Source organism: Lissotriton vulgaris, chromosome 2_2, assembly GCF_964263255.1.
Source record: "Lissotriton vulgaris chromosome 2_2, aLisVul1.2, whole genome shotgun sequence".
Classification (NCBI taxonomy): Eukaryota; Metazoa; Chordata; class Amphibia; order Caudata; family Salamandridae; genus Lissotriton; species Lissotriton vulgaris.
The window spans coordinates 3,044,275-3,116,363 of NC_141688.1; positions in this window are offsets into that span (position 1 = coordinate 3,044,275).

Sequence of the window (72,089 nt, forward strand, 5' to 3'; positions counted from 1 at the left end):
CTGACTTCCTGCGCATCTTTCACTTTTTGGTATGATGTTGTGTCAGTCTGTGGAACTTTCTTTAATGCTTCATTCAATCCAACACCTGCAAGGTTTTGCAAATATTTGATGATTTTCTTATCATATTCTTTTTCTAGCTTATCTATGAAGTCATCAAATGTTTCAATCCTTGCCGTCCACCTGTCACTAATGTTCTGTCTCTTAGATGTGTCCAATGGAGGCAGTGACTTCAAGAACATGGTTGCATTGTTTTTTGTGCTGCCTTCTGCCGCCATTGTGTAAGGATGTGTCTTCTGCTGATGGCACTTTGTGAGGTGGCTCAGCAAATTCTGCAAACACCAGACTCTTGCGGGAACATGAGTTGCATTAGGCGTCAAATGCCCTTGAAGGAGAGGATGTTCTATTTGCAATCTACTTTTATATTTCGTTGGCGCTATAGTTATTTTCTCATGTCGTCCGAATAATAACACTATGTTCAGGGCGCTGTGTGGCTTCTCTGCCAACAATCGCATTGGAGATATTGGTGAGTGTTTTGAACTACTCTCCTCTGCAGGGCCTTTGGTTCCTTCTGTGTTTGTGTTTGAGCTGGAGTAGAGCTTGACTCCACATATGCTGGTCGTTACCTGTTTTTCCTTGATTTGGGGCACATGCGGCATGCACAAGCAATACCATTCCAAACTCCCAAGGAGAGTAGTCTTCGACAGGCACGCATTCCCTACCCATCGCCAGCTGTAGCCTCTTCCTCAGCCTTGGATCATGCAGATAGATTATGTCACACACAAGAGTTGTGAACTATCATGTCTTTATTTGCCAACATTCACTCATACACTGCATTTTATGTCATACTTCCTAGAACCACAACCTAACACCTGTACAAATCGCATGTAGTCTGCCCAGGAATCATGAGAATATTAGTGGGTATAGCATCACTATGCTACAGGGAAGATGTTGATGTGGTGCTTTGTTGCCTTGAAGATAGGACTGCTTCTCTTGGGAGCCTCATTGATTTGATTTGGCTAATGTGTGAGTTGTCTGCAAGTTGCATGGAAGGTATTTGATAGGGTGAGGTCATCAGTTGGTTCATTTTTCATCCATTGGTTGTAGAATATAATTTTCAAACTCCGAAACTCATTGTTTCAGTTTTTCTAAAGTTTGTTCAATAGTCAATTGAGAATTAGCTTATTGTGTAGTGTACACTTTCCAGTAGGAAGTGCACATCTGCTGGGCAATATAAACTTTGGGATGGCGCTAGACTGATTCTGTGCACCCCTCAGGATATGTTGTCCTATAGACCAGCTAGCTTACAATGCCACCATAAGCACCCCTAAACCTAGACGTGTAGCAAATGGTTTCGGCAACCACAGAACATGACAACCCTGACTCCCCCAGGAATCTTGGTAACAGATCTAGAACCCTTCCGCTCAGTCACTCGTGCTCTCTCACTGAGAAATATACAAAGAATACACAGAGGGGCATTTTCAATATTTATTGAACCAATGCGATTCTTGTAGAGAATATATGTGCTGCAATGATCAATAGTCAGAAGCAGATAAGAGCAATTATCAATATGAGGACAGTGCACAGAATGAACACCTCACCATCTTGGTAAAACAAAGTATATATGCAAGCATATAAAACAATATCTAGATAGCATTCTCCTAGTATGTGTTCCCTAACCTAAGTGCCTAGGGTGTGTGTGTGTTCTGTCAATAATCCCCTATTAGATTATCCAAACCCTATTACCTGAAGAGAAAGTATGTGGGTCCCTGCTGATATAGTGCAAAATTAATTTTCATGTGTAGGGGTGCATTATAATAACATGTGTAGAGCGCACCTGCATATAACCCTTTGTCATGTTAACATAAGGTGTTAGGAATTTGAAATGTAATAACATAAATCTGATCTATTTAGGTTATAGGTGCGCGGGGACACACTAGTCAGTGTAACCAGGTGCCAACAAACTCTCTTTATTTATTTTTTATTTTAAACGTGATGAGTTAATGTGGGAACCAAATGTAATTAGCAGAATACACTAATATGAAGAATTTGTGTTGTGAAACTGACAAGCATCATTATCAACCCCTTCCACGCTGATGACGAGCTCAGCTCATCATGAGGTACACCTCTCGTACGCTCATGACGAGCTGAGCTCGTCATGAACCGCGGTATTTACAAAACTTCAGCGCACAGCGGGAAAAGCCGCCGCGCGCATGAGGTTAAATGTGTTTATTAATAGTGTCATTTTATATGAAAGTAGGAATATTAACTGAATGTGCTTTATTTTCTGTGCAATTTCACAAAGCTAATGCTCCGTTTAGCTTATGTTAGCTGAATCTTATGGGCCTTAAATGCATTTCCCTGGAAGCTCTCGCTGGTGGAGAAGTGTGGCTCAGGGGTTAGAGGCGGCAGACCCGGAATCTGAGATCGGCCCTGGACCAGGGTTCAATTTCCTGCCTTGGCGGGTCTTGGGCTCAAAAATTCCACGGACTCGATAATTCTCGCTCCGGTGCTTTCTCGACTCACGGGTTCACACTCTGCAACTCTGGGCAATAGCTTGCTTAATCTCCACAACGGCCCCTCGCGGCGGGATGCCTGGCTTTCACCTTGTGGATACCCTGCCGGGATTATCTAACAGGGGAATACCAGGACGGGTTCCCTAAGCAAGCGCCGGGAAACCCACTGCGGGTAGCTGTGCGCTATATAAGCTCAAATACATTTACATTTACATTTAGAATGAACAGTTTGAATTTCATGTGTTCTGTGGATTTCGTTCTTTCTCACATTAGTGTTGCAGGTGGAAGAAGCTTTTTGGAGTTAGGCAAGGAAACAAGAGGATACATTGAGACTTAAGGATGATAAGGGGTGCCGCAGCGCACGAGGTGTTCGTGTGTGATCACTGCCTTAACTGTCCTGAGCTCTCCTGCTGGTGAAGGAAATCGTGGGAGGCTGTTGTAATCTGCTGTGCCCTGACGCAGAGAGGTGCTGCTTGTTGCTCTTACCTGGAGCTTCGTGTTGGGAGATTGGAGGGACTGCAAGTCCCAGGACGCTTTGCTGCGCACACCTGTGCTGGAGACCAGACACTCCCTTAGCCTCAGGCGCATTTGAAAAGACCTCGCCGCACCCGCTATCGCGGGTGCTGCAGCGCACGAGGTGTTCGTGTGTGATCATTGCCTTAACTGTCCTGAGCTCTCCTGCCGGTGAAGGAAATCGTAGGAGGTTGTTGTAATCTGCTGTGCCCTAACACAGAGAGGTGCTGCTTGTTGCTCTTACCTGGAGCTTCGTGTTGGGAGATTGGAGGGACTGCAAGCCCCAGGACACTTTGCTTCGCACACATGTGCTGGAGACCAGACACGCCCTTATTCTCAGGTGAGATATAACCAACTACCTATCCCCGCGGCGCGGGAGCATCCCCGGAGAAGCCCGGGACAAGGGCGGGACCATCCAAGGCCGTCACAGGCCGGAGGAGGCTGGGCTGGGCCACCCCTCTAAGGCTTTACATCGCTTTGCTGTCCACTCCATAAGCTTAGTATCCACTCCCTATTTGTAATTGTACTTGTGTCTCTACACCCTCAACTGCTCCAACACGCTACACACGCCCATCTACTTTAGGACTCTTCCTAAATGCCAATGTCCACACGAGCAAGTAAGGGAAAAAGGGCGGGGGGAGGGAGCATTGTCTGTGGTACACTAGACAACATTATAACTCAGCTTTCTCTGTTTTGGAGAAGGAAATAGCTATTACTGAGCGTAGGATATCGACTGAGCTATTGACCAACAAGCGCTCTTCGCTAGGGCTTCTGGCGCTAGCAGCTTCACTGACACTTACCCTAGAGTCTGACACTGGTCTAGGCCTTAATGATGTCTCTATTGGGTGCACTATTGAGGAGGTGGAAACGGAGGGCGCTGCCATACCTGACATCACATCTGTCCAGGGCCCTCTGGACCTATCGACCTCGGTTAGCTTAATTATTGAACATGATGAACATGACGTAGAGTGTCATAGCACCGCCCAGAGCCCTCAAAATCTCACTGTGAACCCTGACCCCCTAGGTCAAACAGTAATAACACCCTGAATAAAAGGAAGAGAAAAGGTAGTGGGCAAAAGGGGGCTTGCCAGAAACCTAATAAAAAATCCAAGGTTGCAGGTCATATCAACTACAACAAGGACAGGGAAAAGGGGAGGGTGGGGGACATAGACAAACCAGCTACAAATTTAGCTATATCAATAGTTAGAAAATCTCCCAGTGAAGTACCTGAGCTAACTATAACACCGCCAACCCCTACAATCCCGACAGAGCTTACAGAACTGACCTCCCCTCTGGCTCAATTTGAGCATGCTGTAAGATCCCTTGTTCTCCCGATACTCGAGAGGGTGAAGGTACTAACAACGAGAACAGATAGATTTGAACAAGTGACTCTTGACAACTTTTTTTCACTTAAAACCCTGATTAAATTACAATCTAGATTAGGGCACGAAACCTCTGAACAGGGGAAGACGCCTGACTTGGATTCTGCAACTACGCCCGTATTGTTACAGGATAAAGCAAAACCAGGTGCTATCCCCAGACCCCAGCCTGGCACGACTTTGGGAGCCGCAAATAATGTACGGAATGGCGCAAAGCGAGCTAGCTAACCCCTATCCTCTCCTATACGTAAGGGAAAAAAGAAAGACGCCTCGCAGCAGGCTCCTGTTTGTAGCCCAAAAGTTGTTAATAATTTGAGTAAACCATCTACACCAGACAATGGTAGCCTAGTACCATGCCAGGTGACAAGCAAGTTAGCGCCCCCAGCACAAACTACTAGACACATCAATCTCCCCCCGCAGTGTTCACCGTTTGTAGTGGTCCTGACTGGAGTCCCGCAGCTAGAACCTGTCAGGCGGGAATCCTATCAAGAACTTAAAAATAAAACAACCCATTGGCTAAATACTAATAGACCATCACAACCTCACATGAATGGCCAGGTCCTCCATGTGAGACGAACCCATTGGCTTGGGTATAGGACCAAGGATATCCCAGGGGATTGCATCTTAGTAAATTTCAGAGATGCTAGAGTTGCAGGCTTCATATGTTCCCAACAGGGTTGCCAGGAGGGCAGTGTGATTAGAACTTGTGATCTAGGGTACTTTTATCCCCAACCAGTGTACCCACAACAAATGTATGCTCCCCAGTCTCGCTATGAACGGTGGCCGCAGGATATTCCTGTACATAGCAACCACCCAGTTTGGCGTGTAACATCTCACAATGCCCACTTTGATCCTAACCCGTATGGGGCTGACTCTATGTAATGACACGATTTTCCTAAGTTAACGAACAGTAAGAAGAACCGCGTGTCAGTCTTAGATGGAGCAAACGCATGCAAGGATCTCCAAGACCACCAGGTAAACATCAAGGCAGGTTCCTGTCAGGCCCCATCTCCCCTGAATGTATTCCTTGAGGGTAAACCCAATGGGGCTGGACGTTCTTCCTGCCCTGCCAACTCTAGCCACACAAGTACTATTATGAACCCAATCCCGGGAGGTAGGCAGCCACTCACCAGATTATCCCTCAAATCGTGCAGGATTGGCCTTGGATGTATCCCCCCTGAGGTTCCGTGACAATTGTAAGTGGTGTTTCCGACTCGAACGAATATGGTCGAGTCTGGTATCTATGAACCGCAAATGACGAGTTTAGCAAGTGTGCGCAGTTTCGCTGTGCTAACTTAAACCGTTCGTTTGTTACGTGGGCTTTTCATCTGTACCCACGGGTTCCATCTTAGATACGGCATCCATTTTGTCTCTTGCCCTCAAGTAGTCAGCGAACGGACGCTGTCCGCTTCGCGACCCTGGGACTCCCAAGATATTTGCGGAAGACACATGTCCTTTGAAAGTGTCTTTATGACGAGGGGGTTGCTACTGTAAGGCAGGTGGCGCCGCTCGAGGCTCATCTTGCCGCATGGACTTATTGTCTCAGCCGTGCATCTCATTAGGCACGTCCCTTTGATGCCTGTATCTCGTGCTTCCCGACACCTCCCCTTTTTACACCCTTTCCGATCTCCCCACTGTCTCCGTCTTCCTCTGCACCTGTCTTCGTTCCTGTTTCGATCTACTTGATTGCTGATTGGAATTTGCTAATGGTGGGAAGATGGGTTTTTACAGTTGGGAACCGCCAAATGTTTCCGCACTTATGTTCCGGACCTTGCATGTTTGAAAGCGACCAAAACGACCCCTCTGGGAGCTAGATGTGGGAACTGAGTTGTAAACCTTTGTGTTCAATGTTAGCCTAATGGGTAAAAACTGTATAAAAGGAGCGATCCACATAACCAATTTGAAGCAGTCTCCCCGAACTACACTTGATGTACTTCCTGTGACTTCTGTGTTCCCTGCAGTAAATAAACCTTGACTCTTTGACGCCGAAGGAAGTGTCCCGTGTCTCTGTGACTTGTACGCCGGAACAGGTTACCCACGAAGGTTTCAGGTGTTGTGCCCTGGCACCGCTGGGTCCAAAAGAACCCAGTCCTTCAGTTGGCGCCCAACGTGGGGCTGCATCAGTGGTACCGGTCCAAGCCCGACGATCGTGAGGAACTTCGTGTGAAATCTCCGAGGGAAGGTGCACCCCGCTTCATCGATCCTGTTGTCGAAATAAGTGGCCCGAAGACTTTTCCCGCGAAGATTCCCGCCTCCTGACGGCTGCGACGGACTGCTGCCCTGACTGTAGACCTGTTTTGGCGCCTGGCGTAGACCTTGGTATAGCGAGACGATAGACGGGCCTTCCTGAGGACGCCATTGATCTTTGAGTTAAGTATTTGTGGGTCGCTCCCAGAATCCTTGGTTGTAAACACTTTAGCGAGTGTTTTTGTTGTAGACACTTCAGCGAGTGTCTTTGTTGTAAACACTAGTGGTTTTTGTTGTACACGCTGTGTGAGTGTTTTTGTCGGTGACACTTTGCTAGCGTACTTTGTTGTTGTACTTGTTTGACGACTGCAGCCGCCAAAGACCGAGGGTTTTGTTCTTGCTGGGACTTGGTAAATCCCGTAACCCTTGAAGTTTGTGAAACTCGGCTAGTGTGCAAGATGCCTGGTCGCAGTACTTTGTTCAGTTGTTGTAGACCTTGTGGTGCGGATTCCCTGCTGGAGGACTCGTGTCCGATACCTCCGGTTGGAACTCCTACGTATGACTTATATAGCAAACATGGGCTAGGCCCGATTGCTTTTAACGATTACTGGATAAAATATACAAAGAAAGACGGCGATCTTCGTTGGCCACCTCACGGTAGCTTCGAAGCGTCGATCTTAGATAATTTAGAAATAAAGTTGTTCGAACGCAAATCTAGGCCGGCCATGTTTGATGCCTTTCGGTTGTGGCGCAAAGAAGCCCGACAGAAAGAGATCAGACAGAATAAACGTAGTGAGCGAGATAATGTTGCTACCATTGTGAAGAAAGCTGAGCAGTTTCAGCGTGATAAGGAGGATAAGGATAAGGAAGTATTTGAGAGGTTGCAACGTATGACCATAGATAAATGTTATCCTGCTTTGCCTACGGAGTCGGATAAGAAGGAAGAGGCAGTTGAGGATCCTTTAATGTCCTATCTTATGAAGTCGCCACCTCCGTACGTACAGGGTACCGCAGCTCCCGTGGTCCCTGCCGTACCAGTTCTTCCACCTGTTATTCCTCCACCCGTTCCTCAACCTGCACCCGCTCTTCCGACTGTTCCTGCTCCTGTGCCTGTATCTATTCCTACTGCTCCTCCGCTTCCACATACTCCTACTCACGCTACTGCTCCTGTGTTGTTAACCCCTGTTGTTGCTACCGTTTCTGCTCCTCCTCTTGTTAGTCCTGTGTCTTACTCTTGTCCCTCTACTCGTAACCGTAGTTCTCCCATTGCGACAAATTTTTTCCAGTCGCTCGGACCTGTTTTTGGGTCCGCTGGTTCTGATGGTCCACCACAGAGACGTAGTCAGCTTCCCGGTAATAGGGAACGCGCTGCGCTATACAATATGGCGATGGGTTGGATGGACAATCCGCAAAGAAATCCACCCCGAGTCGTTCTTGAAACATTTAGTCAATTCAACATACCGACTCAGAGATATGTGTTTGACGAAATGTGTAAACTCCTACATGATCAGATAGCGGCTGTTGCGCCTGACGAGGTGCTGACCGCCCTGTCTAATCTTCGGCTTCAGTTCGCAACTGGACTGATAGTCGATACTAATGTCCGACGAGCTATTGAGCAGTTGCTGTCTTATCGCCTTGCTCCTATTCCTCACGCACTGTTTGTTGAGGATCTTGAACGCCAACAAGCTGAGTCTGGCCAATACCCTATGCGTGAAGTTCCGCCGGTTTGGGTACCTGCTGATAATACTGATGTTAATAACATAATAGCGGCACATTTCCAGAGAGTATGGATACATCTCCCATGGAAACGATCGGAAGTGCTTCAGGTGAAACAAACTTTGCCTGATCCTCGCAAAAATCCTGCGGGGTATTACAAAGAATTATCGCAGCTTGTGGATGCTACGGTAATGAATCTTGCCGATATTGATATGTTGTTTGGCAATGTCGTACCGCAACCGGTATGGGCCAAGATTCGTCATCAAGATCACACAAATGAATTAGGTGGTGATTGGGCTGCCATTACAGCGGCAGACGCTGGACAAGCGGCTGCTACTAAACCCGATCAGTTGATTGCACTTCTTCCCCAGCGAATCATTACATTAATGAAAACGCTTATGCCAGCTATGAAGGTAAATTGGGACAAGTTGTCAGCCTGTAAGCAAAAGAAAGATGAGAGTGTTTCAGACTTCTTTACGAGGTTTGAGGAAACATTTGTTGATCATAGTGGACAGGATATGGGTACTGAGGGTGGACAACGGCTGTTTGTGGATAAATTTGTATCGAACTTATTGCCCGATTTGTGCAATAAATTAAAGAATTCAGAAAGTGCATGGGCCGTTTCTACCTCAGCTCAGATTCTGGCTACGGCACAATATTATGAAAATAGAGAGAAAGAAGAAAATGACCGAGCCGATAAAAAGACAAAAGAGCTGAAAACTAAAGTGTTGTTACAACAAGCATATCCGCCGCGTTCTAATCAGAATGCGTCTCAGCAGAATAGATCACAGTCGCAATCGAATCGATCGCAGTCGCGTAATGATTCCTCTTTCAACAGATCTTCGTTGGGGTACAATCAATGTGCTTATTGTAGACAGGAGGGACACATTAAATTTGATTGTCCTGCTTTAAATGATCGTAATAGTGGTAATTCGTCTAGAGGAGGCCGTGGTGGTTCACAGAATGCATCACGTGGTAGAGGTCGTGGTGCTCAGAACGACCGCTCTGACAACTCATCAAATTCTAATAACTGTTTCGACCAACGTGGATCATCGCAAGGACGATCTGCGCAGTACAATGTAGACGATTATTACGTCGATCAGGGAACAGACGACAGTAATTACTAGGACAGCCGAAGACAAGGAGAGGGAGTGGTATCAGTTCCGGTTGATCAGAGAGGGCCTTACGTCGCAGTTGCTACATCGGGCGTCGTTGAGCCTTTTCTGTTGGACACTGGTGCAGCGAAAAGTTCCATTATGCATTCGAAACTCCCTGGCGCACCTTTGTCTGGCTTAACAAATGTATCCGTTGGTTTCTCTGGCGCCCCCGTTAGCAATCCAGTTTCGCGCCCTTTGCCCCTTAAAATTGGGCCTCGTGAGCTCGAAGCTCCGCTGATTTTGACCACTGGTTGTGGCGAAAATCTTTTGGGTCTGGACTTGCTTAAACGTTTGTGTGCAACTTTGTATTGTTCTCCTGCGGGTGTAAAGCTTACGTTAGGTGAGAGGGTTGTCTCTCCTATGTATTTGTCTCTCGATAAGCTTCCACCGGAATTGGATTCTCTTCCTGCGTCTTTGTGGGCGACGGGTCCAAACGATGTGGGCCTACTTGATATCTCCCCTTATGTTGTTCAGTTGAAATCGAATGTGCGATTGCCGCGTATTCCCCAATACCGTATCTCCCTTGATGGTGAGCGGGCTTTGTTAGCGATCATCTATGATTTGATCGAGAAAGATGTTATTGAGGAGACTCCGGGAAACGTGTGCAATAGCCCTGTACTGCCCATTCTTAAACGTACTGATCCTACCAAACCGCCTGTTTATCGTTTTGTTATCGATTTACGGGAGGTGAATAAAATTGTGGTTCCTCAATTCCCTGTTGTGCCTGACATCACGGCGCTACTGACTCTGATTCCAGCTACTGCATCATGGTTTTCGGTGATTGATTTGAAAAACGCCTTTTTCAGCATCCCGATCGCCGAGGAGAGCAGGGACCTTTTTGGTTTCTCTCTTGGTGGACGTAGCTTCCGGTTCAAACGCGCTCCTCAAGGCTACTGTGAAAGTCCGTCGATTTACAGTCAAGCCTTGAAGGGACAACTGGATGCGTTTCGGTTGCCGGTTGGTGCGGCCTTAATTCAATATGTCGACGACTTATTGGTGGCTGCTGATACTCAGGACATTTGCAAAATTGCTACGGTGTCGTTGCTGCAACATCTCTGCGAGTTAAATCACAAGGTGTCACCTTCTAAACTCCAATATTGTTGTCAAGAAGTAACCTATCTAGGTCACTTATTGTCAAAGGAGGGAAGGAGATTGACCCCAGAGAGAATTGCAGCGATTGCGCGAATGGCTGTGCCACAAACCCAAAGAGATGTGCGTGCCTTTCTAGGTATCACGTCGTATTGTAGGCAGTGGATTCCAAATTTTTCATTGCTAGCGAAACCATTGGTGGCTCTTACGTGCAAGGATGTTTCAACTCCTTTACCATGGACGGAAGAATGTCAGAAAAGTTTTTCTGAATTACGTGATTCATTGTGTTCGGCTCCTGTGTTAGGTACCCCTGATTACAGCAAACCGTTCACGTTATATGTTCACGAGAGAGAAGGTTGTGCGTTGAGTGTCTTAACGCAACCTTTTGGTGGTAAGCAACGTCCATGTGCATATTTTTCCTCGACCTTAGACCCAGTAGCTAGAGCATTGCCGAGTTGTTTGAGAGCAACTGCGGCAGCTGCGGTCTCCATCCGACAATCAGCAGGATTGGTCATGGATAATATGCTTACGGTGATGGTTCCGCATGCAGTCGACACTCTTTTGAATCGAACGAAAACTCAGCACTTGACGAGTGCGAGGTTGTCTGGGTACGAATTGACGCTCTTGGCAAGCCACATTCAAATAAAACGTTGTAATGTCCTAAATCCGGCAACTTTGTTACCGATTAGTGCAGAGTCAGATCAAGTAACAGAACATGACTGCTACTTGCGTACAGAAGAGGAAACAAAAGGTCGAGTGGACCTTAAAAACACCCCATTGGAAGACCCTGACGGCACTTTGTATGTGGATGGGTCATGTTTTAAATTGCCGAATGGTGATGTGACTACTGCTTATGCTGTTGTGACGTTGAATACTGTTGTTGAGACTGCGAGATTGAATCAGAATTCTGCCCAAGCTGCAGAGCTGATTGCTCTTACTAGAGCATGTGTACTAGCAAAAGGTAGACGTGTGAATGTGTACACCGATAGTCAGTATGCTTTCGGTGTAGCGCATAGCTTTGGACGATTGTGGCGAGAGCGTGGTTTCTTCACGTCACACGGTACGAAAATACAGCATGGCCAGCTTGTGAATGATCTTTTGGATGCATTGACTTTGCCTGCTCAAGTTGCGATTGTTAAGTGTAGTGCGCATCGTAAAGTGACGGATGATGTTGGTCGTGGTAACGCGTTTGCAGATGAGATTGCTAAGGAGACTGCCCGGAACCTTAGCACTCGAATGTATGTGACGAGTTCGGTTAGGTGGCCTACAGAATCAAGTATGTGTGAGAATACCATAGAGAGCGTGAAAGCAATTCAGAATGAGGCCACCGACACGGAAAAGATGAAGTGGAAAGAAAGTACGGGAAAGTTGGATGTGAATGGTTGTTGGATTGATTTGTCGGATCAGAAAAGATGGATGTTGCCTGATGCGTATGTGCTGGCCGTTGTGACAATGGCACATGGGTTAGCACATATCAGCGCGAAAGGCATTTGCAAGTTGTTGTCGCCTGTGTGGAAGAATGATGGCATTACAAAGTGTGCTGAACGTCTGGTGAAGAATTGTATGGTGTGTATAATGTACAATCCTGGCAAAGGAACCCCAACTCCCCCTGGCAGTTTTGCTCCTCCTTCGTATCCCTTTGAGGTGATTCAATTGGACTTCATCCATATGGAGCGATGCAATAACTTGAAATATGTTTTGGTTGTGGTTTGCGCATTCTCCCGATGGATCGAGGCCTATCCCCTCAAAGATAATACTGCTTTGTCTACTGCGAAAATCCTACTGAAGGAATACTTCCCTCGGTATGGAATGCCTAGAGTCGTGTGGTCAGATAATGGAAGTGAGTTTGTTGGAAGTGTGATGAAGAATGTGTGTAAGGGCCTTGGAATTAATCAGAAATTCCATAGCGCCAATCATCCCCAGTCAGCTGGATTGGTTGAAGGGTACAATGGTACCCTTAAACTAAAATTAGCGAAGATTCAGGCTACGACTGGACTGTCTTGGCCCGACGCTTTGCCTCTAGCATTACTGTCAACTAGGGCGACTGTACACTCCCGAATAGGGCTTAGTCCCTATGAAATAGTGTTCGGCCGTCCTGCGAATGTGTGGGGGGTTCCTAGGCCAGGTATATTCGTTGATCTTGAGTATCCGATGTTGATTGACTACTTACATGACTTGACTGCTAAACTGAGGTTAATTCATCAACAGGTTTACGACGCCTTGCCGACGCAGACGGAGGGTCCAGGCCACCAGCTCCAGCCCGGTGATTGGGTAGTTACCCGTAACTTCTCACGCAAGAAGAATCTGGACCCCCGCTTTGTTGGACCTTTCCAGGTGCTCCTGGCCACGAGGACTGCCGTTCGTCTTGAGGGGCGGAAGAATTGGGTACATGCTACCCATTGCAAACGAGTCCCTATTCCTTTGCCGGCAGACCCGTGGGTAAGGAAAGGCATTGCGTCAATAGAAGCAGAGACATTGCCGGCGTTTGTACCTTTTAGCGACGCACAGCTTGTTGGTGAACACTCAGCGCAGCAGAAAGCCACTGTTGGAACATTGTCAGTAAAAGACTCAAGATCAAATCAACCAACTGATCAGCAGGACGCTGCCTCTTCAACGGATCCTTTGTTCGACGAGCAGACACGTCCCGGGAAACATCGATATTCTTTGCGTTCACACACTAAGGACAAATAAAGTTTTTCTTGCTTTACTGAAATTGATAACTGCAATATCCTCGTTTCCCCTGATCAACTTTGAACATTCGTATTGTTGAAACTTGTTTTGTATATATATTAAGCTTCTTCCTTGTATCTTTTTCCTTCCACAGCTGAATTATTGTGCTAAATAAATACATATTGTGTATAGAGGGCCGTAGGGCCGCGCGCGTACTTCCTTCTGGACAGTAGGTCTTGACGCTAGGTTTAAGGCCGTCGGTTCCTAGGAACTCCTGGGGATTGACCATTGCTGCACAGAACGAAGTGCGTCAAGAAACGTTGCGGACGGTCGTAGGGAAATGGCATTTTCGAAGCTGAACGATTTGGAAGGAGCTCAGGCGTACAGAGTCAAACTGCAGAAACTCAGTCGTACTAAATGTTTTGTATTCCAATTGTTTGTATTGTTTTTAACTGCTTCTGCATTTTTGGCGGGTGGGGTGTATTACGCTATGTCTTACTTTTTTCTTCCTACCCCTACTCCTACTCCTTACCCTAATCTTACCTTTACTGCTACTACTGCTTCTCCCCATTCCTTTCACATTTTACCGGAACACGAACAGGCTAGACGTGTAGAATTCCGCAACAATTCCTTTATCCAGCTCCTCCATCAGCATCAGTTAGTGGTTAACACTACTAATTGTTGGGTGTGTGGGTTGATGCCACATACTACGGGTAAGGGAATTCCATATCTGGTGTTACCGTATACTTCCCAAGGGTCAGCTCGAGCATTCCAAACAATGCTTCGAAGCGCACTAGGTTTCCACCCCACTCCAGAACAACGTTCCCCCAAACCTGGTCCTACCTCGTACCAGTGGGTGTTATCGATGGCAATACAGGATTTGGAAGATGAGATCCATGATGCTTTTCTCATCCCTAAGGAAGAGGTACAAGCCTATAGGGTCCTGAGTAGAGGGGAATATAGTATGTTCGCTAATGAAAAGCAGCTTAAAAGCTCGCCTCCAATATGGGTCGTACCCCACACTGGTAATCTTTGTCTTGTGGGTCGTGGTTCGCAAGCCTCACTTGGAGTAAGTGCTTGCATTGAAAGTTACGTTCTGCCAATGTCCCCGACCCCTGTGTTTCTGGCTGCCAAGGGTACGTACTTCATCTGTCATGATCGTGCATACACATGGTTGCCCTCAGACTTTATGGGCTCATGTTTTGTTGCAAATCTGTTGCCTCCGACGTTCACTGTAGATGCCGATTACCATAAGACTAGAGTTGTACGAGGCGTAATTAGCGAAGAGGATACTGCCGGTCAAGAGGCAGGAGACTTTTTCAAGGGTTTCCTCCCGTTTTGGGGACCTATGGTTAATAGTAGGAACCTGAGACATTTGACTCGAGTGGTAGAATCGACAGCTAATGTTACTGCCAGTGCCCTTGGTAATATCACCACAGAACTTCAGGCGGAGAGACTTATGACGTTACAAAACCGTATGGTTTTAGATGTCGTCTTGGCAGATCGCGGTGGGGTATGTAAAGTGATCCATTCGAGCTGTTGCATTTTCATACCTGATAATGCTCCTACTGTCTATCAAGCCATCTCGAAGTTGCATAAAATCTCCGAATCCATACACGTGGATGTAGGGGATTGGACGCTACTCGGTTGGTTTTGGGGCCTGATGTCGACTTGGGGTTGGAAGATTCTGATGATCATCGGAGTTGTGGTAGTGTTCCTGTTCACGTGTTGCCTTTGTGTGCAGTGTGGTCCTGCTTTATGTGGCCTCTGTGCTACAACGTGTATGAGACAACCACCTGTTACCAAGGGGACTCGGTTGGACAGAGTTATGCTACAACGACATCTTGATGGTCTGATGAATATCGAATATGATTCCGACTAGTGCTTGCCTACATGAGGGCAAAAGGAGCGTCTGAGGTTCCGTGACAATTGTAAGTGGTGTTTCCGACTCGAACGAATATGGTCGAGTCTGGTATCTATGAACCGCAAATGACGAGTTTAGCAAGTGTGCGCAGTTTCGCTGTGCTAACTTAAACCGTTCGTTTGTTACGTGGGCTTTTCATCTGTACCCACGGGTTCCATCTTAGATACGGCATCCATTTTGTCTCTTGCCCTCAAGTAGTCAGCGAACGGACGCTGTCCGCTTCGCGACCCTGGGACTCCCAAGATATTTGCGGAAGACACATGTCCTTTGAAAGTGTCTTTATGACGAGGGGGTTGCTACTGTAAGGCAGGTGGCGCCGCTCGAGGCTCATCTTGCCGCATGGACTTATTGTCTCAGCCGTGCATCTCATTAGGCACGTCCCTTTGATGCCTGTATCTCGTGCTTCCCGACACCTCCCCTTTTTACACCCTTTCCGATCTCCCCACTGTCTCCGTCTTCCTCTGCACCTGTCTTCGTTCCTGTTTCGATCTACTTGATTGCTGATTGGAATTTGCTAATGGTGGGAAGATGGGTTTTTACAGTTGGGAACCGCCAAATGTTTCCGCACTTATGTTCCGGACCTTGCATGTTTGAAAGCGACCAAAACGACCCCTCTGGGAGCTAGATGTGGGAACTGAGTTGTAAACCTTTGTGTTCAATGTTAGCCTAATGGGTAAAAACTGTATAAAAGGAGCGATCCACATAACCAATTTGAAGCAGTCTCCCCGAACTACACTTGATGTACTTCCTGTGACTTCTGTGTTCCCTGCAGTAAATAAACCTTGACTCTTTGACGCCGAAGGAAGTGTCCCGTGTCTCTGTGACTTGTACGCCGGAACAGGTTACCCACGAAGGTTTCAGGTGTTGTGCCCTGGCACCGCTGGGTCCAAAAGAACCCAGTCCTTCACCCCTGAGGATCTTGAGTTGGAAATTAGCTGGAATTTTGCAGAAACTAGAGTTACCCGACTGGAGCGAGCTCATTGAGACCATGCAATGTGCTTGTTCCAAGAGACATTGAGCCTGGTTCCACATCATAAAGTAGGGTACACTACCTTTTTTTCTCCCGGCAGTACCGTCCCAATCAGGCAGAGGTCGCCCCTCGGGCGGGCTCCAGATATGGGTGAGCATTTCCCTGGATTGCCAGATCACGCAGATCCAAAGTAACTCCCCCGATATCCTAGCCCTGTCCTTAAGCAAAGGACATAAGGGCAATAAATTGGATATCTATAATATATATGCCCGTGGAACGAAAGGAGGAACTTCTTCACCCGTGAAAAGTCTCTTGGAAAAAATGCTCAGACAGCGACCCAGCGGTGTGCATGTTCTGGTCGCGGGGGATATGAATTGCACATTTGAGCCCCTTGCTATCGATGATATATTGGACACTAACGAGGAGGATATTAGAAGGGGCATCCCAATTCTTTACTTACCGGCTATAAAGAGGTGGACGCAACGAGCTATCCAGTTGAATTCGATGGCTGTTGAATTTGATCTGAGAGCAGTAAACGGCAGATTAGCTTCAGATCAAATAGGGGCCCACACTTTCAATAGAGTGAATTATACCTCTAGAATAGACTATATCTTTCTTGATTTTAAACTCTGGCAATTAATGAAAGATATAGAAGTCTTTTCTACTACCGACAGCGATCACAATTCCCTATCGCTCCATGTTAATTCATTGTGGCCAAATATTGGAGATCCTAAACTTGCGGCTCCAATCCGGTCAACTAAAGACGTACACCCATCCAATTATGGAAGGCACCTGAGATGGTCTAGAATTGCTCTAGACGAAGGCAAGCTGAAGGGTATTGAGGGAATATTAGTATCAGCACTGGCTGATCTATCAGACCAACCTGTCCTGCCTAGGGTTTCTGAAATCTTCCAGAATATGATCACTTCTCTGGGAGACCTCTTCCTTATTCAAATCCCATCAGCACAGAGAAGCAAGCCCCAAATGGCGATTACCAAAAAAGGCTGGTATAACAATGAGTGTCGCAAAAAGAAATCATTGTTAGTTAAGGCAGTCAAGTTTAGACAGGTAGACCAGCTAACACTGGCCAGGAGCGAGTATAAACGGGCTGTAGTATCAGCTAAAGAGGACTCGGAAGATCGATACTGGGAAACATTGAAAGAGGCAAGTTTGGGGAAGGATGTGGGACGCTTCTGGACTATCATTAGAGAAAGGAACAGGCCAGATGGAACCCTGATAACTTGTAACATATCTGCCCAAAGGTGGTTTGACCACTTTTCAAAACTTTATTCATGTTCCCAGAATATCTCTTCGCAGTGTAATGTGTTAAATTACCCAGGAAATAAGGAGGACCCAAATACTTATCCCTTCACACAAAAAGAGGTAGAAAGGGCAATTGACTACATTGTTCCCCGTAAAGCGGCAGGTCCTGATGGCATCCCAGGAGACCCTATCCATATTGACCGGCCGAAATGGGCAAAGGTTATCACTATGTTAATTAATGCTATGGTAAATGGTGCACAGGTCCCTGTGTCGTGGAAAGGGGCAGAGGTCGTCCCTATTTTCAAAAAAGGAGATAGGGACGACCCTGCCAACTACCGACCAATAAGTTTACTGGACTCCTCACAAAAAGTAGTGGGGAAGGTGATCCTCCAGAGAATTCAACAATGGATAGATGATAGTAGAGTCTTTTCCGATTACCAGGCAGGTTTCCGATCAGGAACTGGGACCATAGAGCAGGCATTTCACCTGCTCCTTATTTATTGGAAAGTGGTCGTTCTGGGCGGGGGCAGTCTTTACTTCGCATTTATAGATCTACAGACTGCCTTCGACCTGGTACCTAGGGAGCGTCTGTGGGGAGTTCTCTTGGAAATGGAGGTTCCCCGCTATCTTCTCCTGCTATTAGTGAGGATGCACGAAGGCAACTTCGCGCAAGTAAAGTGGGGCCAGCAGGGGCAAAAGACTGACAGAATCCCGGTGAACAGGGGCGTCCGTCAGGGATGTGTTTTGGCTCCCACCCTGTTCTCTTTATATGTGAACGGGGTGGTGCAGCACTTACTGCAAATTCCATCTGATGCATCATCCCTGGCGGGCGAAAAAATCCCAACTCTCCTGTTCGTTGACGATACTCTGATTATCTCTAAATCCCCTGTTGGCCTGTAGACTCTCCTAGACAGTTTCCAAGCATTCTGCACTTTGCAAGGCCTAGTGATAAATACAGATTAAACTAAATATCTGATAATAAATCCTCCAAAAAAACACATTAGGGCTCCGGTCCTGAACCATGTCAAACTGGAGAGGGTTACAGTTTTTGATTACCTGGGAATTCACATCTCTGACAATATGCAGTGGACATCCCACCTACAGAAAATGCTATTGTTTCACAAAAGAGTAGGGGGGACTATTTTTCGAGAACAGCGTTCTACAACATTGAAGCCTATTGCCCCTGTGATAGCCATATACAAGGCCAAGGGAGTGACCTCTGCCCTGTATGTCGCAGAGTTATGGGGATTGGGTAATGTGGACTTATTGATGAGATCGGAAAACAAGTTCCTTAGGGACCTAATGGTGCCCCCCCAGAGCACGCCTATGATCCCCCTGCTCATGGATCTGGGATGCCATGCAATATCCGACCTCGCCAAACTTCGACCACTTTTACTATGGGCTCGCTTATGGCGCGCCCCAGTACTAACCAAGTACACAGAGGGCTTGTCAGAAGTCATGTCTATGGTTGGTTGTTACAAAATCAGCTGGCTCAAGCACGTTAAAACACTCTTATGTGACTTAAGGACGCCTGGGTAACCAAATCTGCCCCCCCCTAAAGTAGTGTTAAAGAGAATCTACTGGAACTGGGTAGCGTCCAAACAATGTTCCGACCCTAACCTAGGCAGGCTTACTGAAAGCTTCATGGAGATCAAAGATGTAGCACTCTGCGAACCCTACTTGGATATCATCCAGAAACCTTTTGATCGGGCACTGTACTTTAAATTCAGGGTTGGTATTTTACCGATCTGTGAGTTTACTGCTCGATGGGCGCCTCCCCGACAGACCCTACCCAATTGCCACTTCTGTACCACGAGGGTAGAATCAATGGCCCATGTTCTGTTTCCATGCCCACTGTATCAACTGCCAAGGAGGCGTTGGCTTAAGCCTCTCTGTAAAGAACTGGGAACAAGGCAACATTCTGTGGCACTATGTATTCTTAAATCTGACACCCGTACACTTTATGCATGCGGTATCGCAAAGTTTTTAAGTTGGGCTTGGTCCATCAGATCTCAAAGGCTTAAAGTTATTGTTTAATCTAGTTTTTAAAAATCTGTGTTAATGAATTGAAACCCTATGTCCCATCTAATTGATCATTTGCAAAGTCTACAGAACGGCTTTTATGTATTTTACAGTCATTGGAACTTTGCATCGGGCGATAAGGATGTTTTATTCTATTCTATTCTATAGTTTTGGTAAAGAGCAAACAGCTGCCCCAGCGAAGAGGCGTCCCGGCGCTAGAGAAAGCCACAGACCCGAGCCTGAGCAAGGAAGTGAGGGAAAGAGGTGGACTAGAGAGAGGGGAATAGGTGAGTCTTAATGGCCTTTTGGAAGGTGGGAAGGCTTATCAAATGTTTTAAATCTTATGAAATAATATGTGTATTTATGCTTTTAAGATATGTCTTTTATCGAAATAAAGCACTTTGAACTTGAACTTGATAAGGAGAGCTGTTGTATTATCATAACTGACCATTCAGGAACATTGCTGTCCTGTGGAAAAATATCTATGAGAACATTGTCAGAGTGGATGGGGTGATCCAAAAATAATCTTGGGAAGATACCTGTAACATTGGAACGTTGCAAGTAGGGAAAGAGCCCCATTTCTTCTCTGCCTTTGGAGAGAGAGCTTCTCAGAACGAACTCTGTCTCAATAGCTTCATGCTATTTGACTCATCGATAGTGGAGCGGCTTCTTAGGAACACTCCACATGCTGACACCTTTCCATTCCCTTTTTTCCTGAGTGATGCTTAAGTAGGGATGTCACATTAGTGTTAGTATAGGTATAGATTGATGCTTCATATTCATCAACCCTCGATGCAGGGAAATTTGGACTAATGCTTTTTGATTCTCTGTACCCTATTCCTTGAATTAATTGGCTTGTGCATGCTGCACCGACTCAAGTTTATCGGCCCATTTGGCTTTATGTTGATTCCAATGTATTTCTACACTCTCATCTTGAGGTGTCTTTATGTCCAGGTATTTTTGGCTTTGTAATAAATTAACTAACCTTACATAGTGGTCTGAGGTTACTATGTGTCAGAGAAATTCCTTATATAAGTGATTCATTTGTTAACAATTTCCTCTCCTCTACTCTCACATACTGCGAAAAAGAACCATAGAATTGCCACTCTAGAACAGATCAAGAACTTATGGGCCCGCCCTTTTAGCATCTTGGTCACATGTGGTACATCCCTCCTCACAGAGGGATCAGCAAGCAACTGTGGTGAGATTTCACAGCTAATGACCTCGCAATGACAGCAAGTGCTTCTCTGACTAAACCCTTGTTTATTTATAACAAACATCCTTGCTCCAAGCCGAACCTTAGTCAGGCTGCATTGTTTCTGTTCTATTGATAGCTGCATCGCCACATTCACGAACAGCAAGCAATCACATTTGCACAATTGATGTTTAGACCTTGTACAGAATGTTCAAGGTGTCATGATAGTATTCTTATGAAGTGGAACTTAGGCAAATGTAGTTTCCTGGAAACAAATCATGCACTCCCTTAATGCCTTTGCTGAAAAAGTTCTCCTTTTCCATCACTATCAACTGAACATTGTCTCTACATCTGTGTCTATTGGTATCTGTCTATATGACAGTGAACACGTGGCTTTTTGTGAGCATTTGTCAGTGCATCTAAATGCAATGGGCATCCATATTTAAAATGTTAAAAGGTGCCTTAGGACTACATTGACGTTTTCATATGGACGTGCAGTGGTGACATTGTGTGTGCGTAACATTGGTCGAGTTGAATATTATTTAAAGCAACTTTACTGAAATCTTTGGTGTTCTCCTCTGGATCGTTTTGGTGATAAATTGCGCAATAGTGCATTGTAATGCACTTTGGGCCACATTTCAACTTTTGTGAAAATATCTTTGCCAATGCTACATGTTTGAGCCGTGTCAGAAATCTATCCCAGATTGTTTTTGATACGTATGACTCTCTGAGTTCGGAACCGAAGAACTTAGGGCAAGATATATGATGCTGTTTGCAAACCGGACAAAAGCATTTTCCATGTACCAAACCTTATTTTGCAATTTGGTGATCTATTTTTGATTCGCAAAATGGGTCAGCAATTCGGTATTAGGCAGGTGCCTGATAAGTCTCTTCCTAATGCCGACTCACAGTGGTATATTTGAATGTTTTGTGACCGAAAGGTGGTTGCAAAACATTTGTGTTTTATCACCAGCTCCAAGTTGGTGGTAACCCATTCACAAATGGGAAGGGGTTGCCAATGGACCTCTGTTTGAATGTCTGTAAAATGTGTTTTAAGAGCAGGCAGTGGTCCCACGAACCACTGCCTATTCTTAAAAAATGAAGAGAAAACTTTTCATTTGAATTTTGAAATGCATCCTATTTTCCTCTAAGGAAAACGTGCAGCGTTTAAAAAAACATTGCTTTATTTAAAAACATTCGCAGACATGGTGGACTACTGACCCCAGCAGGTCACTAACATTGTGATTTTAGCGACTCCCAATGGTTCGCAACGTGCGACCTAACTCATAAATATTAATAATGCAGCTTTATTTGCGTCCCTCTGTTTACCATTACCAAATAGCGAATAGCAAAAATTCAAAATTAGGAAATCGCAGCCGAAAACCTATGTACAGCTGGCCCTAACAGTGCGATCTGGCCTAATCTGCCCTTCCCAAAGAAGCCGCTTAGTAATACCCTTCTCCTTGTAGGAAACACCCACTTTCCCTAAATCTATTCTACCTGTGACGGGGTCACAAAAAGGAACACACAGTACATGCTACATGATGGTTCTCACGAGGGAACCAAGGAACATGTAGTTGCTTAACACTGCCAGAAGATGGAGCTAAAGCCTCGCTCATCCTCTCTCATTCATTCTCAAGAGTCTTCTGATCCCCTGCTCCCAGGGCTGTAAAAAATAACTCATCACTTTCATCTGGTAAGCACTGCCGGTGTTTTTCATACACATGGGGGTGATGGGAGATAATGGAAGTTAAGCCCTGACATCATTATCTGCCTCGGGAAGTGGATTTGAGAGGTCAGCTTTCTTAGGACGTTTAGTCAATGAGACAAAGTTACTGAATTCGATTAGCAAAAGATGAAACGTCACCAAAGGGGACTGCATCTGCCTGGGATCAGCTGGCCTCTCCTTGGCAGTGCTTCTGTTGCTATGGCGATGGACACCTTGACAAGATCCAAATGCCAGGGCTTTTTCTCCGGCGCCCCTGATGAAGATTCAAGCGAATATGTGTAGAGAAGTGCTTTCTAGCCACGCATCTCTTTCCGCCCATCGCTGACCTTTTTGCCTCCATCTCCAACTCTCTCTTCCCATTCCCGCCATTAGCCTCCGGATTTCAAGTGGAGAAATGGTCCAGACGTTCAGCGTATCCAAATAATGTTCGTCATCATCATTATCATCATAATAACTAACAAAAAGAAGAATAACAACTAGAATTTAGCATTATAGCAGTCTACAAAAGGCTATTAACATTGTTAAAAGTTCTGAACCCTATAACAAATGCAGTGGAGACTTTCAGGGAACGGGGGTGGCGGGACAAGAGGGATGGGGTAGGGAGGGGGGGGACAAAAAATAAAAATAAAAACACTTACCTTTTCGCCGTCTCTCCTCAGCATTAGTCCCTTCTCACGGCCGCCTTCCCTTAGCTTCACTTCTGGAAGCACACAGGCTCTTCTAAGCCAATCACAACGCTGCAATCAGTGCTTAATTTGTGCCGGAGCTTTCCGGTGCTTAGCACCGGCACTTATTCATCAGGGCCGGGTCTACATAATACAACGCTTCTACAACTCTGCACGTCATATGGCGATGTGAATGCGGCATACGCGTAGCCTTTCACTAGACGGTCAAAGTATATAATTAAATTAACTCACTAACTCGGCGCATCAGAGTATTTAGTGCTTTACAGAGTAAATAAACTGGGAAATAAATGAACGTTGCATTACACTGCTGCCAGGAGCAGATCTAAAATCCAAGGCTTTCCCTAAGAAGGTGCCAACCCCGCAGTCCTTTGGTCTCTAATCACTCACTTATTACAACCTGGCATGGGTTGTTTTCTCACCACGGTATTCAGCTTCCAAATGATCCTAAGGTAAACAAGGTGATCAATATGTATGCACGCCCTTCACACTCAACGAGCGCGGAGCACCGGGGATTAATGCCCTTTCTGCACTTCAAAATAACGGCACAGACTGCAGGGCTAAAGCGGGAAATGAACAGTTCAAGGGCTGAGTGCGCTACGTGCAGGACATAGGCTGCGACCCCTGACCATCACAGGCCAGGTTGCCTCCCCTCCTGCCGCTTAGCTCCACTGGAGTGCCAACACCTTTCCCCATTGCTGCCGCACCACCGTGATTTCAATCCTGCTCTGCCTCCTGGCAAGTGTCTCCGTTTGTGCTCTGTGCTTGTAATCGGTACTTGTATACTTTAGTTCTGCTCCTGCCCTCGTTTTGCCTCTTTTTCCCCCACGTCCAGCTCTCTCCTCTCCTCCCCTCCCCCCTTTCCTTCTGTTTTCCTTGCTAGTCTAACGTCGCTGGTCCCCTGTGGCCACGCCCCCTACAACCCCGCTCCCACCTCCAAGCTGTTCCTCCCTTCCTTCCCACATTAAATGCCGGCCCTGCGCGGTCTCGCGCAGGGGGCGCGCCCCTGGCCCATATGCGTCTGCGCTCATTTACGCCTGGACCACGCCCAGCGCCAGAACCCCTGTACCCCTCAAACGCCACGATGCCAGATGCAGACACTAGACGTCTGCGTCCAGTTGCGCCTGGATCGTGCCCAGCGCCAGAACCCCTGGACCCTGTGAACGCCACGACGCCATATACCGATACGACACCAGCACTCTCCTCGCTCTCAGCGCCGGCCGAGACCACCGCTGCTTTCCAGGCCGCCCTGAAGCGCACCCACGGACCCTTCCCCTGCCGTACCTGCAGCTTCACCTGTGACAGAGCCAACATCCCTCCAAGGACCAGACCCAACCACCTTCACTGCATACTCCCCTACACCCGCTCAGCATGCAAACACGCCGTCGAGCTCTGGGACCTGCTCGACACCTCTGCCCCAGACGTTTCCTTCCTGACCGAGACTTAGTGGAACGACTCCTCGGCACCCGACATCGCCATAGCCATCCCGGACGGCTACAAGATCAGACGCAGGGATCACGCCAACGGAATCGGAGGAGGTTTAGCCATCATCCACAAGTCCACCCTCAAGGTCTCCACCCATGCAGACGACACCCTCAACTCCGCCGAACACCTGCACTTCCGGATCCACACCGACCCTAACACCACCCTTGAAGGAACACTCATCTACAGACCCCCCGGACCCTGGGCACACATCAGCGACTCCATCGCCGACCTCGCCAGCACCCACGCACTCGCCTTCACGGACTACATCCTCCTCGGGGATCTGAACTTCCACCTCGAGAACAACAACAACACCAACTCCGCCACCCTGATCGCCAACCTCGTCAACCTTGGCCTCAGACAACTCATCACCGCACCCACCCACATCGCCGGCCACACTTCTCCACAAGCACCCACGTCACCTTCAACCACACCTCAGAACTCCACTGGACGACCACCGCCACATCCATTTCACCTTCAAGAAACCCACCACGCACCACCACACCCAACAGCTGCCCCGCCACTGCTGGAGCAAAGTCACAGATGACCAGCTGACCACCACCCTCACCCAGAACCCTCCCATCGATCCAGATGCTGCCGCCCACAACCTCAGACAATGGAGAGACGACTGCGCCAACACCCTTGCACCACTCAAGAAACCCTCCAACAGCCACACCAGCAAGAAAGCCACCTGGTTCACCGAAGAGCTCCAGACCTCCAAGCATACATGTCGGAAACTGGAGAAGAATTGGCTCCACGAACGTACTGAGGTTCCGTGACAATTGTAAGTGGTGCTTTCGACTCGTACGAATATGGTCGAGTCTGGTATCTATGAACCGCAAATGACGAGTTTAGTAAGTGTGCGCAGTTTCGCTGTGCTAGCTTAAACCGTTCGTTTGTTATGTGGGTTTTTCATTTGTACCCACGGGTTCCATCTTAGATACAGCATACATTTTGTCTCTTGCCCTCAAGTAGCCAGCGAACGGACGCTGTCCGCTTCGCGACCCTGGGATTCCCAAGATATCTGCGGAAGACACATGTTCTTTGTGAGTGTCTTTATGATGAGGGGGTTGCTACTGTAAGGCAGATGGCGCCGCTTGAGGCTCATCTTACCGCACGGACTTATTGTCTCAGCCGTGCATCTCATTAGGCACGTCCCTTTGATGCCTGTATCTCGTGTTTCCCGATACCTCCCCTTTTACACCCTTTCCGATCTCCCCACTGTCTCCGTCTTCCTTTACACTTGTCCTTGTCCCTATTTCGATCTGTTTTACTGCTGATTGGAATTTGCTAATGGTGGGAAGATGGGTTTTTACAGTTGGGAACCGCCAAATGTTTCCGCACTAATGTTCCGGACCTCATGTGTTTCAAAGTGACCAAAGCGACCCCTTTGGGGGATAATTGTGGGAACCGGGCTGTAAACTTTTGTGTTTAATGTTATCCTATGGGTAAAAACTGTATAAAAGGAGCGATCCATAGAACCAATTTGAAGCAGTCTCCCCAAGTTGCACGCTGTGTACTTGTCGTGATCTCTGTGTTCCCTGCAGCAAATAAACCTTGAATCTTTGACGCCGAAGGAAGTGTCCCGTGTCTCTGTGACTTGTACGCCGGAGCAGGTTACCCACGAAGGTTTCAGGTGTTGTGCCCTGGCACCGCTGGGTCTTACAGAACCCAGTCCTTCAGTTGGCGCCCAACGTGGGGCTGCATCAGAGGTACCGGTCCAAGCCCGACGATCGTGAGGAACTTCTTGTGAAATCTCCGAGGGAAGGTACACTCCGCTTCATCGATCTTGTTGTCGAAATAAGTGGCCTGAAGACTTTTCCCGGGAAGATTCCGGCCTCCGGACGGCTGCGACGGACTGCTGCCCTGACTGTAGACCTGTTTTGGCGCCTGGCGTAGACCTTGGTATAGCGAGACGATTGACGGGCCTTCCTGGTGACGCCATCGATTTTGAGTTAAGTATTTGTGGGTCGCTCCCATAGTTCTTGGTTGTTGACACTTTAGCGAGTGTTTTTGTTGTACACGCTGTGTGAGTGTTTTTGTCGGTGACACTTTGCTAGCGTTTTGTTGTTGTATTATTTGACGACTGCAGCCTCCAAAAACCGAGGGTTTTGTTCTTTGCTGGGACTTGGTAAATCCTGTAACCCTTGAAGTTTGTGAAACTCGGCTAGTGTGCAAGATGCCTGGTCGCAGTACTTTGTTTAGTTGTTTCAGACCTTGTGGTGCGGATTCCCGACTGGAGGACTCGTGTCCGATACGTCCGGTTGGAACTCCTACTTATGACTTGTATAGCAAACATGGGCTAGGCCCAATTACCTTTAACGATTATTGGATTAAATATACAAAGAAGGACGGCGACCTTCGTTGGCCACCTCACGGTAGCTTCGAGGCGTCGATCTTAGATAATCTAGAAATGAAGTTGTTCGAACGTAAATCAAGGCCGGCCATGTTTGATGCCTTTCGGTTGTGGCGTAAAGAAGCCCGACAGAAAGAGATCAGACAAAATAAACGTAGTCAGCGAGATAATGTTGCTACCATAGTGAAGAAAGCTGAGCAGTTCCAGCGTGATAAGGAGGATAAGGATAAGGAAGTGTTTGAGAGACTACAGCGTATGACCATAGATAAATGTTATCCTGCTTTGCCTACGGAGTCGGATAAGAAGGAAGAGGTAGTTGAGGATCCTTTAATGTCCTATCTTATGAAGTCGCCACCTCCGTACGTACAGGGTACCGCAGCTCCTGTGGTCCCTGCCGTACCTGTTCTTCCACCTATTCCTCCTCCTCCTGTTCCTCAACCTGCACCCGTTCTTCCGACTGTTCCTGCTCCTTTGTCTGTTTCTATTCCCACTGCTCCTCCGCTTCCACATACTCCTGTTCCCGCTACTACTTCTGCTACTGCTCCTGTTTTGTTAACTCCTGCTGTCGCTACTGTTTCTACTCCTTCTCTTGTTAGCTCTGTGTCTTATTCTTCTCCCTCTACTCGTAGTCGCAATTCTCCTCTTGCGGCTAGCTTCTCTCATTCGCTCGGACCTGTTCATGGGTCCGCTGGTTCTGATGGTCCCCAGAGACGTAGTCAGCTTCCTGGAAACAGAGAACGCGTTGCGCTATATAATATGGCGATGGGTTGGATGGTAAATCCGCAGAGAAATCCACCACGTGTTGTCCTCGAAACGTTTTGTCAATTCAATATACCAACCCAGAGATACGTGTTTGATGAAATGTGTAAGTTCCTTCATGATCAGATAGCGGCCGATGCGCCTGACGAGGTGCTGACCGCCCTGTCTGAGCTTCGGCTTCAGTTCGCAACTGGACTGATAGTAGATACCAATGTCCGACGTGCTATTGAGCGGTTACTATCTTTTCGTCCCGCTCCGATACCTTATGCATTGTTTGTTGAGGATATTGAACACCAACCAGATGAGTCTGGCCAATATCCCATGCGAGAAGTTCCACCGGTTTGGATGCCAGGTAACCGCGCAGCTGCCCCTCCGGTCCCACCGTATTTTCAGAGAGTATGGATACATCTCCCGTGGAAAAGATCGGAAGTGTTACAGGTGAAGCAATCTTTGCCTGACCCTCGCAAAAATCCTGCAGGGTATTACAAAGAATTATCGCAGCTCGTAGATGCTACGGTTATGAATCTTGCCGATATCGACATGTTGTTTGGCAATGTCGTACCGCAACCGGTATGGGCTAAGATTCGCCAGCAAGATCACGCAAATGAATTAGGTGGTGATTGGGCGGCCATCTTGGCGGCAGATGCTTTACAAACTGGTGGAGCTAAACCTGAGCAGTTGATTGCTGCCCTTCCCCAAAGAATAATAACGTTAATGAAGACTCTTATGCCGGCTATGAGGGTAAACTGGGACAAATTGTCAGCCTGTAAGCAAAAGAAAGATGAGAGTGTTTCCGACTTCTTTACGAGGTTTGAGGAAGCATTCATTGACCATAGTGGTCAGGATATGGGTACTGAGGGTGGTCAAAGGTTGTTTGTGGATAAATTTGTTTCAAATTTATTGCCCGACTTGAGCAATAAATTGAGAAATTCGGAGAGTGCATGGGCAGTTTCCACCTCAGCTCAGATATTGGCTACGGCACAATATTATGAGAATAGAGAGAAAGAAGAGAATGATCGTGCTGATAAAAAAACGAAAGAGCTCAAAACTAAAGTGTTGTTGCAACAAGCGTATCCTCCACGGTCAAATCAGAATAATTCACAACAGAGTCGATCGCAGTCGCAATCGAATCGGTCACAGCCGCGTAATGATTCCTCCTCCCAAAGATCATCGTTAGGGTACAATCAATGTGCTTATTGTAGACAGGAGGGACACATTAAATTTAACTGTCCTGTTTTAAATGAACGTAATAGTGGTAATTCGTCCAAAGGAGGTCGTGGTGGTTCACAGCAGGCATCACGTGGTAGAGGTCGTGGTGCTCACAATGATCGCTCTGACAATTCATCTAATTCTAATAACTGTTTCGATCAACGTGGAACATCGCAAGGACGATCTGCGCAGTACAATGTAGACGATTAATACGTCGATCAGGGAACTGACGACAGTAATTACTAGGACAGCCAAAGACAAGGAGAGGGAGTGGTATCAGTTCCGGTTGATCAGAGAGGGCCTTACGTCGCAGTTGCTACATCGGGCGTCGTTGAGCCTTTTCTGTTGGACACTGGTGCAGCGAAAAGTTCTATCATGTATTCGAAACTCCCTGGCGCACCTTTGTCTGGCTTAACAAATGTTTCCGTTGGATTTTCTGGCGCCCCTGTTAGCAATCCAGTTTCACGCCCTTTGCCCCTTACAATTGGGCCACGAGAGCTAGAAGCTCCGTTGATTTTGACCACTGGTTGTGGTGAAAATCTTTTGGGCCTGGATTTGCTTAAACGTTTGTACGCAACTTTGTATTGTTCTCCTGCGGGTGTAAAGCTTACGTTAGGAGAGAGGGTTGTCTCTCCCATGTACTTGTCTCTCGACAAGCTCCCACCGGAATTGAGTTCTCTTCCTGCGTCTTTGTGGGCGACGGGTCCAAATGACGTGGGCCTACTTGATATCTCCCCTTATGTTGTTCAGTTGAAAGCTAATGTGCGATTGCCACGTATTCCCCAGTATCGTATCTCTCTTGATGGTGAACGAGCTTTGTTGGCGATCATCTATGATTTGATCGAGAAAGATGTCATTGAAGAGACTCGGGGAAACGTGTGCAATAGCCCTGTACTGCCTATTCTTAAACGCACAGATCCTACTAAACCGCCTGTTTATCGTTTTGTTATCGATTTACGGGAGGTGAATAAAATTGTGGTTCCTCAATTCCCTGTTGTGCCTGACATCACGGCGCTACTGACTCTGATTCCAGCTACTGCATCATGGTTTTCGGTGATTGATTTGAAAAATGCGTTTTTCAGCATCCCGATTGCTGAAGAGAGCAGGGACCTTTTCGGTTTCTCTCTCGGTGGACGTAGCTTCCGGTTTAAACGCGCTCCTCAGGGCTACTGTGAAAGTCCATCTATTTACAGTCAAGCCTTGAAGGGTCAACTGGATGCATTTAGGTTGCCGGTTGGTGCGGCCTTGATCCAATACGTCGACGACTTATTGGTGGCTGCTGATACTCAGGACATTTGCAAAATTGCTACTGTGTCGTTGCTGCAACATCTCTGTGAGTTAAATCATAAGGTGTCCCCTTCTAAACTCCAATATTGTTGTCAAGAAGTAACCTATCTAGGTCACTTATTGTCAAAGGAGGGAAGGAGATTGACCCCAGAGAGAATTGCAGCGATTGCGCGAATGGCTGTGCCAAAAACCCAAAGAGATGTGCGTGCCTTTCTAGGTATCACGTCGTACTGCAGGCAGTGGATTCCTAATTTTTCATTGCTAGCGAAACCATTGGTGGCTCTTACGTGCAAGGATGTTCCAACTCCTTTACCATGGACGGAAGAATGTCAGAAAAGTTTTTCTGAGTTACGTGATTCATTGTGTTCGGCTCCTGTGTTGGGTACCCCTGACTACAGCAAGCCGTTTACGCTATATGTTCACGAGAAGGAAGGTTGTGCTTTGAGTGTCTTAACGCAACCTTTTGGTGGTAAACAGCGTCCATGTGCATATTTTTCCTCGACCTTGGACCCAGTAGCTAGAGCATTGCCGAGTTGTTTACGAGCAACAGCGGCAGCTGCGGTCTCCATCCGACAATCAGCAGGATTGGTCATGGATAATATGCTTACGGTGATGGTTCCGCATGCAGTCGATACTCTTTTGAATCGTACGAAAACTCAGCACTTGACGAGTGCGAGGTTGTCTGGGTACGAATTGACGCTCTTGGCAAGCCACATTCAGATAAAACGTTGTAACGTTCTAAACCCGGCAACTTTGTTACCAATTAGCACAGAGTCAGATGAAGTAGCAGAACATGACTGCTACTTGAGGACTGAAGAGGAAACAAAAGGTCGAGTGGACCTTAAAAACACCCCATTGGAAGATCCGGATGGCACTCTGTATGTGGATGGGTCATGTTTTAAGTTGCCGAATGGCGATGTGACTACTGCTTATGCTGTTGTAACATTGAATACTGTTGTTGAGACTGCAAGATTGAATCAGAATTCTGCCCAAGCTGCGGAGCTGATTGCTCTTACTAGAGCGTGTGTGTTGGCGAAAGGGAAACGTGTGAATGTGTACACCGACAGCCAATACGCTTTTGGTGTAGCGCATAGTTTTGGACGATTGTGGCGAGAGAGAGGTTTCTTGACGTCGCACGGTACGAAGATACAGCATGGCCAGCTTGTGAATGATCTTTTGGATGCATTGACTTTGCCTACGCAAGTCGCGATTGTTAAATGTAGTGCGCATCGTAAAGTGACGGATGATGTTGGTCGTGGTAACGCGTTTGCGGATGAGATTGCTAAGGAGACTGCCCGGAACCTTAGCACTCGAATGTATGTGACGAGTTCGGTTAGGTGGCCTACAGAATCGAGCATGTGTGAAAACACCATTGAAAGCGTGAAAGAAATACAGAATGAGGCCACCGAGACTGAAAAGGAGAAGTGGAAAGAAAGTACGGGAAAGTTGGATGCGAGTGGTTGTTGGATTGATTTGTCGGATCAGAAAAGATGGTTGTTGCCTGATGCGTATGTGTTGGCCGTTGTGACAATGGCACATGGGTTAGCACATATTAGCGTGAAAGGCATCTGTAAATTGTTGTCGCCTGTGTGGAAGAATGATGGAATTACGAAATGTGCTGAACGTTTGGTGAAGAATTGTATGGTGTGTATGATGTACAATCCTGGCAAAGGAACCCCAACTCCTCCTGGCAGTTTTGCTCCCCCTTCGTATCCCTTTGAGCTGATTCAATTGGACTTCATCCATATGGAGCGATGCAATAACCTGAAATACGTTTTAGTTGTGGTTTGCGCATTCTCCCGATGGATCGAAGCCTATCCTCTCAAAGACAATACTGCTTTGTCTACTGCGAAAATCCTACTGAAGGAATATTTTCCTCGGTATGGAATGCCTAGAGTCGTGTGGTCAGATAACGGAAGTGAGTTTGTTGGAAGTGTGATGAAGAGTGTGTGTAAGGGCCTTGGAATAAATCAAAAATTCCATAGCGCCAATCATCCCCAGTCAGCTGGATTGGTTGAAGGGTACAACGGCACCCTTAAACTAAAGCTAGCGAAGATTCAGGCTACGACTGGTCTTTCGTGGCCTGACGCTTTGCCCTTAGCATTACTGTCAACTAGGGCGACTGTACACTCCCGAATAGGGCTTAGTCCCTATGAAATAGTGTTCGGCCGTCCTGCGAATGTGTGGGGGGTTCCTAGGCCAGGAATGTTTTCTGATCTTGAGTATCCAATGTTGATTGACTATTTACATGACTTGACTGCTAAACTGAGGTTAATTCACCAACAGGTTTACGACGCACTGCCGACGCAGACGGAGGGTCCAGGCCACCAGCTCCAGCCTGGAGACTGGGTGGTGACACGGAACTTTTCACGCAAGAATAATCTGGACCCGAGGTTCACCGGACCTTACCAGGTGCTCCTGGCCACGAGGACTGCCGTTCGTCTTGAGGGGCGTAAAAATTGGGTGCATGCCACCCATACGAAGCGAGTCCCTATTCCTTTGCCGGCAGACCCGTGGGTAAGGAAAGGCATTGCGTCAACAGAAACAGAAACATTGCCGGCGTTTGTACCTTTCAGCGACGCACAGCCTGTTGGAGAGTCCTCAGCGCAGCAGAAAAACACTGTTGAACAATTGTCAGCAAAAGACTCAAGATCAGAGCAATCGACTGATCAGCAGGACGCTGTCTCTTCAACGGATCCTTTGTTCGACGAGCAGACACGTCCCGGGAAACACCGATATTCTTTGCGATCTCGCACTAAGGACAAATAAAAATATTTTGTTTTGCTGAATTGACAACTGCATTATCCCCGTTTCCCGTGATCAGTTTTGAACATTCGTATCACTGTGATTTTTATATATATATATATTGAGCTTCCTCCCTTGTATCTTTTTACTTCCACAGCCGAGAGACTTTGTGCTTGTATATACATATTGTGTACTGAAGGCCGTAGGGCCGCGCGCGTACTTCCTTCTGGATAGTAGGTCTTGACGCTAGGTTAAAGGCCGTCGGTTCCTGGGAACTCCTAGGGATTGACTATTGCTACACAGAACGAAGTGCGTCAAGAAACGTTGCGGACGGTCGTAGGGAATGGCATTCTCGAAGCTGAATGATTTGGAGGGAGCTCAAGTCCACAGATTCAAGCTGCAGCAACTCAGTCGTACCAAATGTTTTATATTCCAACTGTTTGTGTTATTTTTGACTGCTTCTGCATTATTGGCGGGTGGGGTGTACTACATGATGTCTTACTTCTTACCTGCTACACCTACTCCTACTCCTTACCCTAATCTTACCTCTACTGCTTCTCCCCATTCCTTTCACATGTTACCGGAACACGAGCAGGCTAGACGTGTAGAATTCCGCAACAATTCCTTTATTCAGCTCCTTCATCAGCATCAGTTAGTGGTTAACACTACTAATTGTTGGGTGTGTGGGTTGATGCCACATACTACGGATAAGGGAATTCCATATCTGGTGTTACCGTATAGTTCCCAAGGGTCAGCTCGAGCATTCCAAACAATGTTTCGAAGCGCACTGGGTTTCCACCCCATTCGAGAACCACGTTCCCCCTACTCTGGTCCTACCTCGTATCAGAAGCCTTTGTCGATAGCAATAGAGGATTTAGATAGTGATATCTATGATCCCTCGCTTATTCCTGAAGAAGAGGTACAGGCTTATAGGGTCCTAAGTAGAGGTGAATATAGTGTGTTCACTAGCGAAAAGCAGCTTAAAAGCTCGCCTCCAATATGGGTCGTACCCCACACTGGTAATTTTTGTCTTATGGGTCGTGGCCGAAGATCGCAAGCCCGACTTGGAGCAAGTGCTTGCACTGAAAATTACATTTTGCCGATGTCCTCGTCCCCTGTGTTTCTGGCTGCCAAGGGTACATACTTTATTTGTTATGATCGTGCATATGCATGGTTGCCCGCTGACTTCATGGGCTCATGCTTCATTGCAAATCTGTTGCCCCCGACGTTCACTGTAGATGCCGATTATCATAAGACTAGAGTTGTGAGAGGCGTAATTAGCGAAGAGGATACTGCCGGTCAAGAGGCAGGAGACTTTTTCAAGGGTTTCCTCCCGTTTTGGGGACCTATGGTTAATAGTAGGAACCTGAGACAGTTGACTCGAGTGGTAGAATCGACAGCTAATATTACTGCCAGTGCCCTTGGTAATATCACCACAGAACTTCAGGCGGAAAGACTTATGACGTTACAAAACCGTATGGTTTTAGATGTCATCTTAGCAGATCGAGGTGGGGTATGTAAGGTGATCCATTCGAGCTGCTGCATTTTCATTCCAGATAATGCTCCTACTGTCTATCAAGCCATCTCGAGGTTGCATAAGATCTCCGAATCCATACACGTGGATGTAGGGGATTGGACGCTGCTAGGATGGTTTTGGGGCCTGATGTCGACTTGGGGTTGGAAAATTCTGATGATCATCGGAGTCGTTGTAGTGTTCCTGTTCACGTGTTGCCTTTGTGTGCAGTGTGGTCCTGCCTTATGTGGCCTCTGTGCTACAACGTGTATAAGACAACCACCTGTTACCAAGGGGACTCGATTGGACAGAGCTATGCTACAGCAACATCTCGATGGTTTGATGAATATCAAATATGATTCCGACTAGTGCTTGCCTACATGAGGGCAAAAGGAGCGTCTGAGGTTCCGTGACAATTGTAAGTGGTGCTTTCGACTCGTACGAATATGGTCGAGTCTGGTATCTATGAACCGCAAATGACGAGTTTAGTAAGTGTGCGCAGTTTCGCTGTGCTAGCTTAAACCGTTCGTTTGTTATGTGGGTTTTTCATTTGTACCCACGGGTTCCATCTTAGATACAGCATCCATTTTGTCTCTTGCCCTCAAGTAGCCAGCGAACGGACGCTGTCCGCTTCGCGACCCTGGGATTCCCAAGATATCTGCGGAAGACACATGTTCTTTGTGAGTGTCTTTATGATGAGGGGGTTGCTACTGTAAGGCAGATGGCGCCGCTTGAGGCTCATCTTACCGCACAGACTTATTGTCTCAGCCGTGCATCTCATTAGGCACGTCCCTTTGATGCCTGTATCTCGTGTTTCCCGATACCTCCCCTTTTACACCCTTTCCGATCTCCCCACTGTCTCCGTCTTCCTTTACACTTGTCCTTGTCCCTATTTCGATCTGTTTTACTGCTGATTGGAATTTGCTAATGGTGGGAAGATGGGTTTTTACAGTTGGGAACCGCCAAATGTTTCCGCACTAATGTTCCGGACCTCATGTGTTTCAAAGTGACCAAAGCGACCCCTTTGGGGGATAATTGTGGGAACCGGGCTGTAAACTTTTGTGTTTAATGTTATCCTATGGGTAAAAACTGTATAAAAGGAGCGATCCATAGAACCAATTTGAAGCAGTCTCCCCAAGTTGCACGCTGTGTACTTGTCGTGATCTCTGTGTTCCCTGCAGCAAATAAACCTTGAATCTTTGACGCCGAAGGAAGTGTCCCGTGTCTCTGTGACTTGTACGCCGGAGCAGGTTACCCACGAAGGTTTCAGGTGTTGTGCCCTGGCACCGCTGGGTCTTACAGAACCCAGTCCTTCAGTACCCAGTAGAGCCACGCAGCCCACAAGGACGCCACCCGCAGACATCACCACCTCATCAGATCAGCCAAGAGATCTTCCTTCAAAGCCCGCCCGGACAACAACGCACACGACAGCAAAGAGCTCTTCAGCATAGTAAAGGAACTCTCCAACCCCAGTGCCAACACCAATGACATCCCACCCTTATAAGAGCTATGCGACTCCCAGCCCACCTTCCTTCACCGCAAGATCGCTGACCTCCACAACAGCTTCAACACCGCGGCCGCCCCGACTACATCAGCCCTCATCCTCCTGGACCTGTCAGCCGCCTTCATCACGGTCTGCCACCGCACACTAAAGGCACGCCTCCAAGAAGCCGGAATCCAAGAGAAGGCCCTGGACTGGACCACATCCTTCCTCTCCGACAGAACCCAGAGCGTCCGCCTAGCTCCGTTTCGGTCTGAATCCACCGACATAATTTGCGGCGTACCCCAGGGCTCACCCCTCAGCCCGACACTGTTCAATGTCTACATGGCCCCCCTCGCACAAGTGGCCCACCAGCATGACCTAAACATCATCTCCTATGCTGACGACACCCAGCTCATCCTCTCCCTCACTAAGGACCTCCTCACCGCCAAAACCAATGAAGGCCATCGCCGATTGGATGAGGAGCAGCTGTCTGAATCTTAACTCGGACAAGACGGAGTTCCTCATCCTCTGCCCCACCCCCTCTGCCTGGGAAGACTCCTGGTGACCAACCACACTTAGAACAGCACCGACACCCACCAACCATGCACGCAACCTAGGATTCATCATCGACTCCTCCCTCTCCATGGCGAAGCAGGTCAACGCCATCTCCTCATCCTGCTACAGCACCCTCCGCTTGCTCCGAAGGATCTACAAGTGGTTCCCGACCGAAACAAGAAGAACGGTGACACAGGTCCTCGTCAGCAGCAGGCTGGACTACGGGAACGCACTCTATGCAGGAATCCCGGCCAAACACCTGCAACGACTACAACGCATCCAAAACACCTGTGCCCGACTGATCCTCAACATCCCCCGTCGCAGCCACATCACCCCCCACCTCAGAGAACTGCACTGGCTCCCCATCAACAAGAGGATCACCTTCAAGTTCCTCACCCACGCACACAAAGTGCTCCACAACAAAGGGCCAGCCTACCCGAACAGCAGACTCAGCTTCCACACCCCCACCCGCCAGCTCTGCTCCGCCAACCTCGCCCTCGCCACCATTCCCCGCATACAACGAACAACCTCCGGCAGCAGATCCTTCTCCTTCCTCTCCGCCAAGACCTGGGACACCCTCCCCACACCACCCTGCTCACCTTCAGAGGACTCCTCAAGACCTGGCTCTTCGAGGAGATGCGAAACCCCCGCCTTCAGCGCCTTGAGACCCTCACGGGTAAGTAGTGCACTTTACAAGTTTTTGATTGATTGCGCAGTGGGCACTGCACAACATATTCTAGGCATTGCCCCGTCCCCCTCTGCCTCTGTGACCGTCTGACTCTCGCATTCAGAGGTCGCTCCCACTCGCTCCTCCTCGAGCCCTGCCTTCCAGAGGTATCACCTCTGCATAGCGCTCCTGTATAGCGCTTGGTATCGTTTTACTTTGATTGATTAATTTTAATCTGCATAGCGCTCCTGTATAGCGCTTGGTATCGTTTTACTTTGATTAATTAATTTTAATCTGCATTTGCCTGGTATCGTTTTTCAGCGCAATAATTTATTTTATTAATTTGCTCAGTGCTCCTACTTAGTGGCAACTTTAGCGCGTGTACTGCTTAGAATCGCGCTACCCCACCGCCAATTTGCTGTTGTTGTTTCTGTTTACCTGTCCCCATGTCTCCTCCCCGCTCCCGCCTCCCAAGGTGACCCTCCCACGCTCCGCCCCCCCACTATCCATTTATGGACAGATGGACCCACGCGCAGCGTCCACGCGCTACGGCCGCGCCGAAGGTGCGCCAAAGGTAAGCCCGTCTACGCCTGTCCGCGCCTGGACCGCGCCCAGCGCCAGACCCCCTGGCCCTCGTACCACCCACCCCTCCTGCATTACTTACGATGCCACCACCCTCCTAGCCCTTAACCCCGGCCGTACCCCCAACTGCGTCCAAGCCGCTCCTGGACACACCCATGGACTCTTCTCTTGCAACTCCTGCAAGTTCGACGGCACCAAGAACAACTCCTCATCTATGAACACACAACAGATATCCGACACCAACCACCTAAAATGCATCCTGCTCAACACCCGCTCGGTCCACAGACACGCCATCGACCTCTGGAATCTACTAGACACCATCTCCCCGGACGTCGCCTTCCTAACAGAAACATGGATGAACGCCTCATCAGCCCCAGACATCACCATTGCCATCCCGGAAGGCTACAAGATCATCCGTAAAGACCGCACCCACCAAACAGGAGGAGGCATCGCTATCGTCCATAAGAACTCCATCCGCATCTCAACCAGCTCAGACGTCAACCTTGCCAGCGCCGAACACCTCCACTTCCAGATCCACACCGACCCCAAGACCACACTCAGAGGCACCCTCCTCTACCGGCCTCCAGGACCCCGTGCACAATTCAGTGACGACATCACTGACTTTATCACTCCACACGCCCTCCCCTCTGAGGAATACATCCTATTGGGAGACCTCAACTTTCACCTGGAAAAGAGCAATGACAGCAGCGCCACCACCCTTCTGGACAATCTCGCCAACCTCGGACTCAAACAACTTGTCACTACCCCCACCCACATTGCAGGTCACACACTCGACCCTATCTTCACCTCCAGCAAACATGTCTCATTCAGTCACACCATAGCTCTTCATTGGACGGACCACAGCTGCGTTCACTTTATCTACAATAAGACCACAATCCACAACCATCCTCAACCCACTCTGCGAAGAAACTGGAACAAAATCACCATCGACCAGATCTCCTCATCGCTTCTTCTAAACCCCCCCGCCCACTCCTCAAACCCCGACCAAGCAGCCATTAACCTCACCCAATGGCTATCCAACAGCGCCGACATCCTAGCACCGTTGAAAAAACGTCAAATCAAACTAGGCAGCAAAAACGCCTCCTGGTTCAACGATGATCTTAAGAAATCCAAGAAACTCTGTCGCTCCCTCGAGAAGGCCTGGAAAAAAGACCCAAACACCAGCACCAGGGACGCCTTCAAAAACGCCACCCGCATACACCACCAACTAATCCGATCTGCCAAGAAAGCCGCATTCAAAGACCGACTAGATAACAACACCCACAACAGCAAGGAATTATTCAACATCGTCAAAGAATTTACCAACCCATCAGCCAACTCCAACGACATCACCCCCTCTCAAGCCCTCTGCGACTCCCTAGCTTCCTTCTTCCACAACAAAATCGCAGACAACCACAACAGCATCGACAGCGCCCTTCTGAAAAAACCCACAGCTGACCCCACCGAACTCAAAAACTACTGCCCCATCTCGCTTCTTCCATTCCCGGCCAAAGTCATCGAGAAAGCTGTCAACAACCAGCTCTCCACCTTCCTCGAAACCAACAAATCCCTCGACTCCTCACAGTCCGGCTTCTGAGCCAAACACAGCACTGAAACCGCCCTCATCGCAGCAACAGACGACATCCGAACTCTACTGGACAATGGAGACACAGTCGCCCTCATCCTCCTCGACCTCTCCGCTGCCTTCGACACAGTCTGTCATAGCACCCTTTTACAGCGCCTCAGAAACGTCGCAATCCAAGGAAAAGCACTGGAATGGATCACCTCGTTCCTCACCAGAAGAACCCAGAGAGACCGCCTCCCACCATTCAAGTCAGAGGCCACTGAAGTCATCTGCGGCGTGCCACAAGGATCGTCACTCAGCCCCACCCTCTTCAACGTATACATGAGCCCCCTTGCGGCCATCGCTCGCCAACACAACCTCAACATCATCTCCTACGCTGATGACACTCAACTGATCCTCTCACTCACCAAAGACCCTAACACCGACAAAACCAACTTACACGAAGGAATGAAAGAAGTAGCCGAGTGGATGAAGCACAGCCGTCTGAAACTGAACTCAGACAAAACAGATGTCCTCATCTTAGGCACCTCCCCCTCCGCCTGGGATGACTCTTGGTGGCCAGAGGCCCTTGGAAAAGCACCCATCCCGACGGACCACGCACAGAACCTGGGCGTCATCCTGGACTCCTCACTCTCGATGACCAGACAAGTCAACGCCGTTTCATCATCTTGCTTCAACATTCTTCGCATGCTCAAAAAAACATTTCGCTGGATCCCCACCGAAACTAGAAAAACGGTCACCCACGCACTGGTCACGAGCCGCCTGGACTACGGAAACACCCTATACGCCGGTATCACCGCAAAACTCCAGAAAAAACTCCAACGCATCCAGAACGCTTCAGCCAGGCTCATACTAGACATCCCGCGTAAAGAACACATCTCTGGTCACCTGAAAAACCTCCACTGGCTCCCCGTAAATAAGAGGATTACTTTCCGCCTCCTAACCCACGCACACAAAGCACTTTACGAACTTGGACCCGAATGCCTCAACACACGACTGTCCTTCTACACCCCCTCCCGTCAGCTACGATCCTCCAACCAAGCCCTTGCCACTGTACCTCGCATCAACAAAACCACCATGGGAGGTAGATCCTTCTCCTACCTGGCAGCTAAAACCTGGAACTCACTTCCCACTCACCTTCGCCTTACTCAGAACCACCTAGCATTCAGAAAGCAACTTATAACTTGGATATTCGACAAGTAATTCCCCACCCTTCCTCAAGCGCCTTGAGACCCTATGGGTATGTAGCGCGCTATATAAATCTCTTGACTTGACTTGACTAGTTAATACGAATCCCTGCTAATTATTCTGAACGTGCTTCATTCCATGTTCTTATGCGGTCTATGCCATAACAGAAGAGTGCCAACCATATGCAATTCAGTCTCATTCCCCAAAAACTGCCTCCTGACTAGAGCCCCGGCACTTATATTTTTTTACAAATTAACCACTGGCTGCAATACAGTGTTGTGATTGGTTTAAGCGCCGAACTCTGAGATGGGCAGTAGGAGCTTGTGCATGTTTCCCACCGGGCTGTGTATTACAACCTGGTGGGAATTATGCAAACTGTGCATGACTGTTTGCCCGTCCCAAGATGGTGTCCAAACCGTCATGCACAATTAGAGTGTGCCCACTGTAAAATGTGGGTCCATACTAGTATCGATGCCCGGATGGCTGGCGCAAGACGCCTCTTAGTTCCCATTCTGAATAGTTACCAAATAAAGAGACGGGCGCTGGAAGCCGGAGTCATAAGAACAGGATTTATTACTCATGAGGAGAGCCTGTCATTTCAGACACGAAACACAGTGTCTTTCGGGAGGTGCTCTAACAAGTGAGCTGCAACGTCGTCTTTTATACTTTACAGAACATTTAGCATTACAATCACGACATTGTGAAACACGGAAAGAGCATCCCCATGATCCTCGTGTCAATCCTACCCCACTTTTGTTCACAATAGGGACCCTTGACCTGCTGATAAGAGGGGAGGGTAATCACGCAGCTGAGTGTTCCGCCAACTTTTAGGATGTGTGCGCCTGATCATAGCCCAGGGGGTGGGGTGCCCAGGATCAATAGTGGGTCCTTTGAAGAGGAGTGATTCCATACAATAAGCAGTAAACAGTATCTCCTGGCTTAGGCGATGACCTCAGACATGTGTGGACAGTCAATCGCGGAGGGAGGGTTTACTAACAGATGGGTTATTCATGAAAGGAGAGGAGGTGCTGGTCAGGCGCGGCCGTGACTCCCAAGGACAGGGTCTTGCAGAAGAAGAAGGTTTATGACTTGCCCGTGTGAGGGAGAAGGGAGGGGGAGCCAGGGTGTGTACAGGGACAGAGTCGCACAGAGAGAGAGAGAGAGATCTTATGACTTATGCGTGAGAGAGCGGGGACAGTCAGGTGCAGCTGGGGAGGGCTATGTCAGCTAAGGCAAAGGGTGCCTCTCCAAGAGGGAATGGGGGGTTTGCGTGGGTCAAGCAGGAGGGTTGCCTTTCAGGGCAGGGTCGCGCAGAGGGAGAGGGTTTCATAGTCTATGCATGTGAGAGAGGGAGGGGGGTTCAGATACACGCAGAAGGGAAGCCGGCGATTCTAATGAGCAGGAAAAAGGCCAGGGTGCCTAAAATGGCTGTCATGTACATATGGGTGCGGGCTTTTACTGGCAGAGTGATGCGGTCAATAGTTTACGGTATTCATGGTGCTTACAGGGAGAGGAGCGGGAAAATGGAATAATGAACGCTGTTTATGTACATCAATTTCTCAAATTTCCACAGTCGCCCCTTTTTACATTACAGAGTTCATTTTTGTAATTGACGGGGGTACAAAAATACACAGGCGTGGTTGAAGAATTAGCATTTGTCAAATATTAACATTTGGCATATAATCATGGACAGTTGATGTGATTGGCAGGATGCAGCACATAGGAAATTGCATTTGTCGAGTTCCTAACATTCAAACGCACTACATAGCATAAATGTATCTGACTTAAAAAAATGCGACCAATGAGCATCTTGACCAAGTAGCTGAGGGCGGAATTCAGTTCAATACACAAGATCTCTTTGTCACAGTGTCTTTTTAGCAGTGAGCCATCACTGGTAGGCTCTAGTCCGTATCCTCTCGTTGGCGCTGTTGAGCACCGGCGGTGGAGCTATAGGTCCAGCTCGTATTCAACCTTTCGCGCTGCAAGGTGCGGTCTGTCCTTTGCTGTTAGACCACAGTCCTGTTCCCTAACCAGTCCTTTTAGTGGCGCCTTATGCTCGGCACCTATATTTCCGTGGCAACACCCTTTTTCCACTTGAATGCCGTTCCTTTTGGCGTGAAGTCACATGGAAAAGAGGGTGGGTGTGGTTCAAATAGTCGATAGGAGAGAGAGCGGAGTTGGGTCAGAGTTCCTGGGACACACAAAAGGGACCAGGGGAGCAAAGGGTAAAAAGCAGGCAGGCCCATCAATCGGGCCCAAAGAAGGGGGACGGAGACTCCAGGCACACGTGGGTTAGCAGACGGAGGGCTTCAGGGCAGCCCATCAAATTTCATTTTCCACGTTTGAAATTGCTGTCTCGTCCCGCATCTTGTTGCTCTGCAGCTCCACCTTTGGTCGAGGTCACATGTGTCTCAAGATCTGCAGCTAGGCTGTACATCACGTCTGACCCTTCTCCTCCGGTGATCGTGAATCTTTGAATAGGTACAAAACAAGCTTTTAGAGAACTGGCAGACGAAGATATTTATGCATGTGAACTCCTCCCTTAATCCTACGCACCTGGGAGATACGCTCATTGGTCACAGTCAGAGGTCTATTACCAAGCAGTGCATATGTCGGCATTCCTACTTAGTTCATGCCAAGTTTATTCATCGTCCTATTTGTAACTCAAGTGGGGATAAACAAGATTCCCATCAACTGTGCATTTCATCATATTCAACATTTCGGAACATTTCCCTTCAAGGCTGGCTAACCTTTTCAAACAGGGCGGGGGCGCTATCATTGATAGTCAGGGTAAAAACACCTTTTCTCGAGGGGCGACGGTTACTCATGGTCGTCATGTTTATATCTGGGACAGCAGCTGGGGTCTATCAAATGGAGCGGGGATGCTTCGGGCGCTCGCGCTTGGGTGCAAAAAAAAGGGGGGGGTGGGGCAATCTGGGCATTGGGGGTAAACCTAGACGTTGGCGTTCGTCTCTGATGAATACAAAAATAAGGTGCCATTGACATACAGTTCCCCTATAAAAGGCCAGATTGGGGGACCTTAGTCGTCTTACCTGTCCTTTCCTTCTCAGCCAATTCGAGTTCATTCATTTTGCAGAAAGGAGAGGTAGTAATATGGCGAGATACAATCATTTTAGTTTCGGTCAATTTCGCTGAACACCTTCGCGTTCAATAAGTATCCAATCAGACTGGTGCCAGCGAGGCACGGCTTTACCATAAAAAGGAAGAGGAAATAGGGAGACTCTCATAGAGAGTGAGAGTCGTCCGCAATCTAAACGAGCCATTCGGTACACGTATGACATGTAGAGAGAGAGAGAGAGAGAGAGAGAGAGAGAGAGAGATAGGAAAAAGGGGGGAGAGAGATAAAGAAAGAGAGAGACGTGTACAAAAATAGGTCATTTAGTGCGTTCACAACACAGAACAGCAGGGGGTCAGGTAACGGAGAGACGCAAACAAAGGGAGAACATAAACCCCTACAGTACACACACACAAACTCAGATGAATGAAGACAGTACATGTATTACATATATAAGACATTCACAACAAAACAGAAAACAATAGTTGGCCAACAAGATCTATATTTTTTTTTTATATCCTTCGTATCTTTACTATCCTATTTACCTACGTGCTTAGCTCTTTTTACCTTTCCCTCCTTTTTCCTCTCGCTTGTTATCTCTCCGAGCGTTCTCAATTGCCAATACTTACACCTCGGTTAGTCAAGCAGAAATGAACCTGGTCGCGCTATTTACCCATGGTTGGATCTTAAACCATTTTTCAGTTCCTTCCTTTGGTGGGAAGTTCTCCAGGCTGAGGCAACGGCAAGTATTGATCGGGGGAACAGTCGGGCAGCTTGGCTAGATCTATAAGAGTGTGAGAAGGGGGGGGGGGCAGTACATTTTGAACATCAGCAACATTTCTAACTTCCCAGACGGGTGGTGCCTTGGTAACCCTTACCCGTGCACTTTTCTTTGTCCTTTCCCTACCTAGTCAAACGTCCAGTTACATTATCTAACGTGTTATTTCTAGTCAATTTTCGTCATACAGTACCCGTCAATTTTCTATGTCAGTCCATCCTCCCAGTCGCTACGTTCTAAGGAGGAACAGTCATGGTTAAGTCTACGTCTTTTAAAAACTTATCGTCATAAGGACTATGCTCATATTCCCTCCTTCCCTTTTTCGTCGGTGGTTCGATCATCGTTCTCCCATACTTCAGCCGATGTTCCAACGCGACCTGCAGAAGGGAGGAGAAAAGAAGGGGTGGGGGGGCAGCATTCAAACCACATCAGCATGCAGTAATCCGAAAATGTTTTTACCTACCACATACTCGACCTATCTCCACGTAGTGCATTTCTTTACCATCTCGGCGTTTAAGCCCAGAGGGACCAGTAATGTCAGATAGATAATCATTGACGATCTGCATATCTACATGAGTTACTTGGTCGCGACCCCTTTTGGTTGTGTGCAAGGGTGGCGGTTAGGTGGCATTTCTGTGGTGTCGTTTTAAGGCTTCTAAAACACTTTTCCGGCTGCCTGTGACACATAATGTAGCTGCTAAATATCGGGTCCTTTTTAACCTTCAGCCTTCATCATACTTTCTCGTTGCTCATTCAAAACTCATTAATGCAACCGCTACAACTATGCTTTCTTTTTCAAAAATACTTTTAATAAAAAGTGCTGGTGTATAAATACAGGCCTACAACCCAGTGGACCGGCCACGGAGCACATTGGAACTGTACATAAGAAGAACGAAGTTGGTGGCAGTTCATTGCATAAAGTGCGGCAGTGCAATAAAATCGTATCGAACTTTCCTACAGAGCAAGCATGATGCATGTCAAGATTTCAGTTTTTCAATTAATTCATTAATTCATTATCCAAATGCTCATTCAGTGCCTAAATTATACCAATGCATTGTTCCCAATCATAATTAGTACCCACCCTAAATCAATTCATTGTCCAAACACATGATCAATGTTCATCTTATATCGCTTTCTTTTCCAAGCACATACTCAATATCCTTCTTATCTACTTTCATTGTCCAAAAACTGCATACATATCCCGGGGCATCAAAGCTGAGCAATCAGGGTGCAACAAGGATTTAAAAAAAAAAAAAAAAGGTCTCATTTCGTGTCGGCGCCATTTTGGGCGAGGTCAGGCAAGTCCCAGTATAGTCAGATTGCCTCCACTGACTCGTAGTAGGACCAGAACCTTCCGTTGGTAGTTCAAAAGTTTTTCGCAATGTGGTAACAGTCTGACAATATGGACCATCAGTCAAAGAGTGGGGAGGGCGGCAACAATTTTCCTACTGGGTCATTCTGGTGTTCCACCGGAACTGATCAAGCCTGTACCTTGGCTGTGTTTTAGCCATTTCCAAACTGAGGCTGACGCCGGCAGGAGTGCGTCGATGTCGCGGGTCCCAGTGAGGGGGACGGGGGCGCCCATGCGGAGGGGTCGGGGGGCCCCCCGGCTCTCATAGAATCTTCAAAGTTGAGGAGAGAAGGCATGGGGCGTGTGCCCGTCCCGGGCAAAAGACCGCTTTTCGATGTGGACCCTCTTTAAGCAAGAGCGTTGGGGTGTCGCTGGAAGCCTCCACCTGGAGGGAGGTGGGGGAGGCTCGTTCGCGCCGCCTCCCCCTTCCAGCGACCCCGCGCCATTCCTCGGCTCCACCGCTTCGGTATTGGCCGTGCCGGCTATTGAAGATGGGGGGGGGGTCGGTGGCTGAGGCAAGACAGCCCCCCCCCTTTGACATGTGGCGGGACTACCTGAAACTATCCAGGGGTTGACATGTGGCGGGACTACCTGCAATTGTCCAGGCGTTGACATGTGGCGGGACTACCTGTAAGCGCCGCCGTCCTCGCCTCGGCTTCGGCCTTCTTTGCGGGCCGGATCAGGCGAGAGAGAGGGGGGGTGGTCGGTGGCTGAGGCAAGACAGCCCCCCCCCGTGGCCTGCAGGGCAGCAGAAGAGGAGAGAAGGAGAGGCCATCACGGTTTTCTGGGCCGTCCGCCCCACAGCCTCCCCTTCCGACTGCGGCCAGGCGAGCCCCGCATGCCTCGAGGCCTCGCCTTCCGGATGGGCGTAACCGCGGACCTGTGGCACTTCGGGAGTTTCCGGAATGGGGGTAGGTTCCTATTGATTTGTATCTATTTCAGGTGACCGTTATTTGGGCGTGGTGGGCAATGAGGGAGACATGTTTGGAACAGGAGTAGGCAGCGGAACCTAGCTACCTCGTGGCTGTCTTGCTGTCAAATTTTTCGCCATTTTATATTTCTTATTACGAACTGTTTCTAATGTTTCTTATTTTTAGTGAAGTCAAAAGCTCATCAGGGGGTTACTGACTTAGCCTGATTTCTTTTTATTTTTATTCTTCTTTTCCTTAGCGTGTTTCGAGCCAAAGTTTCTTGTTAATAGGGTACGGTGATCACTTCATATTTTTATGTGTCCTTTTCATTAGGGGCACTCCTGGACGGACCAGACGAGTTACCTCCAATAAATGGTCCGGGGTGGAACTAGATTATCGATCAAAAGGGGAGCATATATTCCTTCATTAGGGTATCATCCTGGACAGACCAAACGATGTACTTCCACTTACTAGGGTAGCCTCCTGGACGGACCAGATGGTCTACTTCCACTAAATGGCCCATGAGTGGGGAGCATATGTCCTCCATAAGGGTAGCCTCCTGGACGGACCATGCGAGCTACCCCCCAAATAAACAATCAGTGGGGAGTGGGTAGGACTGACGAATTCACAAAGGGGCATAACCTACCCTTTACTACTTGCAAAGACTAGACAGAATATTTCTATTCCACGTTGTTAGCAAATAGAAAATACCTCAAACGAAACAATTCCTGGAACAACAATGTCCAGGCAACCAATCAATCAGTGGGGAGAAAAACAGGCATGACGGATTACAACGGGGACAAACGTCTGCATTACCTGCCCTTCGCTATCCATAAAGGAAGACAGAATATTTCTATTCGTCTCTGTTTGTAGACAGGGAAGATCTCAAAGAGCAACAATCGATTATTAATCGATTCCAAACAATCAGTGGGGAGAAAAGTAGGCATGACGGATTACAACGGGGACAAAAGTCTGCATTACCTACCCTTCTCTATCTGCAAAGACGGGCGAACGTTCCTATTCACCGCCGTTTGCAAACAGAGAATGTCTCGTTCTCAAGAAGAGAACCAATATTTCAAGTAGCATCCAAAGCTAAATGAACCAATAACAACAAAATCAGTATTCAAATACCGATTCCAATACAATCAATCAATCAATCAGGTGGATAGAACCACCCTACCAATCAGGCGTAAAAACACCCTACTTAATCTTACCCGGACCGGACCATGCGGATAGTTCTTCGTCTTCCCCTTCCAGCGCCCGATCGTTCTCTTACTCTATGCAGCATTCCTGTGGGATTCCAGTCAGGACAGTAGGTCACTCGAGAGAGGTCCGTTCAGAATCGGTGAAGTTCATTTAATCGGCAGCCGGACGAGGGCCCTCTCAAGGCAGGTATACTCCAATCATTTAGATATTCACCTCATCGTCTGGATCTCTCTTACTGGACCTCATGTCACTGATGGACCCCGCGTTGGGACGCCAATTGTAAAATGTGGGTCCATACTAGTATCGATGCCCGGATGGCTGGCGCAAGACGCCTCTTAGTTCCCATTCTGAATAGTTACCAAATAAAGAGACGGGCGCTGGAAGCCGGAGTCATAAGAACAGGATTTATTACTCATGAGGAGAGCCTGTCATTTCAGACACGAAACACAGTGTCTTTCGGGAGGTGCTCTAACAAGTGAGCTGCAACGTCGTCTTTTATACTTTACAGAACATTTAGCATTACAATCACGACATTGTGAAACACGGAAAGAACATCCCCATGATCCTCGTGTCAATCCTACCCCACATATGTTCACAATAGGGACCCTTGACCTGCTGATAAGAGGGGAGGGTAATCACGCAGCTGAGTGTTCCGCCAACTTTTAGGATGTGTGCGCCTGATCATAGCCCAGGGGGTGGGGTGCCCAGGATCAATAGTGGGTCCTTTGAAGAGGAGTGATTCCATACAATAAGCAGTAAACAGTATCTCCTGGCTTAGGCGATGACCTCAGACATGTGTGGACAGTCAATCGCGGAGGGAGGGTTTACTAACAGATGGGTTATTCATGAAAGGAGAGGAGGTGCTGGTCAGGCGCGGCCGTGACTCCCAAGGACAGGGTCTTGCAGAAGAAGAAGGTTTATGACTTGCCCGTGTGAGGGAGAAGGGAGGGGGAGCCAGGGTGTGTACAGGGACAGAGTCGCACAGAGAGAGAGAGAGAGATCTTATGACTTATGCGTGAGAGAGCGGGGACAGTCAGGTGCAGCTGGGGAGGGCTATGTCAGCTAAGGCAAAGGGTGCCTCTCCAAGAGGGAATGGGGGGTTTGCGTGGGTCAAGCAGGAGGGTTGCCTTTCAGGGCAGGGTCGCGCAGAGGGAGAGGGTTTCATTGTCTATGCATGTGAGAGAGGGAGGGGGGTTCAGATACGCGCAGAAGGGAAGCCGGTGATTCTAATGAGCAGGAAAAAGGCCAGGGTGCCTAAAATGGCTGTCATGTACATATGGGTGCGGGCTTTTACTGGCAGAGTGATGCGGTCAATAGTTTACGGTATTCATGGTGCTTACAGGGAGAGGAGCGGGAAAATGGAATAATGAACGCTGTTTATGTACATCAATTTCTCAAATTTCCACACCCACTACTCCTCCCCCTGTGACCCAGTCCCTCCCAGCTGTAACCTAGCCCAGGGTAGAAAAATAAAATGATAATAACAAGGTTATTATTATTTTATTTATCTGTTTCTGAGAGCACTGGGGCGACGCTCCCCCGCCTTAGCGGAGGCGCCGCCCCTGAACAAATGAGAGCACCTTTAACAACCATTGTAAGCTGAAAGACTACAATGGTACCTGTTAGACGGAGACCGGGAGGGTCGGCCGAGGACAGGGGGTAGGCCTCCAGTGAGGACCGTCTCCAGCGATCGCACAGACAAGTAACTTCCCCCCCTCCACAGATGGACACCACGCAAGTATGAGGTCAACACTCTTTATATACGATTCTTGAAGGAAGGTTATCAGCGATACAGTGAGGTCAGGACACGAGGGTGCTCTTACTTCTAGTCTCTAGAAAGGGGAAAGGGTAGCGGGACAGTCTTGGTACCGGTCTGGTACGGGTTGGCAAGATGGGTAGCTCACAATCCTCGAGCTCGGAGTTCTGGAAGGTCGGGCCGCGGCAGCGCCGGCTGGCTAGGATGATCAGTCTCACTTGAGAAGGGCCGCGGCAGCGCCGGCGGGCAAAGGCGATGGTTTACGCAAGGATGGGCCGTGGCAGCGCCAGCAGGTCCCAACGAAGGTGTAGGTCGCAGAGGGCCGCGGCAGCGCCAGCAGGCAGGAACGATACTTCACAAGGATGGGCCGCGGCAGCGCCAGCAGGTCCCGACGAAGGTGTAGGTTGCAGAGGGCCGCGGCAGCGCTAGCAGGCAAGAACGATGCTTCTCAAAGATGGGCCGCGGCAGCGCCAGCAGGTCCCGACGACGGTGTAGGTTGCAGAGGGCCGCGGCAGCGCCAGCAGGCAGGACGAAGGTTCACAAGGCAAGGCTGCGGCAGCGCCAGCAGTCCATCAAGGATGAGTTCTTCAAGGTGTCTCTCGACTCCAGGATACAACTGCCTTCCTGCTCTGGAGCTGCCCCAGTTATAGGTCTGGCCTCCTTTGATGTCCGGACCCTCGCACTTGGAGGTCGGAAGGCCCGGGATGAGGGAGTCCAGACACCCAGCAGGGGGGTGGAGCCAGCGCTCGGGGAGGCTGGGGGCGATCGGCACCTGGCGGGGGAGAGCCATCGACACTCCTTTCTCCCATTGACCTGCCAAGTGGTCTCTTCACCTCCCGGGTGGATGGTGGTGCCTCGATGTCGGGGCCTGGCCAGGCCCAGGGTTGGGGTCGAGATGAGGCCACGCGGTCTCGTGGTGCAGTGTCCAAGATGGCGGCGGCCGGGGCAATGCTGCTGATGGAGGCCCGGCCCGGCCGATGTCGTGGTGCTTCGGGAGCAGGCATCCCGTTGGGGACGGGTTGCGGGTTGCTTCTGTGGGTTGCCGGGGTGGTTCTTCGGGTGACACCGGGAGAGCCGGTGTTCGAGTTCTTATTATGCGGGGAGGGAACGGCCCCTTCACGAGGCCTGTCCAACATGGGTCCCCCCCAGCTGAAGGCAGGGAGAGTCACCCATCTCCTTGGGTACTCTCCTCGCCGAGGCGGAAAAAGCGTGACAGGCCGTCCGCGTTGGCGTGGTCTTGGCCAGGGCGATGTTCCACAGTGAAGTCCATCCCCTGCAAGGAGATGGACCATCGCAACAGTTTTGGGTTTTCCCCCCGCATCTGCATCAGCCATTGCAGGGGTCGGTGGTCTGTCTGTACCCGGAAATGGGTACCGAAGAGGTAGGGCCGGAGTTTCTTGAGGGCCCATAGTACTGCGAAGGCCTCCCGCTCGATGGTGCTCCAGCGCTGCTCTCGGGCCAGTAAGCGTCGGCTGATGAAGGCCACTGGCTGATCGACTCTCTCGGTGTTGAGTTGAGAGAGGACTGCCCCAACGCCATGATCTGAGGCGTCCGTCTGGACGATAAATTCCCGGCTGTAGTCGGGAGCCTGGAGCACGGGGCGGTGAACATGGCGGCTTCTCGAAGGCCGCTTGACAGTCCGGAGTCCAGTTGACTGTTTTAGGGTTTTTCTTGGAGGTGAGTTCTGTGATGGGCCCCACAATGCTGCCATAGTCCTTTACAAACCGCCGGTAGTATCCGGTGAGCCCTAGGAAGGCTCGGACCTCGATTTGGGTGACAGGAGGTTGCCAGGACTGGATGGCAGCGATCTTGAGCTGAAGGGGGGCCACCAGACCGCTCCCCACTTGGTGTCCGAGATAGGTCACGGACCCCTGGCCAATCTGACATTTGCTGGCTTTGATGGTGAGGCCGGCCCGCTGGAGGGCGTACAGGACTTCTGGGAGGTGGTGAAGGTGGTCTGCCCAGTGACGACTGTACACAGCGATGTCGTCCAGGTAGGCGGCGCTGAAGTCTTCAAGGCCCGCCAATACCTGGTTCACTAGTCGTTGAAACGTAGCTGGAGCGTTTTTCATGCTGAATGGCATCACATTGAAGTGGTAGTGGCCATCCGGGGTGGAGAAGGCGGATCGTTCTTGGGCCCTGGGGGTGAGGCCGATCTGCCAGTAGCCTGCTGTTAGATCGAAGATGCTCAGATAGCGGGCAGCCCCCAGGCGGTCAACCAGCTCATCTGCCCGGGGGATGAGGTGAGCGTCGGTGCGGGTAACAGCGTTCAGGCCCCGATAGTCCACACAGAACCGGAGCTCGGGGGCGACGCCCGGGGCGGCAGCCTTGGGGACCAGTACGACTGGGCTGGCCCAGGGGCTGTCGGATGGCTCGATCACTCCGAGAGCCAGCATCTTGGAGACTTCGTCCTGGATGCAGGTGCGCACCCGATCTGGCACTCGGTATGCCCTGTGTCGAACAGGTGGACTATCCCCAGTGTCCACATCGTGAAGGCACCAGGGGGTGACCCCTGGGGTGAGGGAAAACAGATTCGCAAACTGTAGCAGGAGAGTCCGGCAGTCTTGGCGTTGTTCCGGGGACAGGGCCTCGGAGAGTCTGACCCCGTCCACGGAGCCATCTTTTTCACGGGTCCTCAGTAGGTCAGGGAGGGGCTCGGGGTCTTCTTCCATTCCACTATCTGTGGCCATTAGTAGGCTGAGCTCCGAGCGCACAAAGTGGGGTTTGAGTCTATTGGCGTGGAGGACTCGGAGTGGGTTCCGGGGGGACTCCATGTCTATTAGGTAGGTGACAGGGCTCTTGCGCTCTAGCACCTTGAAGGGTCCTGTCCATTTGTCCTGCAGGGCACAAGGTTCGACTGGAGACATCACCCATACTTGCTGGCCGGGTTCGAACTCGATGGCGGAGGAATGTTGATCGTACCATTTCTTCATGTCCTCCTGACTGGCCTCCAGGTTGGCTTTGGCGAGTTCCCTGAATCGCCGGGTCTGATTGCGGAGGGTCAGGAGGTACTTATACACGTCTGGAGGGGTCTTCTGGGGGGCCATCTCCCAGCCTTCCTTGACCAGGCTGAGGGGGCCCCCGACGGGGTGTCCGTACAGGAGTTCGAAGGGGCTGAAGCCGAGGGATTTCTGGGGAACTTCTCGGTAGGCGAAGAGGAGGCACGGCAGTAGGACGTCCCATTGGCGGCGTAGGGGCCCTTCCAGGCCCATGATCATTCCCTTGAGAGTACGGTTAAACCGCTCGACCAGTCCGTTTCCTTGTGGGTGATAAGGGGTCGTGAACCGGTAGGTGACCCCGCACTGCTGCCAGAGAGACCTCATGTATTTCGAGATAAAGTTCGTGCCCCTGTCGCTGACGACCTCCCAGGGAAAGCCCACTCGAGAGAAGGTCCCCATCAGGGCTCGGCCCACCATGGGGGCTGTCACGGTCCGAAGTGGAATGGCCTCGGGGTACCGGGTGGCGTGGTCCACCAGGACTAGGATGAACCGGTGCCCCTGGGCCGTTCGGGGGTCTAGGGGTCCCACGATGTCTATTCCCACCCGTTCGAACGGGGTGGTGATGACGGGAAAGGGTTGCAAGGGTGCTTTGATCTTTCGGCCGCTCTTCCCGCTGGCCTGGCAGGTGGGGCAGGCCCGGCAGTGGTTGGAGACATCATTTTGCATTTTGGGCCAGTAAAAGTGTGTCACCAGGCGGTTGTATGTTTTGTCTTGTCCCAAGTGTCCAGCAAGGGGGACATCGTGCGCTAAGTTCAAAAGGAAGTCTCTGAAGCTGAGGGGCACCACCAGCACCCGGCTGGCCCCTAGCTCAGCAATTCTTTGCTCGCTGTAGAGTAGATCATTGTCCCAATAAATCCAGTGGTCCCTGCGGTGTCTCCTGCACTCTGGGCGAGGGCTTGCTGCCTGAGTACCTCGAGGGAGGGACAGGTCTTCTGTTCTTGTCGGAATTGTTCCTGGGTGGGACCACCCTCTTGACGCCACTGGGCCAGTTCAGGGAGGTCCTGGAGTTGCACGGGCCCTTCTCCGTCTTGTTCTGGGGGATTGGCACTTAGGGCGTCTCCCTCCGGGACGATCGGGGGAGGAGGTTCTGGCCATTCGGGTTCTTCGGGACTGGAGATGGCGCGGGCGGCCATGGACCGGGTCGTGATGCAGGCCCATTCAGGGAGGCCCAACATCCCCAGGTGCTCCCTTCTTTCAACGGCTGCCCAGGGGGAACTTTCGAGGTCGTTCCCCAGGAGGCAGTCTACTGGGGCATCATCACGGACAGTCACCTTCAGCATTCCGGACACTCCTCCCCACTCGAAGGGAACGCAGGCCATCCGACTCAGGCTTTCGGAATTGTCGGCTGACCGGACGGGGCAAAGGACGTTCGGCAAGATCTGCTCCGGGGTCACTAGATGACAGCGGACCGCTGTCACTCTAGCCCCGGTGTCGCGTAGGGCTTCGGCCTTGCGCCCATTTATGTTCACCCACTGGCTGTATTTTCTCGTATTGGCGGGTAGGGGAGCCCGCGGAATCATGTCTCTTACCCCTAGGCAGGCCAGGGTCATGGCGGCTGGTTCCCACTCGGGCTGTTCCTGTTCGTATTCTTCATAATCCTCTGGGGCTTGCTCTTCTCCCAGGGCGGCGGCAGCGACCTGGCGAGGTATAGGATTCTGGTTCTTCGGGCAATTAGGGTCGTTGGCATAGTGGCCGGTTCGCTGGCACCGGTGGCAAGTGACGTTGGCTTGGAACCCAGGACGCATCGGGGGGTGTCCCCTGCCGGCCGGGGGCGGGGTGTTGCTGGCGGGAGCCGCCGGGACGGCGTCTCTGCCCCGACCCTGGCCTCCTCCTCCTCGGGGGCGATGGGGACCTTGGTTGGTTCTGTTTGGCTCGCTGGGCCCGCTCCGGGCAACTCAAGTGCTTTCCCATCGGTCAGCTTCGGCGGCGAGCTGCCGAGGTTCAGTCAGTTTGCTGTCGAGGAGGTGCTGCCTGAGCTCGACGAAGCAATTGTTGGAGAGGTGCTCCCACACAATGAGGTTAAAGAGTTGTTCGTAGGTGGTAACCTGGCTGCCATTGATCCATCGCTCGAATGCTCTGCTGAAAAAGTTCACGTACTCCACCCAAGTTGTACCCGGGATCCGTTTGCAGTCACGGAACCGCTGGCGGTACATCTCGGGCGTGAGCCCGTATCGAGTGAGGAGGGCGGCCTTCATGTGGTCATAGGACGTCATCTGATGGTCCGGGAGTTGCATCAGGGCGTTGCGCCCTTCGTTGACGAACCTCCCCCATAACCCGGCTCCCCAGTCACTTCGGGAAATCCGGTGGGAGGTCATGGCTATCTCGTAGGCTTTGAACCATTGCTGGATATCGTCGTTCCGATAATATTCTCTGACGACATCCTTGGGGATGTGGACTTTAGGGTCTGTAGTGCCAGGAGTGTTTGGGCGCTCGGGCACCCCGAGGTCTTTATTCTGTTTCCGAAGCTCTATTTCGGCTAGATTGCGCTCATGTTCGTAGGCCAGTTTTTTCTCTTCTAACTCTCTCTGTTTTTGCTTCTCTTCCCGCTCTTCTCGGAGCCGCAAGTGTTCTAATGTTATCTTTTGTTCCGCCAATTTCAGTTCTCCGTCCAACCGAAGTCGTGCCAGCTCTAGTTCATGGAGTCTGCTTTTTTATCGTTCTCGGATCTCCTCCGGGGAGAGACCCGATCTCCTCCCTTCTGCCGGAGTGGCGGTTGTTTCTGGCGCCTCGAGGTTTTGGTCTGGGGGTACGGCCGTACCCGTCTCTGCCCAAGATTCTAGGGCTTTTTTGAAGTCGTCCTTCGTGCTCAGTCCTGTGGTAGCAATGCCTAGTTCTATGCAGAACTGCTTTAGTTCTCGGTGAATATACTCTTCTAATTTCTCCATCTGGAATTTTTCTGTGGATCCGCTCTCTTTAGTTGTCATTGTGGTTGAGTCGTGGGGTGAATTACTCTCTGTACGATTACGCGTTGGTTCGGATCGCGCCGCTGGCCACCAATGTTAGACGGAGACCGGGAGGGTCGGCCGAGGACAGGGGAGAGGCCTCCAGTGAGGACCGTCTCCAGCGATCGCACAGACAAGTAACTTCCCCCCCCCACAGATGGACACCACGCAAGTATGAGGTCAACACTCTTTATATACGATTCTTGAAGGAAGGTTATCAGCGATACAGTGAGGTCAGGACACGAGGGTCCTCTTACTTCTAGTCTCTAGAAAGGGGAAAGGGTAGCAGGACAGTCTTGGTACCGGTCTGGTACGGGTTGGCAAGATGGGTAGCTCACAATCCTCGAGCTCGGAGTTCTGGAAGGTCGGGCCGCGGCAGCGCCGGCTGGATAGGATGATCAGTCTCACTTGAGAAGGGCCGCGGCAGCGCCGGTGGGCAAAGGCGATGGTTTACGCAATGATGGGCCGCGGCAGCGCCAGCAGGTCCTGACGAAGGTGTAGGTCGCAGAGAGCCGCGGCAGCGCCAGCAGGCAGGAACGATACTTCACAAGGATGGGCCGCGGCAGCGCCAGCAGGTCCCGACGAAGGTGTAGGTTGCAGAGGGCCGCGGCAGCGCCAGCAGGCAAGAACGATGCTTCTCAAAGATGGGCCGCGGCAGCGCCAGCAGGTCCCGACGACGGTGTAGGTTGCAGAGGGCCGTGGCAGCGCCAGCAGGCAGGACGAAGGTTCACAAGGCAAGGCTGCGGCAGCGCCAGCAGTGCGTCAAGGATGAGTTCTTCAAGGTGTCTCTCGACTCCAGGATACAACTGCCTTCCTGCTCTGGAGCTGCCCCAGTTATAGGTCTGGCCTCCTTTGATGTCCGGACCCTCGCACTTGGAGGTCGGAAGGCCCGGGATGAGGGAGTCCAGACACCCAGCAGGGGGGTGGAGCCAGCGCTCGGGGAGGCTGGGCGCGATCGGCACCTGGCGGGGGAGAGCCATCGACACTCCTTTCTCCCATTGACCTGCCAAGTGGTCTCTTCACCTCCCGGGTGGATGGTGGTGCCTCGATGTCGGGCCTGGCCAGGCCCAGGGTTGGGGTCGAGCTGAGGCCACGCGGCCTCGTGGTGCAGTGTCCAAGATGGCGGCGGCCGGGGCAATGCTGCTGATGGAGGCCCGGCACGGCCGATGTCGTGGTGCTTCGGGAGCAGGCGTCCCGTTGGGGACGGGTTGCGGGTTGCTTCTGTGGGTTGCCGGGGTGGTTCTTCGGGTGACACCGGGAGAGCCGGTGTTCGAGTTCTTATTATGCGGGGAGGGAGCGGCCCCTTCACGAGGCCTGTCCAACAGTACCATTCACTGGAGCAGAATGTTTTAAATTAAAAATAGGAGAAACAAAAAGACAAACATTAGAATGTTGGAAGTTCTGGAACAACCACTATTGGTGGGTACACTGCAATGTCTTTCGTAGATTACAATCATCTAGTAATAATTAAATATAATTGCTGAAAGTAAAATTCAGGCCCTCAAAATGTGCCTGAATTAGTTACTTACATATTTGATAGAAAGTTTGCACAGCATGATTCCTTTTGTGTTGTCTGTGCTTCTTCTGTCTCTCAAACCTGCGTTCTTTCTCTCTTCCTCTGTCTCTCTCAATCTTACTCTCTCTCTCTAATATACATATGTACACACATACATGCATGGATACACGCACGAACGCACACACAATTAATTTAAACAGCGCTTGAACTCAGAAACAATTACAGACCCATTACCAAATGGAGACCTTACGACCTTACCATAACTCACTACATTTGAAGTATTATGAAAGAATAGAGTTGCTGCAGTTGATAGTTAAATTAGCCCTACTGTCACTCCAAGACAGGGATGCAAACTCTATGGAGGACTGAAGCCTTATCGTTTGACAGAACTTGCTCAATAAACTCGGTCGCTTCTGAACTGGCTCCGGAGAAGGACATGCTGACATGAAGAGATGCAGTTCCTCACCTGCAGTGGTTAAGGGCAGTGTCTTTCCTGGCCAGGGGCCCATCTCTGTGCCACGTCTAAAACCTGGCATATTCATGCTGCCAAGTGGTACAACTGGCATCATCCATGAACACTTCTCTGGTTTCAGGAAATCTTGCTTCCAACATGCTTTGGCTTTTCTACAGAAGATGACCAAGAGCCATATGTATCAAGAACTCGATTTGCGATTCTGAAATTGCGAATTTTACAGAATCGCAAAATCATAATCGCAAATCGACATGTATCAACACAATCGCAATTATTTAGCGATTCGCCCATAATCGCTAAATATTTGGGTGATAGACAATAGCGGTTCCCTAATCAGGAAGAAATTGCGAAAAAGCGAAATTGCATCGTAAAAATCGCAAAAGTGCGATTTTCCTTCGGGAAAAATCGCTAATTTGCGATTTTCTGGAAACATCCAATCGCAATCCTGATGCTTTTTGATGACATCACCATCCAGGAAGTGAGTGATTTCCCATGGTGCCTCAGGATTGATTGTGAGAGAGTGTGAGAGTGTTGTTTGCTACTCAGGAGCCATGGCAGAAAGTGGGAATAAGGATGTTCCAGCAACCCAGCAGGAGCAGTAAGAAGGGGAAGCAGCCAGGAAGAGAAAGCTGAAGTTCTCTGAGGCAGAACTTGAAACCCTCATTACAGAGATGATGCAAAACCATGACATTTTATTTGGGAGGAGCTCACACAAGGTGCCTGAAGCTAGGAAGAGACGCATCTGGGAAGGCATACAAGCCAAAGTAAATGCCCTTGGAGTGACACACAGGACTGTAGAAGTTTTGCGCAAGCGATGGTACGCCCTGCGCCAGCGCTCCAAGGAGAAATTGGCTGCAAGGCTGGAGCAGTCCCAGCTCACCGGTGGGGGAACCTCCAATGTCTCAGACTCATCACCACTTGAAGAACTGATAGAGGGCACACTGCCTCCACAGAGTGTTGCGGGCGTGTCCGTGCTAGACAGCTCAGCCCAACCAGCTGCAAGACCAGGTAAGAAGCATGCTTTCCCACCCTAAACCACCCCCAGCAACTTCCTGCAGCGACCTAGGGATAAGGGGAACGACATGTCAGCCTAGATCAAGTACACAGGCAGTCACAGCAACGCATTATGGGAGATGTAGTCACAATAGTCAGTAATGTTGGAAGTAGCATCCACCTCATGCAATTTTCACATGTGCAGGTCAGGAAAGGTGAAGGACACAAGTAAAGTCAGGGAACACTGTGAAATTATTTATTTGATCATCATATGACAGGAAAAAATTAATGCGTGCTGTTCTATCCACAGCACCTGCTACTACAAAGGCAACAGCCAGTGCAAGTGACACAGGACCCCAAACCACTGGAGAACCTAGCCAGAGCCAGGACACAGATGGGGAGGACAGTCCTTTCATCCCACCACAGGGACACAGAAGGAGGATTGTGAGGCCATTGAGAATCATGGAAGAAGAGGATGAGGACAACAATGAGATAGTGCAGTCATATGCACCAGTTTCCCAGCAGCAGGAGGAAAGACCACAGGGCACAGGCAGACGTAGATCCCGCACGGGCTTCAGCTCCAGTGAGCATCATGATGATTCTGTTTTTGCTGGGCTCAAAATGCACATGCTCCAGGTACACCGCCTACAAGCAAAACATATGATGGCAATTCAGCGAGAGATTAGGGCAGGGAACAGGGGAATGCGCGAAAAAATCAGGGGGACTGTGCAGGAGCTAACTGCGGAGTTGCGTGCAGAACGCGCAGCCAGGCGCAAAGAGATGGCCCGCATGGACCACTACACTCGCGCAATAAACAGGCTGGCCTCATCTACCAATATGCTGGCAAGGCGTACCACAGAGACCCAGCGTGAGTTCTCTCACGGATTTCAGGATATCGCCACTGTGGTAGTGCAGTCAACTTCTGCCCTGGATGAACTGCGTGCCTTGCATACTGCTGGTCCAGGGGTGCTGATCCCCAGTGAGGAGGGCTCCCAGTCAGTGCGAAGCTCCAACACACCACTACCCACTGTTGAGAGGCGCCGTAGTGGTAGGAGCAACAGGCCTGCCACACACCAATAGGATCTGCTGCCAAAAGACAATTACTCACAGGGGAGAAATAGGGCCAGCAACAGTGTTGCATTTGCTGTTATTACACTAGAATTGTTGCACTGTGATTTCAACATGTGCATTGGATTGGGAGAGTGCATTTCTGTATATTTGGATGTGTGACATTGTTGCTATAGCAAATTAAACACATTAGCAAAGGCTTAAGTTGTCATTGTCTCATTTTCACTCACCTAGAAGTAGTTGCGCATGATCTCATCACGCCTCTGTTGCCCAGCTGCAGCAACATCTACGCCAGCTTCCATGTGTACAAGTGCAGGTCCCTCCACTTCGGAGGATTCTGAGTCACTCAACTCCATTGGTGTCCCTTTCCTGGTTGCAATGTTGTGCAGCATGCCACAAGCTACTACAATTTTGCAGCACGTTTCAGGGCTGTATTGGAGGGCTCCTCCACTTTTATGAATGCATCTGAATCTGCTCTTCAATATGCCAAAGGTTCTCTCGATGGTGCCTCTTGTTGAAATGTGTGCCCGGTTGTAGCGCCGCTCCCTAGCAGTGGCAGGATTTAGGTAGGGTGTCAGGATGAAATCCCGGACTGCATAGGCACTGTCCCCTGTGGGTGGAAATGTTTAAAGGTCAGTCACTGTAATGCACCTGCTAGTCATTGGAAATGTGGCCTGTCATTGTGTGCTTTTACCTAGTAGGTATCCCTCTCCAAATTCACCTCTTGAGAGTCTACGGTATAGCCCACTGTGACGGAATATAAAGGCGTCATGTGTGCTTCCAGGATACTTAGCCACTATGTATGTGATGATGTTTTTGGCATCACACACCATCTGTATGTTAAGTGAGTGGTAGCATTTCCTGTTCCGGAATACATACTCTACGTTTGAGGGGGGTGAAATGGCAACATGTGTCCCATCTATACATCCTATGCCGTGGGGGAATTGGGCAATGTTGTAAAAGTCCTGCTTGGTCTGTGCTAGTTCCTGATGGGTGCTGGGGAAGTGTATGTGGTGTTGCATCCTATGTGTCATGGCGTCGAGGAACGCATGAAAGAAGCGCAACAGGGCACTTTGTGACACCCCTCCTGCTGACGCTATGACCCCCTGAAAACTACCTGAGGCCAGCAGGTGTAGTGAACACAGGACCTGGATGTGTGTGGGTATGGCTTGTGTCCTGCGTGTGGGGTGTTCTAGGTGGGGCATGAGTTCCTCAATTAAATCAAGTATGCTCTCTTCCTCCAGTCTGTAATGGGTGTAGATGTACTCCTCAGTGCGCTGGAAGATGGTGGTGCGCAAACGGAATATCCTCTCCTGCCGTCTCCTCCTCTGCGCCACAGCTCTCAGTCTTCACCTCCTCACTATCATGTAGAGCCCAGACATTGTGGGAAAGAGTGTGTTGCATTCTGGGCCTCATTTTATACTTTACACCTGGTTACCATCTGCTCCCACTTGATGGTAATTGTGATTCCTTAATTTGCGATTTTCCTTAAATTGCTATTTGTGAATGGTTGATACATACCATTGCGAATTCTTAATTGCGATTTCCAGATTGGCGATTTTCGCTAACCGGTTTCAGCGCAAATTAGGAATTCGCAATGGAAATCGCAATTTAACACTTTCGCAAGGTTTGGAACTCGCTAAATAGCGATTCCTTCTTTTGCATGCATTTTCGCCTTCATACATTGGGATTAGCGTTTTTTTGTCGCAAACGCTATTTTTAGCGATTCGCAGCGTTTGCGAAAGGATTTGCACTTCATACATATGGCCCTAAGCTCGAAGACTGGCTGCATCATCTGCCTGATCTGAGCTGTGCTCCTTCTTATATAGCTCTGCTGACATCAGCAGTGCAAGCCTGATATGCTACTTGCTGACAGCCAATGGGTTTGATAAGATTGTTGGAGGCCTTCAGGCGTGCCAGAGACTTTCACAAACTTAGCAAGTAGAACTGCTGAAGGTGAATCTAGCGTAGCCACAGCTGAAATTCACCCCCTTTCTTGAATCGGGAACACCCTCCCCCAGAAGGCACAGATAGACTAGGGATTGCCACCCAGGACAGTGTTAGCGTGCCGGCCCTGAGATGGTGGGTATTATTTAGTGTGTTGCCTCTTTGCTTGTATGACTATATTAGTATAGTACTTTTTCCATAAAAGCAGATGTCTAACCAGACAACTTATTGCAATTACTATTTGCACTTTGAGTCTTGCACACGTTTATGCCTCCCATCAACTTCCCCCACAAACTGCCTGGGCTGCTCGACCTCCGCTATCACTGAGAGTCAAGGGCTAACAAGGATAGTACTTGGCCCAGTTATTCAGGATCCATTGTATGTTGAGCACCGGGCAGCAGGAGTAAAAGGCCAGAGCCCCAAAGGTTTGCTTCAGTAAACGCTGCTTGCCTCTGAGGGCTGCTTGAAACATGCATACAATGCAAAGGTGATGTAGATTGTAATACAGAAGTGTTCCTTTGGTGAACTTAGCATCCCGCTCCTCAACCAAACATACTCCATCAACTCTACCTTTCCTCCTCATTTCTCAGTTACAGATATCCTGGCGCGATCATGTGGGTGTTTTCCTGGTGAGGCGGAAGGGTGGGGGTTGGTTTTCAAATGGTGGGGGCTGGTCTTGTTACTGGGGGCCAGTTTTGCAGCAGTCCTGCAATATTGGCCCCCAGTAACAAAATCTGCTGGCAGCAGTGCTAAAGCGGCAGCAGTGCTTCTCACTAGCAAACCCCCTCCCCCTGGGGCCAGTACAGCTGTATTTTCAGGGCTTCTTTGTGTTCCCAGTCTGGCCATGGCAGCCTGTGTTGTAGGCAGGAATTCTTTGTGCAGGAAGGGAGACTTTAATGCATAAAAACAATTCAGAGAGGCATCTTCCTCTTCCTATGTGAGCTGCAAAGAGCAGTACACATAGAGGAAACGACGAGGAGAAAAAAAGACATTTCTCCTCTGTACGCCTCACCTGGGGTGGCATAGCATTTTGATGCAATCCCAGGTCTACCACTAATGGCAAATCTGGGAATGAACCAAAATCCATGGGTAGATGCTTGGGAACACCCACACTTCACCCATGGAAGACCTCCCTAGGGCAGAGTAACGCAAGGCAGTGATTTCCACTGACTTGCATTACTCCAGATTTATCAATCCATTAAGGTCAATGCGCTTTCGTGGCTTGATAAATCTCCTTTAGGTTTTGCATCACCCTTATGTGGCACAAGGGTGACGCAATACCTTGCTAGCTATAGGTGTTTGACCTAAAAGGACGATGGGCAGACGCACATTGCAGAAGATGTTGTTGGAAGAATGTCAAGAAAATATTTGGCAATGCCCATAACATAGAATACAATACTAGCAACAAGATTCCTTCTCAATTTTTAGGACACCTTCTAGACCATTCTCCTCCAGATGCTTAATTTGTTTTGTGAGAAAACCTGTTAAAGCCTCAATGAAGAAAAAGCACATCATGAATTGACACATTCCCAATTACATATTGCTCCCTTCACAAAGGGTGCAGAAAAAGTATTCAGCTTTAGTCACTACAGTGCAACTATTGTGCCAGCTTTACATATGTAAGCCATTTAATAGAAATATAGATCATAAATAAAAATTGAGAATCAAAACATATCATGTTACACAAAATACCTGCAGGAAATTAAAAATTGTAAAAATGTCATATTTCTGATATGACTCATCCATAATATGATAGGTATACCTCTTAGATATTGTACCAACACGTTTGCAACACTGAGCAGATGTGTAGGCAGTCTCATATGATTTAAAGGACAGGCACATTAAAAATGAAAAATTCCATTTCATGTCCAAATGGCCAATTGGTAGTTCAACTTGAACAATTGTAATTTACAGTAAAATAAAGTGATTCTCCTTGTTGGGGGAGGAATAAGTGAGCCCTGTCTAAAAATACAGCAATGTCTGAAAAATATCAAGTCTGACGACCTGTCATTTGCCAAAGACAGCTAAATGAAAACAACGCTTTACTTTTCGAATGACATAGTACCCATTCCAACTGTAACTGAAAAAAAAGCATTTGCAATGCAATAGGTCTCGCATTCAATCGAGTTTGGGCTATTGGCATTGTAACTGACAATGCGTTTTATTTATGTTTCAGGTTTTAAAACATAAATAAAAGGCATTGTCAATACTAACGCTTAAAATCTCGCAAATGCGAGACCTATTGCATTGCAATAAAGGGCCTTCTCGACCGCTTGTTTGATCGTAAATATCAGAAGAAGAGACTGGCCTGCACATGTTCAAAGTATGGATAAATAGTACAGTGAAGAAGATGTTTAAGGGTTGTAAATTACACAGACACTAAGTGTGAAGTGAGAGCTATATATTATCCGAGCTATAAACACTAACAAAGCGCTCCAACACCTTTCACTCTGTGATTACACTGTCGTGACTCAGGAGGAAGGTTATTTCCTGCCCCTCCATGATTTGAGTGTGCAGTGTGGCATTGTGTAATGTAATTGCTATCTTTGGCCTAATAAAACACTCCAGCTGTAGTAGGGCCCTGGCTTCGGACTGTGCTTTATGGCAGGCATGGAGGGAGGGAGGGATGGTCACCACCACCACCAATACCATCACTGCCAATACCACCACCGATACCATCACCATCAATACCACCACCACCAATACCACAACCGCCAATTACAATACCACCACCACCAATACCATCACCTCAGTGCCTCTTGCTCACTAGTAATAGCAGGGGCACTGTACGACCTGAGCTGGAGCCCAGCAAATAAGAAGCCCGGGGGCATATTATCAAGGAGGTATTGCCAAGTTCACGGCCCTTTATCGCAGCCAAAGTCACGATAAATGTATTGCTCTATTCACAAGCTTGTGCTAACAGCCTATATCACCAGTTTACCTGCGATATCAGCTGCAAAAAACATCGCCACGGATGACCCCCGCAACTATCGCTAATGAGATGCAGATTAGGCATTCCTGTGCAAAAAGCCACAACAACACCACTCCGCAACATTCCTAATGACCAGCCAGATCGGCGATAAGATCACAAAACATGCGATAAGGCGTGTTAGCAGCAGGAAATGAACACCTGCTCTGACCTGTTGTAAAGTCAGATGACAGTCTGCACCAGAAAAGGGAGCCCAGCCCAGAGCCACACCTGAAGGGCAACAGATGCAGTGGAGCCAATGATCATGCAGGCTGGATACCCAAGAGGGCCACAACACCCACCGCCACCACCCCCGGAACCCCCCACAACCCCTGGACCACCACCGCCCCCCTCCGACCAACACTGAGGCAGCGCAGACAAAGACAGCTGTGATGCCATCATCTGCCTGATACCCTGCTCAGCTCTCCAGGTCCCCCTAACTCAGTGCACCGCAACCCATGGACCGTTACTGATAGAGTTGTGTGCTGTGGAGAGGTTACGCAGCAATGTCACCTCAGGCAGTGTCTGAGACCTGGGACAATGATGAGGAAGATGATGCAGGTGTAATACACCCCACTACAGCTGCATCAGGGATATCCCGGAGGGACACAATCCTAAACAATTTCTTCACATGAGCGCGCTCAGCTCTATTGCCCCAAACTCAGTGCACTGCAACTCACGGACACTTCTGTTTGCATATTGGGTGACCTCTCTACCTGCTTCGGCTACCTCAATGATGCTCCGCAGTTGTCTCTGTTATGCAGGTGTTTTCAGTTTCCGTTTTAATGGTATTCCCTGTTCAAGTTGTTGCCAGCACCAGCCACTCCCTGAGGGCTGGCTTACACTCACCACACTCACATCCAGCACAGGGGTCACTGTACATGTGGTCCTGCCAATAAAAGGGCCCAGACTCAGATGCCCATAGCCATTTCCACAAACTATCTGCGTGTCTCCTTGTGGTCATAATGTATGCATGAGGGTCCCGGGCCCTACAACATTACATTGTTATGTGTACAGCGGACGCAAACATGTCACAGCAGGCAGCGGGTTAGACCTTGGACATGTAGCTTTGTCGTCACTCAATCAATGCATAAAAGGAGTGGACTGGGCTTTCTTACGCAGGTCCAGCGTGGGTGTGTGAATGATAATAGCATGCCTCTGGGCGTGATTCGGTACTGGAAATATGCAAATACATGTGTCTCTGTCGCAGTGTGGGTTTCCTTTGTGGGGTGTAGGTGGTCACTGAAGTGAATTAGACACCCATGTATGTGATCTATTTTGTCTTCCATGGGCTCGGACCCCACCCGCACCTGTTTGACGACCTCCTTTTGGCATTCTGACACCTGTCATTGGAATTCCATATGTGGCTCAGTGAAGTGTTTGGTCCCAGCTGTGCTGGTGGCTGCTTCCTGCTGTGTGGTCTCTGCAGGGGCTGTGTTCTCCTCTATGTAGCTTGGCTGCCCTGGTCCTGGTGGTGGGTTGCCTGGGATGTACATGAGCTGTTGTTGGGCATCGGTGTCGAAGGCGTGTTGGTTCTCTCCAGCATCACTGATTAATTGTCTGGTCCTCTCTGATGGAGGTGTTGTTTGTCCCTCTGCAATGTGAAGGGGAGATGCATGTTGACATTGTATTGACATGTACGTTGATGCATTGTTCTTGTTTACATGCAGACTGTATGACAATGTACATTGTGAGTGTTTTGGAGGTGCTGGATTTTGATGCAGCTCAGTAGAAATTTGGACTACATGACGGATGTGAGGTTGTATGCGTACATTTCCATCTCACAGTTTCCATCTCTGTTAGATATCGTTGGCCTGTTTCTGCGCATGTGCGGAGCCAGTTGTGTCCTCTGTTCTGCAGTATCGGGGTTGGAAATTGTAACACATTGTCGTCAATGTGGATGTGCTGTTATTGCTATGTGTGTGTGCTGCAGTGTGCCACAGGGATCAGGGACATGATCCAGGGTCATTGTGGGTGTGCAGTGTGCTACACATCGTTGTGTATGTGTGCCATTGTGCCCATCACCCCAGGCCCCCAGTCCCTGGTTGTTACTCACCCTGTTGATGTTGTGTCAGGTCCTCTTGAGCTGAGTCCGGACTTCCAACTCCATGCACCGCCTCCACACTGATGACTGTGGCCTCCATTTCCTCCAGCTCCTCCTGTGGTGCTGGACTTCCACCGCATGTCACCATTGCTGCCTTCCTGTTGTCAGCGAGTTTGTGCTTGGTTTTGCTTTTCACATCATGCCACCGCCTCTTGGCCTCCTCCATTGACCTCCTCGACACTCGGACTGCATTCACATTAGTCTAATTGTGGGTCAGTTGATGGTAGTGTTCTGTCACCTTCGTGACGCTGATCTGGTTTTCCTGCTGACTGCATCCTGTCTTTCTCTTCCTCTTCTACTTAGCCTTCCCCGACCCCGTTGTCCCTTGCTGGTGGTCTGTGGGGCTTGTAGGGTTTGTGTTGACCTCTGCACTTGGTCCGGGTGCATCCATGTTGCTACGCACTTTGAATTGTTTTTGGTGTTCTTTTTGTTGCTTTTATAGTGCATTTTCCTGCATGACGTGTGGGATTTGCAGGCCTATCGCTGTTTTTTGCTGCTTTTTGTATCGCGATTGGCCTCATCGCAACTTTTTTGGCAATTGGGTTTCGCATTTTTGCGGCATCACGTTGACTTTATCGCAGACATTTGACGTGCTGTCGTGGGCCTATAGCATGGTACCTCCGTCTTGTGAATATTGAGTAAACTCTGCATTATTTTCCCGCAATAAACTGCAATATGAAGAGTTGCGTTAAGATAATTTTGCAGTAATTATCATACCCTTTTTTCCATCCGTCCACCTCTCTTTTCACCATTCACTCTCCCACTCATTCATTATCCATCCCTTCACTTCTCCGGGTGAGGGCATGAAACCCTACTCAACAGCAACCACAATTCCTGTCAGGGTGAAACACGTGCACACCTTAAATTAAAATGTGCTTAACCCTCTGGTAGCTTGGCACAAACCAGTGATACTTAAATTAGAGGCAATGTGTAAAGTATTTATGCAGCATTCAAACAGCAATAACATTAAAACACAACACAAGAAAAATGCCACATCAATTTAGATAAATAGAGTAAAATGTAATGAATTTATTTAGACCAAAATGGCAAGATTCCAATTAGTAGAACCTCAGATATTCAATTTGAAAGGTTACATGAAAATCAAGCGCTAATAAGCATAACGTGCCAAACGCAGTTATCTGGCAATGGTAGACTGGATCCAAGTCACAAGTTAAGGCCCACCACGATGGAGCGCCGGATACAAGACTGGGCTCAGACTACTGAAAAGGTACCTGGTGGCCTGGGCGTCAAGATGCAAACTCCTTAAGTTAAGATGCGCAGGCCGGCGTTGAGGAGCCATTGATAAGGAGCTGCCATGCGAGGTGTGGCATTAAAATGTGTTATACAGTGGCAGAGTCGATGACTGTCGATAAAGAGCTGTGATGTGAATACAGGTAGGACTAACAACCCATGTAGTTTCTCTATATGTGGATGACGCTATGGTGTACTTGCATCAGCCGGACATATCGACCCCATCATATTGAATGTAATGAGGGAATTTGGTGAACTTTCTGGCCTTCATGTTAATTTGTCTGTTAATCTGTCAAAAGCTTTGCTATTTCCACTGGGTCTATTGAAAGGCCTAGCGGCTACCCAGCTCCTTGAGTCTGGAATACCTTTGACCACCACTAGTGTTTGTCACCTCTGTATTCACATGGCACACAGCTCTGCCAAACTCTATATATGGGGCAAGTGATCCATAGTCTCAAGTACCACATTAAATTCTGGAGCCCCCTCAAATTCTCCTTGATGGGGAAGATCATCTTAATTAAAATGGTAGTTTTACCCTGATACCTCTATGTGTTACACGGCACAATGTACAAGATCCCGCAGGACGTGTTTCGGGAACTGGACAAACTCCTTGTAGAACTATTGTGGGTTGGAAAATGGTGCAGGTTGGGGCTTGTTATGCTAATATTGGAATGGGTATAGAGGTGCCCGATCTCACAATTCTCAGACTGACTCTGGCAAAATGGCGAGTAGCCATTCAATGGCTCAGCCCGACAATTCCCTGACGGCGTACTGAGTATGGAAATCGACCAAGTGGGTTCGGGCAGAAGAAGTATGCATGAAATGGATTAGGCATGATGAAAAACTAGCAGATGAGCTGTTGGCATGGGGAGCCATGATCCATGACCACACAAGCAGCAGCCATGTCACACCCACCACAGAGGCAAGCAGCAAACACCTCTGAAGCGAATGGTAGGGATGGTGGCATTTTTGGACGGCCATAAGTTGACAGCTTGACTGAGCACTAGGTGAATGAGTTAGCTGCCGCAGCTTTCTTCTGACACAAGTGCTCCATTGGCACCACCTAATGGAATGCACTGAGCACAGGCTGGAGGAGGAAGTTTTCTTTTACTTTTTGATCTTGTATTGTTTACTTGTTGCTATTTGACATGTTGAGAATGTTCTTGACAACCTTTGAAATTCCACCGGCTGTTTACTGGGATTGTACCGTTTACTGACATTTCCTATGATGTGGAACTGTAATTTGCTGATATGACAATAAAAACATAGTAAAAAAAAAAGAGCTGTAATGCAAGTTCCTGTTTTGTTATCTAGGAAGCTGGTGGAGCTTACGGAGATTTGCGCTGTGATGTGTCGGAGCAGGATACAAGATGTTTTGTGATTGGACGATGTTGGCAACGGGCTGTGTCAGCATCAAAGGAGCCGCTGGTGCTTGTAAGTACTTGTGCTGAGTTGTGTTGTTGTAGAGGATGAGCTGCATCACATTGGGTCGGAGTCAATGGCGGGTGAGGTCCCGCTGTGTTGAGATGCATGGAGATACATTAAGGTCAAAGAAGCTTCTTTTGTCCCTGGGGCTTAAACAAAGGACCAGCCAACTGAGCCTTTGAGATTTCCTGACAATCTGGGTCCACACAGACAGGCTGGATTCAGTAGGGCAGCTCGCAGCAGCAGAAGAGTCCTGGCACAGCTACACCAGGCCTTGAGCAACAAATAAGTTCTGGGTCAGCAAACAGGTCAGCATGGCAGGCTACACAGCTGGACAGTCCTACTTCTACAGGTTTAGAAGTGATCTGATGAGTTTGATCTGAAGGTCCATTATTTATACCTGGTGCTCTCTTTGAAGTGGGAGGAGTTTCTAGAGTCCTCCTTCTACAGAGGTGTCTGGAATTTCCTGCATCCCTGTCATGGCCCCAGCTTCTCTGAGGCAGAGACTTTGCGATGTGCAAATGTGCAAATGTGTTGTCAAGTCACAGATGGCCCATCTTGCCAACACCTATTGCCTCTTTGTCTCACTGTCTGAGAGTAATACTCGAAGCCCAACTGCAAGAAACACCTAGTCATGTGACCCACTATACTGGTTGCAGGCAGCAAGTGGTTATAACAAGAAATGCCAACTTTCTCAAAGTGGCATTTTTAGAATAGTGACTTAAACATCCCAACCTCACCATTAAAGAGGGTTTTAAATTACAATTCTTTAGACACCAAACTCGAATTCCCACATGATCCCAGCTGAGAGTTATCACTTATTAAATGTAATAATGTAACCCAGTGTTATGTAATGGGATAGGCTGGCCTTGCACTAGTGAAACACAAATTTAAGAGTTTTTCACTATCAGGCCATGTAAAAGTTAAAAGTACATGTTCAACTTTTTAAATACTCTACACCCTGTCATATGGGCTGTTTAGTGCTGCCAACCTTGTGGTGACTTATAAGTATTACAAAAGAAGGGTTAGGACCGGCAAAAGATTAATTTTGTTAGGTCATAGTAGCAGCATAAAACTGCACCCAGAGGCTGCAATGGCAGGCATGAGCCATATTTAATAGCCTTTTTAAGTGGGTGGCACAATTAGTGCTGCAGGCCCACAAGTGGCATTTCATTTATAGGCCCTAGATGCGGGCAGTATCACTTTGCTAGGGACTTACAAATTAAGGGGCAAATTTACAAGCCCCTTGCCCTGCCAGTGCGTCAGTTTTTGTGACGCACCAGCAGCGCACTTTTCTGCCCCACATTTACAAGTACACGAAAAGCCACCTCGTGTAGCTTTTCCTGTCCGTGTAAATAGGGCCCCTTTACACACACCACTTTGCATGAAAGGAGCATTCTATGTGCGTTGCTTTGGGTGTTCCCACACAACACCCATGGAACCAGACATACTTCCAGATTTACAAGAAATCATAAGTCTGGAAATGTGTCTAAATGCTACGCCTCCCCTGGGGAGGCGTAGAGAGGCGCAATGAGGAAAAATGTATTCATTTCTCCTCATTGTTTTACTCTTTCTATGCGAGCTGCATTCTGCAGCACAGGTAGAATGAAGAAATAACCTCCACTGATTGTTTATGTACAGGAAGGTGTACCTTCCTGCACATAAACAATCCTTTAAATAAAGATGCTTTACAAGTTCTATGTGTGATAATGCAGCACACAAAAAAGTGGTGAAACACCATTTCTGATTGTTTATGTGCAGGAAGGGACACCTTCCTGCACATAAACACTCATCTTTATGATGCAGGCATCCTTGGATCATGGTGCAAGGGTGCCTGCATAGGCAGATGGCAGCAGTTTGTGCAGCGGCACAGGGCTAAGCACAGTAATGCAACATATTGCTGTAAATATGTTGCATCCCTGTGCTTCCAAACTAAGCAGCGCAGTGCAGCAAAATGACTTGCTTCACTGTGCAGCATTAGTTTATTGTAAATCTGCCCCTGTGTGTGCCAATTCGGTGTAAGCCAAATTTTCCTTTGCTAAAAGAAGAAAACATAGCCACTTAACCCCTTCGCCATGGGGTGATGCGGGGGGGGGGGGGACTGCGAGCGGCGCCGTGGTGCTTGTGATGAGCTCGGCTCGTCATGCAGCACGCTGGCGCTGTGCTCATGACCAGTTGAGCTCGTCATGACCACGCCCGCTTAATGGAACGCAGAGCAGGGGAATTATCCCCGCGTGGGCGTTTCACGGCAGTTATGACGAGCTCAGCTTGTCATGAACACAGCTCCACTGTGCCTCATGACGAGCTGAGCGCGTCATGAGAGCCGAAGGTGTTAAGCACTGGTTGGCAGTGGTAAAGCGCACAGAGTCTTAAGACCAAGAAAAAGGAGTTCAGCAAAAACGGGAGGAGAAAAGACAAAACGTTTGGCGATTCCCCCACAGAGAGGGCCAAGTCCAACAAACTGTTAATTGTGAGCTTTTGTCTGCACAGTTACAGTCAGAAAAGGCCCATAGAGAACCCCAATCGCGCTGTAGCAGTCGTAAGGGGAGCCAGTTCTCTTCAACAGCACCAAAAGGCCCCAGTCACCTCAGCATCTGCTATAAGCTATTAGCTTTGCTGAAAGCCCCAAGCCCAGAGACAGGCAAAGCAGATGCACTGCAAAGAGGCCTTAAACAGGCCTGTCTTATTCACTGACAAGTCATCAGTCTGACAGGGGTCACTGGGAGCAAGGAGCCTGTGGTGTCTCCTCCAGTGCGACACAGAATGAGCAGTAAAATTACTTGTTTGGACATATGATCCTCCTCGAACTCTGTGGCTAGTCTGAATGCATCAGACTACATTTTGAAGCTGTTTCGAAAGACAGACAAAACTGCTGAATTTACCAGAGAAAATAGAAGGTATGCGT